Source organism: Panicum virgatum, chromosome 2K (assembly GCF_016808335.1).
Source record: "Panicum virgatum strain AP13 chromosome 2K, P.virgatum_v5, whole genome shotgun sequence".
NCBI classification, from domain to species: domain Eukaryota; kingdom Viridiplantae; phylum Streptophyta; class Magnoliopsida; order Poales; family Poaceae; genus Panicum; species Panicum virgatum.
In genome coordinates this window covers 313,968-381,752 of record NC_053137.1, presented here as the reverse complement: position 1 = coordinate 381,752, position 67,785 = coordinate 313,968, and the positions used below count along the sequence as shown (strand labels likewise).

At 46.3% G+C, this 67,785-nt stretch overlaps 9 protein-coding genes, 1 long non-coding RNA gene and 3 pseudogenes across 17 annotated transcripts in view; 8 read left to right on the top strand and 5 right to left on the bottom strand.

Annotated features, from left to right (window-relative positions):
* LOC120659978 (dirigent protein 1-like) overlaps positions 1 to 1,062 on the top strand; it is a 1,330-nt gene extending 268 nt beyond the window's left edge. The window contains exon 1 of the mRNA XM_039938290.1: positions 1 to 1,062. This exon is cut by the window's left edge and continues 268 nt beyond it. Within this exon, the coding sequence (XP_039794224.1) occupies positions 51 to 761 (711 nt within the window). The 5' untranslated portion in view covers positions 1 to 50 and the 3' untranslated portion in view covers positions 762 to 1,062.
* Positions 1,063 to 1,839: 777 nt separating this feature from the next.
* LOC120659970 (U3 small nucleolar RNA-associated protein 6 homolog) lies at positions 1,840 to 5,493 on the bottom strand. The gene is made up of 6 exons (XM_039938278.1): positions 4,952 to 5,493; positions 4,029 to 4,685; positions 3,001 to 3,459; positions 2,689 to 2,861; positions 2,401 to 2,584; positions 1,840 to 2,307 (listed from the first exon to the last, which is right to left on the bottom strand). The coding sequence occupies exons 1-6, from the start codon at positions 5,402 to 5,404 to the stop codon at positions 2,218 to 2,220; spliced, it is 2,016 nt and encodes a 671-aa protein (XP_039794212.1). The 5' UTR covers positions 5,405 to 5,493; the 3' UTR covers positions 1,840 to 2,217.
* Positions 5,494 to 11,878: 6,385 nt separating this feature from the next.
* Positions 11,879 to 16,125, top strand: LOC120659961 (sugar transport protein MST3-like). Its single transcript, XM_039938265.1, has 3 exons — positions 11,879 to 12,228; positions 12,345 to 12,664; positions 14,667 to 16,125. Exons 1-3 carry the CDS (start codon positions 12,096 to 12,098, stop codon positions 15,780 to 15,782), a joined length of 1,569 nt encoding a protein of 522 aa, XP_039794199.1. The 5' UTR covers positions 11,879 to 12,095; the 3' UTR covers positions 15,783 to 16,125.
* A 28-nt stretch (positions 16,126 to 16,153) lies between these two features.
* LOC120659944 lies at positions 16,154 to 20,912 on the bottom strand. Of its 4 annotated transcripts, none has more exons than XM_039938237.1 (5): positions 20,714 to 20,911; positions 19,172 to 19,601; positions 17,635 to 19,066; positions 17,326 to 17,472; positions 16,154 to 17,059 (listed from the first exon to the last, which is right to left on the bottom strand). In XM_039938237.1, exons 2-5 carry the CDS (start codon positions 19,220 to 19,222, stop codon positions 16,479 to 16,481), a joined length of 2,211 nt encoding a protein of 736 aa, XP_039794171.1. In that variant the 5' UTR covers positions 19,223 to 19,601; positions 20,714 to 20,911; the 3' UTR covers positions 16,154 to 16,478. The 4 variants fall into 4 exon arrangements, with proteins under 4 accessions (XP_039794171.1, XP_039794179.1, XP_039794188.1 ...); XM_039938245.1 differs by lacking the exon at positions 20,714 to 20,911 and adding an exon at positions 20,170 to 20,290 and having other exon boundaries at positions 16,203 to 17,059; XM_039938254.1 differs by lacking the exon at positions 20,714 to 20,911 and adding an exon at positions 19,748 to 19,802 and having other exon boundaries at positions 16,203 to 17,059.
* A 4,408-nt stretch (positions 20,913 to 25,320) lies between these two features.
* Positions 25,321 to 26,570, top strand: LOC120659939 (quinone-oxidoreductase QR2-like). The gene is made up of 2 exons (XM_039938214.1): positions 25,321 to 25,664; positions 25,759 to 26,570. Exons 1-2 carry the CDS (start codon positions 25,639 to 25,641, stop codon positions 26,345 to 26,347), a joined length of 615 nt encoding a protein of 204 aa, XP_039794148.1. The 5' UTR covers positions 25,321 to 25,638; the 3' UTR covers positions 26,348 to 26,570.
* A 1,825-nt stretch (positions 26,571 to 28,395) lies between these two features.
* LOC120659914 lies at positions 28,396 to 36,127 on the top strand. 3 transcript variants are annotated; one of them, XM_039938182.1, is made up of 16 exons: positions 28,396 to 28,552; positions 29,327 to 29,742; positions 29,855 to 30,080; positions 30,175 to 30,423; positions 30,520 to 30,635; positions 30,753 to 30,848; positions 30,939 to 31,026; positions 31,216 to 31,445; positions 32,070 to 32,254; positions 32,386 to 32,585; positions 32,838 to 33,170; positions 33,283 to 33,384; positions 34,237 to 34,534; positions 34,632 to 34,780; positions 35,273 to 35,557; positions 35,650 to 36,127. In XM_039938182.1, exons 2-16 carry the CDS (start codon positions 29,435 to 29,437, stop codon positions 35,827 to 35,829), a joined length of 3,045 nt encoding a protein of 1,014 aa, XP_039794116.1. In that variant the 5' UTR covers positions 28,396 to 28,552; positions 29,327 to 29,434; the 3' UTR covers positions 35,830 to 36,127. The 3 variants fall into 3 exon arrangements, with proteins under 3 accessions (XP_039794116.1, XP_039794121.1, XP_039794127.1); XM_039938193.1 differs by lacking the exon at positions 28,396 to 28,552 and adding an exon at positions 29,761 to 29,854 and having other exon boundaries at positions 29,528 to 29,652; positions 30,040 to 30,080; XM_039938187.1 differs by lacking the exon at positions 28,396 to 28,552 and having other exon boundaries at positions 29,512 to 29,742; positions 30,040 to 30,080.
* A 227-nt stretch (positions 36,128 to 36,354) lies between these two features.
* LOC120659932 lies at positions 36,355 to 38,365 on the top strand (annotated as a pseudogene).
* A 277-nt stretch (positions 38,366 to 38,642) lies between these two features.
* On the bottom strand, positions 38,643 to 47,156 carry LOC120659909. The gene is made up of 2 exons (XM_039938180.1): positions 46,678 to 47,156; positions 38,643 to 41,103 (listed from the first exon to the last, which is right to left on the bottom strand). Exon 2 carries the CDS (start codon positions 41,073 to 41,075, stop codon positions 38,823 to 38,825), a length of 2,253 nt encoding a protein of 750 aa, XP_039794114.1. The 5' UTR covers positions 41,076 to 41,103; positions 46,678 to 47,156; the 3' UTR covers positions 38,643 to 38,822.
* Positions 47,157 to 50,854: 3,698 nt separating this feature from the next.
* LOC120659897 lies at positions 50,855 to 52,472 on the bottom strand (annotated as a pseudogene).
* Positions 52,473 to 54,066: 1,594 nt separating this feature from the next.
* LOC120659882 lies at positions 54,067 to 59,021 on the top strand (annotated as a pseudogene).
* On the bottom strand, positions 58,992 to 60,093 carry LOC120659890 (photosynthetic NDH subunit of lumenal location 3, chloroplastic-like). The gene is made up of 2 exons (XM_039938151.1): positions 59,647 to 60,093; positions 58,992 to 59,565 (listed from the first exon to the last, which is right to left on the bottom strand). Exons 1-2 carry the CDS (start codon positions 59,981 to 59,983, stop codon positions 59,177 to 59,179), a joined length of 726 nt encoding a protein of 241 aa, XP_039794085.1. The 5' UTR covers positions 59,984 to 60,093; the 3' UTR covers positions 58,992 to 59,176.
* Positions 60,094 to 61,273: 1,180 nt separating this feature from the next.
* LOC120695819 (vegetative cell wall protein gp1-like) lies at positions 61,274 to 62,354 on the top strand. Its single transcript, XM_039979054.1, has one exon. The coding sequence runs from the start codon at positions 61,284 to 61,286 to the stop codon at positions 62,073 to 62,075; it is 792 nt and encodes a 263-aa protein (XP_039834988.1). The 5' UTR covers positions 61,274 to 61,283; the 3' UTR covers positions 62,076 to 62,354.
* Positions 62,355 to 66,868: 4,514 nt separating this feature from the next.
* The window catches only part of LOC120659869, a 5,370-nt gene continuing 4,453 nt past the window's right edge, over positions 66,869 to 67,785 (top strand). The window contains exon 1 of one of the 3 annotated variants that reach the window (XR_005669242.1): positions 66,869 to 67,326. This is a non-coding gene — a long non-coding RNA (uncharacterized LOC120659869). The other 2 variants (XR_005669241.1, XR_005669239.1) reach the window with 2 other exon arrangements.

Genomic DNA, 67,785 nt, shown 5'->3' with positions numbered 1-67,785 from the left:
CTGAACATATCAAACAATTTTCCGCCGCTCGCTTTCAGCCGAAAACAACCATGGCTGCTGCTGTCAAGCAGAAGCAGGCCGCCTCCGTGGCGCTAGTCTTCCTCCTCGCCGTGTTGGTCGCGCCGCCTCCGGCCGCCGTGGTAGCGGCGGACGGCGACGGCACGACGCACCTGAGCTTCTTCATGCACGACATCGTGTCGGGCAGCGACCCGACTAGGGTGCAGGTGATCAAGGGCCCCGGGTCGGCAGTGACGGCCCCGGCGCTGGGCATGTCCTTCGGCGACACGGCCGTGATGGACGACGCGCTGACGGAGACCTCGTCGCCGGGCTCGGCGGCGCTGGGGCGGATGCAGGGCATCTACATGCTGTCGTCGCAGTCGGGCGCGGCGCTGATGGTGTGCGCCAACCTGGTGCTGACCTCGGGCGACCACAACGGCAGCACCATCGCCGTGCTGGGGCGCGACGACACGGCCGCCGACGTGCGGGAGCTCGCCGTCGTGGGCGGCACCGGCAAGTACAGGATGGCCAACGGGTACGTGCTGTGGAAGACGACCAGCATGAAGGGCGCCGACGCCACCACCCAGCTCGACGTCTACCTCACCACCGGCAACGCCACCACCATCGACGCTGGCGGCGGCGGCGGGTCCTCTGGGTCCAAGTCGAGCTCGGGTGCTGGCGCGAGGAGGGCCGGCGGCGGGTGGGTGAGGGCGTGCGCCGTCGCCGTGGTGGTTGCGGTGGTTGGATCGTCCTGGGGTTGGTGAGCAGCGGATGGATTGACAACGGACGAGTGGTGGACATTGCTTTGCTTGCGTTGCGTTAGTGGGTGAGTGTGTGGAAGGAAAGTTGGGTGAGATGTCCGTCAGTGCAGTGGGGGTTGGTCGAGGAGCGAGACGCTTGTGGCCACCTGCCTGCATGTGCTTTGCACGCTGCTGGCATCATGGCCTGCCTGCCTAGCTCATTTCTTTTCCCCTACCCCCTTGCTATACTAGCCCACCACGATGCACGCATGTGGATTCTTCTTGCTTTCTACTGATCGATGAGGCATTCTTTCTTTGCTTGTGACACATGCCAACACGATGGAATCGGTTGATAATCCGTTAATTGTTTGTTCATCACGGATGTTACTGTTCTGCGAATGCAGGCATCTCTCGGAAATTAGAAAACGAAGAAGGACTATGTACTGAATGTGCCTTGGGGTGGGGGGATAAAAAGAAGGTCGTAGCTGATGATAAGCCAACGTAAAGAATTGCTAGAACGATGACTACTAGTCCAGATTTCTAGAGGGGGGGTGGGGCAGGAAGGAGAAGCGTAACCGGTGGTGGAGTTGTTGGAGAAAATTTCATTGGCGACACACGGACAAGCCTGTCATCTTCACATCAGAATCAGATAGATAGATGGTCACCTAACCTGTTTGTGTTGGGAGTAGGGATTACTACAACGACACTAGAGTACGCGCGCTAGCTTTCAGACTTGACTTGGCTTCCTTCTCTGTTCACCAGCCTAGCAGCAATTGAAGTTTGGTGCTGTCTCAGCATATAGAACAGAAAGCTTGGTTGGACCTGAAGCCAGCCAGCCAGCCCAGCTGTTGTTTCGTTGTCTTGATTCGATCGTCATCCGGCGCGAGTAATCTACTCGATTACAGGTCGGCACGGTCAGACTTGAGATGAGAAGCGAGCATCATCGCAGCCGCTGTGGCTCTGTTGGTCAGACTTGAAATAAAATTTTGGTTCATCGTTACGGAAGCCACAACTTGAGACACATCATCAAGGATCCTTAAAGAAACCTTACCATAAAATTTCCATGATTTTTGTGTTACCGGTAAGGGAAAGATCTGGTCCCAACAAAATAAACCTCATCGCTGGCAACACTTCAGTAATCAAATCAAATGACACCTTCTATGTCTTAGCATACATTTTTCTAAGCCTACTTGCACGGGCTAAATTAAAACAGCTCAGTTCCAACTTCCAAGCAAAAACAAGTTACTACTTGTTTCCCCTGGACAGCTAATGTGCTTTTCTTATGGGCATCCCAAGACTAGATCTGGCAAGCATACACGTTTTCATTCACCGATTTTCAGGACCATGGTGGAACCCAAACCCAGATATCAGAGAGCCAAAATTTTGTTGCATCAGCTTACTTGCTGACCCAAATATGCTCACAGGGAACAAACGAATCCAATCAAAAATGGTATTACAAGTTAACACAGGTCGCATACTGCTAGCAACTGGGTGCGATCAGGGCAGTGGAGTCACTGAGCACCTTACGAGCACGCCAGTAAACAGCATTTGCAGTTTCCGATGTTCCCACCTGGTTACAATGTGAATGCAATGTCAGCACTGAAAATAAAGGGCAAGCATTTTACGGAAAAAAAAATATATCAATGGCACCCCATGATCTCACCTTCAATTCCAGGTTGTAGTAGTTTCTCCACACTTCCCTTTCCTGGGGATAGTAGTCGATTGCTGAATCATAAAGCTTACAAGCATTTGCAAGGGCACTATTGTCTCCTAGCGATGCAAGGTTAGCTTCCAGCTCTATGCAGTACTGGAACAACTTCAGGCTCGGACGTGGTAGAGCGAGAAGCCTGCATCATCATGCAACATCACAAAATTCACAATCTGCTATAAAATTCAAAATGCATAGCACCATGGGCTACTCGAAATGCTAGCTTCCTAGCTTGTTTCATACCTCTTATACATCTTCCTAGCTTGTTTCATACCATCCCTTTGCAAATACCATCCGATGATGGCAGAAGCAACCGATGCACCTGAATCATTCCCACCAGCCAAACTTAACGAAAGCATCGCACATTTCACCAACTTCTCGAAATATACCTTCTCATTAGAAAACACTTTCATGGCCTGAAAAAAAAATGCATCACGAACAATTTCAGACATAGTAAAAATAGCAAGGTAAAACAAAACTGCATATACTAGCCTATGAAAGTGCAGGGGGAAATAGCTAGGACATCATCATCATCGGAAATTCTAAGGGACATACCATGTGCCACAATCCCTCAGTCTGAGCAACGGGTAATTTGGAAAGGACAGTGTTGAATAGATCAAATAAACAACTCAAGTTCTCCTTGCTGAACGGAGAACTGCCTGCAGTAGCAACCGAATTTATCTCCATAGAAGCTCTCAGGCTCCACAAATTTGCAGCACCTGAAAGAGGACCGTTGCAAAGCTTTTCTGCAAGATTCTTAGCTTCCTCCAGCCTTTCGAGTTTCAAACAAAATGATACATATTGGCAAGCAAGATCCTCAGTAAGACACCCACATGATTCAGCACTTTCATAAACATTCAGTATAGATGAAGTGAATTCTGAAGCATCAAATTCAGGATTTTGGAATGATGCAATGGAATCTTCTCTGTCAGGGTATAGAACATCCATCCAAAATTTCGCATAAAGGGAATACATTTTGGAAGTTGGCAGCCTTCTGACAGCTTCATCATATACCTGCAGTATATAATAAAATTTCAGAATGTTCAGAAAGTTGTACCAAAACCCATGCTCATGTAACTTACATATCTTGGTTGAGAAATTGGTATATGGTAACTCTAAAAGTTAGCAATGTTGGCCTTGACTGAAATTAAAGTGCATACCTACAAGCCTAGTAAAAATGTGAAGGGTAAACAGTTTACTGTATAGAGTTGTCGAGCTCTAATATTATTGCTGAAGATGGTAAAAGCTTTCAAGACAAGCATACATTAATAGTTGCATTGGCATCAATTTGGAAATAACATAATCATAAATAGTTGCTTTCATCATAGTTCTACTATTGAATAAACCTACACAAATAAACATATACCAGGCACCTGACAACACAAAACACAACTATCATCTAGACATGAACAATGCTGCCAAACAGAATTATAGGGCAAATAAATGCCAATAACAGTTTACACAGAAAGACATTGCCAGGGCGCATTCATCTACATGTGCTTTTTCACTTATGAAATAGCAAGCACGGTTTAGCTACAATTGATAATCCATGACGGAGATTAAAGTGAACGTAATGCATTTACCTGAACTGATTTGTTCAACTTATTTGATAGAGCATCCTTTCCCTTCAAGCTGTTGGGGTTATTCAAATCAGTAAGCTGAAGCCTAGCAAACCAATCCCAGTAGTCCTCAGAGTGGGAGAAATCTTTCCTGAGGTCATCCAGGACCTCAATCTTCAACTCATCAGAATGTGCCAAGTCCACGCTGTTTAATATCTCCAAGAATTTCTTCCGCAAGGTTAAGCTTGATGGAAGAGCTTCCACCGCACCATGATATATGGTTTGGATGATTAACAGTCCTTGCCGCCAGAACATGTCTTCCTTCTCCTCCAGAGCATCTCCAGCTGGCTTGGAGTCCATGGGCTCTTCGTCTTGTTCATTCAGTGGCATGAACAGTTCTTTGTTCTCGTCTTTCCACTTGCCAGCATCATTGTCGCTCTTTTGCAGCGTCTTCACATCCTCTCCGAGAGCCACCTTTCTTGCCTTGAGCTTGTTAAGGTAGGTAAGCTCCATGCGAAGATACTCGATCCACATATCCTCTGATTGTGGACAGGACCTGAGGCCACTCTGCATCAGCGCACGTGCTGCAGCGACATTCAGGTTCTGGTCGAATTCCCAGGCCGCCGCATAGATCCAAAGCCCAGGGACCTTGGGATGGAAGCGAATAGCTTGCGCCAGAACCTGTAAACAAACACAGGGCAATTTTTATACTAAATGTGTAACTGAACTAGTGATGAACAAAGAACACTGAAAGGTTTGAACTTGCCCAAATTTCTTTCCTTCTTATTATTATGGGCATTATGGGCATCAACAACAACAATGTCAGGGTATATATATATATAGTCCAAAAAAGGAGATTGAAATGGAGCAGTCGAGCAATGTAATGGATGAAGGTAATAAGTAAGTAAGAATAACAAAGATGGAACATTGAGAAGATTGATTGATACCTGCTTCATCCTCCCGTGGCGCTTGCCGCGGCAGAACTCGAGGTATTTGAACCATAGGTCGAGGTCTCCCTTGAACCTGACGGTGGCCATCCTGTAGATGTCGAGGATGCGGAGGACCCCCGCGACGTCGGAGATGGACTTCTTCCACTTCTTGTTGCGCCTCTTATTCTTCTTGGTCGTGTCTGCCTCATGGTCGTCGTCGGAATCAGAGGTGGGGGCGGCGCGTATGATTGCGCGCTTGCGGAGGTTGCGCAGCGCGTCGAGGCGGAGCTCGTAGGCGATGTAGTCGAGGAAGTCCTGGCGGAGCGGGGAGCGGCGGCGGAGGCGGAACTCGAAGTCGCGGCGGCGGCGGACGACGTCGGCGAGCTCGGCGCGGCTGAAGAGGCCCCGGTGCTCGAGGTCGTCGAGCTCGTCGGTCATCCGCTCGAGGCGGTACTGGACGGCGTCCGCCATGGCTGCTAGGGTTTAGGGTTTCGGTTGTGGCGGCGGGGGTGGGGGAGGACGAGGGAGCAATCAAGCAAGGGAAGGTTGCGCCGCCGCCGCGGTGCTGGGGAATTGCTGCGTAAGCGGGCCGGCTTCGTGAGGCCCAAACTTACGCCGAGGTTGTTGGGCCAGGCTCCGTAAACAGGCCCAAACTTACTTTTCGCTAGCAGGATAAAGGATGCGCTGGAATGGGCTGGATGCCACCAAACAGAGCTTGACACCTGCTGTTTGTGTGTTGCTCTGCTTCTGCTCCTCCTTTCCTTTCCTTTCCTTCATGGACAGCGGCCGGCCGGAGAAACTTGACCGCCGCGTGACTTGGACTTAAAGGGAGGCTTGTCATCAACAACAGGCACTCTTCTTCTCTAATAAAAGCAACAGAATATTCAGCGCTAGGATATCCAGACAGAGTCTTTCTTCAGACCTATCATATCATCACAACTGGTTTTGATTTTGAGGTGCTTGTGATGGAACCGCCAAATTAAAACTCTAATTAAGCGTAATGGCCGTCATTTGAACACATCAGACTCATTACCTTAACGGCTTAATTTGGCGATCCTTTCGCAACCCACGTCCCGATCGAAACATCACCGATAGTCCCACGCGAAGGTGGGCGCAGATGGTACAAGCACGACACATAATTGAAAATACAACAAATATACATAAAACTTTACCTTAAGTTTTACAAACCAAGTTGAATAAATACATAATTTACAAACTTCGTAATACTGAGATCCCGGTTCAACTAGAGGAAAGGGCCTACAACTACCAAAAATGTGCCCTAGGGAGATCCCTAACTAAACGTCTGGCTCCACGACCTCCCATCCCTCGGCATCCCGACGGATGAACTTGGCGCAGCAAGGGCAGAAGTCTATGTCTGCGTGTCCTGAAATAATGTTGGCAACAAACCCTGAGTATTCTAATACTCAGCAAGGCTTACCCGACCAGTGGGTATAACTTAGCCCACATAGCTATACATGCAAGGCTTTTGGCTGGTGGTTCTTTTGCAGAAAACAGACAACTAAAGTAATTCCTCACTTTCATTATTTTAGCCTCAGGTTCTATATAAATTAACTCTTATCTAATATTTGCAAAGACCTACTATAGAAATCATGGTGATGCAAGCAAAATAATTTAATGGCTCAATATTTTATATAAACATACCTAACTCACATTCTACATTTTTGCTACGGTGTGACAAAGAGACCAAGGCCCTCATAACCGCGAGACACGGCGAATCGATCCGATTTAACCTTGCAAGGTGGACCTAACCAACACGGCACGAATAAGCCCCGTCGGACCACACGCGCCAACCCTTCCCCTCCCCGCCTCGAACTACAGGACCGCCCCACCATCATATGGTCAGCCGAGCTCAACATGAGACCACCAAAAGTAATACATACATCCCCATTTCTCTACGACTACTCGACTACCCCAGGAGGTGAGATGGAGTCCTGTACTTTCGAAGCAAGGCAATACTAGGCTTACCGGTTTCGACTACCTCCTACTCCCGGCATGTGGTTAGTACAATTCAATCCCCGATCAGCACTGCCACAACGACCAGTCCTTAATCGACACAGACGGGGTTAAGACACCCAGGAACCCTGTCCTGCTGCCATACCTATCCCTCATCCCCGCCCAGTCTCACATTTCCATATCCATTTCAAAACAATTCTCAAACACTGAATTATATAAAGATAATAATGTATCTCGCGAGTAACCGGAAATTACTCGGCTCCTAACATCCTACATCTCGCGAGTGCAGGAGACCACTCGTCTTCTACCGGCAACATTAAGCTTAGCACAACTATCGTCCTATACATGCTAGTATAACTCAGGGAATCCTATGGATCATGCAACTAGGGTTCCCAACAATTCCTGAACTTAATGCACAAGTAGTAGAAACATACATAGGTGTCATAATTTAAAATACTAGGATGTGCACCGGGGCTTGCCTTGCGCCTGCTGCTCAACACTGGGGTCAGACGGGCCTTGGGCCGGGTGCTCACACCTCTCTTCTTGGGCTTGCGTCGTCTGCTCTTGTGGTGCCGCGATCACCTCAAAGACGGCGCCCTCAGAAGCGGATGCTACACGTATGCATATGAAATAAATGAGTGCAGCCCAAAAAATGTAACTAGTTTACTTTAACTGAAATACCCTGCGGACTGTCCGCGCCCAAGTGGCGGACTGTCCGCCGTACTATCCTACCAACCCGTCAGAGGCAACAACGTCTCTGGAACTCTTTCCCATTCTACCTACGGACTGTCCGGCCACCCCTGGCGGACCGTCCGCAGTTCAAGTACTCAATCTACCAGAGACGAAAACGTCTCTGGACAATTTCCTAGACTCTACTGCGGACTGTCCGCGCCCAAGTGGCGGACCGTCCGCAGTTCACCCCTGCGAACCTCCCGAGACGACATCGTCTCTGGAACAATTTCGAGCCTCAACGGCGGACCGTCCGCTCCCCTATAGCGGACTGTCCGCAGTCAATCTTGTAAAAAAAACCAGAGGCAACATCGTCTCTGGGCAAAAACTAACCTGACCAGCGGACCGTCCGCGCCTCCCAGGCGGACCGTCCGCGATAACTAATTTCTGACCCTCGCCCTAGGCGGCAGCAAGGGCGGCGGCGACGGCGGAGGCCGTGCTCCGGCGCCGGCGACACGCCATGGAAGGGAAAAAGGCTGTGAAGCATAAGGAACTCACCACGAATCCATTCCCGCGGTCGGTTCGAGTGGAGGACGACCGGAGAGGCGGATCGACGGTGGAGCAAGCTTCAAGCACCTCTAATGGTGTCCGGCGATGGTGGGGGCGATTCCGGCCGGGAGGAGCCGGTCTGGAGGTTTGGGAAAGTGGAGGAGGTGCCGAGGAAGGTTCCTGCGCGAGGAATCGAGGTCTGGTGGGCGGAGGAGGGAGATCGACGGTGAGGGGCTCCGTTGGGGTGAGGGCACGAGGTCCGCTCGGCTCTGGAAGAAAAGAGGAGGAAGAGAGGAATGACAGGTGGGTCCCACGACCATCCAGATAAATATCTGGACGACGCCTCGCGGACTATCCGCCATCACCTCGCGGACTGTCCGCGTGGCGGTTGTTACAGTGCTGATGCCGACCTCTGAACCTAAGTCTGACCGTCCGTCCGACGACTCTTTTGTCGATCGATACATACATGACCTCCTCCACTGTACTGCTATACTGCAGGGCAGTGATAAAATTAAATTGAATTGAATACTATGATCCATGCACAGACACACTTGCACAAGAGGAAGATCAAGGCTGTCAATTGCAAATCGATCTGGGCCATTAATTAACAAGTTGGCTTGCGATCGAGGCAGTAATATAATAGTACTAGCAATGCAAGCAAGCAGCCAGCTTGCCGTTGCCTTCACTACCACTTGATGATTCTGTACTGCTCCTTCTGCTATGATATTTTTCGTTCTGCATGCAGCAATGAACGAATTAATCAGGGCATTGCATTGTTAGCAGCTAGCCTAACGGTCTAATAATCGATGATGCATGCCGCAACATATATATAAGTTTGACCCAACATATATAGGTTTAGTGGATACTAGCCGTTACCTGCAATAATTTTCTTTCGTTCGTTCTCCACGCATGGATACATCTGACTAGCTAATGACCATTATTATTTAATTTGACCCTGCTGGCGCTAGCTTATCCATGGCCTCTCTCTCTCTCTCTCTCTCTCTCTCTCTCTCTCCCCCCCCCCCCCCCCACTGTAGTATGAGAGTAGTATGTACTTCCTGTGCATAAATAAAGAAGTGCAGGGGTATACTACTAAAGCCTTGGCTCAGATGACAGCACAGGCAGCACGTGCATCTAGATATACTCTAATCTTCTTTTTCCATCCATGGATGGATCGCAGCCATCCAGCTGCACGTACACTTGCCAAGTTGCAGGTAGCAGCTTGTCCTAATAATTTAATTGCGCTCCGTGATTCGTGCAATTAATCACGATATATAGCTAGAGATTATAGCATATTCTAACCCCCAACTCGAATGAATTGAATCCCGCATGTGCTAGTAATAAGCTACTCTAACTGTTGCAGAGTCGACGACGCTTGGTTATTTGATTATAATTATATATATTTGAAGAAGAAGAAGCAAAAAAATCACTTGCTTTTTTTTACAGTTAATTTCCAGAAGGAATCGCTGAAACTCGCCACAAGTTGCTAGCAATATAATGCACAATATAATTGAAAACAAAAGGAATGCATTCATTTAAAGCTCGTCTGCATGCATGCATGTCCATGTACACAGAAAGCAAAGCATGCAGGATAAGCGTGAAGATGATGTATGTCTGTCCTAGAATCCAACAAGCATGCATGCATGACACACGAGACACATTTTCCGAGAAGAAAATCTCGCTTGCATAAAGTACGAAATAAAATCTATTTACAAAACCTTTTTAGGTATGGGTGTAATTTTTCGCGACGAATCTAATGACGGTAATTAATCGAGGATTAGATACAGTGATGCTACAGTACCATCGTCTAATCGCGCGGTCAAAAGCCTCATTAGATTCTTCAGGGTCACTAGCGTGGGGTTCTGAAGTTGTTTTTGTAAACTGGCTTTATTTGACACCGTAATTAGTGGTCAAAATTGTTACTATTCCTAGCGATTGTAGCGCGAACCAAACAAGGCCACAACAGTCGTCGTCCATCAGCTTTATGGATCGGATCGGATCAGAATTTATGCATGACGCATGCAAGGAAAGCGAAAAATTAAAGTTGGCTTTCAGTCATGAGGAAACTGCTTATACTCCTGCAGATTCTATCCTCGGAGACTACTGACGGGCATATATCGATCCTATCCACCAAGGAATTTCGTCTGCTTGACTCCGTCTTCAAATGTAAGTCATTTTGGGATTCAAAATTTGTCCTTAAATATAAGTCATTCTAGGTTGAGGGTGGACTCAACCATCTTAATTAATTGTGCATCGTTTTTAGGTCTTTTCTAATAGAAAGATGTGCATGCAACCATGTAACGGAAGGCACATGTGGGGGAAGGTGCATGGGAAAAGACATGCTAATTTAATTAGCACATTTCCAATACTTAATAATTAGGGTTAGGAGAGTCTTTTCTACACATCTATAATTTGTCCTAAAAACTCTAGAATGACTTACATTCGAGGACGGAGGGAGTACATATATACTACAGCAGTCCCATTTTATTTATTTATACATCCTGCCAAAGGCAGACATGCATATATAAAAAGCACTGTCATCAGCTACCTGGCTGCTGTTCAGGTTAATTGATCATAGTGCCCAGTCAATGCAAGTCCAGAGTCCTGCTAGATGGATTAATTAATTAATGCGAAGATATAGATATGATCATACCCATTCAGTAAATATCTGTTTTATTTGTTACCAAGATCGAAAAATGAAAAACAAGTAAAAAGTGTACATCATATCATCTCATCCCAAAGAAGAAGCAAGGTCCAGAATTTGAGAATATATATATGATCGCGCGCGAATGATGTGACCGAGACAGACGGACTCAGATTGCTCATCATCGATCAGACTATTCTTCTTAATTATAATTAGGAAGAGCGAGTTTGGATATGCAACAAGTCAGCAAGCGCAACCATGCATTTTCTTGCTTTCGTTCACATGCATGGCCGGCCGGACTATATATATGGCCGTTGATATATTCAACGGACTTTTATCTAGTCTCAAGTCTGAACAAACCAGGTTGAAAATTTGGGGCAGCTAGCCTACTTTATACATATATATCCACACATACACAAAGGGCTTTGAATGGTTAATGCCGGAAGCGCGCCGTCTTGTCCGCCGTACGTGCAGACCTGGTGCAACTACATTCCCTTCCTGTTCGAGTACAGTAATATTCTTCTTCTTCCTATCCATTTTCGAAAGAAAACAGAAATAAAATCCAGTGTAAAATAAACTAACCCAGTTTGATCGTAAACAAATTTTGGTTTCAATTATTATCATGTACGTAGTACTATTATTACACAGTATATATCTTCTTTTTTTTCTTCAATTGACGTGGATAATAATATTGCCTCTCTGTTTTTTGTTTTTTGTTTTTTGATAGGGCCGGGGCCGGGGCCGGGGGAATATTTGACCGACTCTATCATTTTCATTTATATGCTGATTCTTGTAATTGTCTAGTAGTATATATAGTACTGGATTAATCATCCAACTAACAATAAGTCGAGTGATTAATCTCAATAATTAGATACCGCTACTCTTTCATCTATATTGTAGATTAGTATTAAGCAACGCAACGGCCAGATATCTTTAGGACAGGCCAGCGCAAAGTCAAACCTAGCTAGCTAGCTACCTCAGCACCGCGCGGGCGGGATTAATTAGGATAATCTCTCCAAGTCAGCAATAACTGAGAGCATCATGCACAGCTAGCTCAGCTCATCAGTTGCCATTCGTAACGGTTACTCCATCGTTCATAATAGTCTGCAGGGAGTAGTAGTGCAGATGAAGAGAAGAATAATATACACTCTGCTAGCTAGCTAGCTGTGTCCGTGTCCGTGTCTATATAAGGAGCACCCGGCCCCTCCTCCTCCTTGAGCACTCTCTCCTCACCCATCCTCGATCTAGCCGGCCGGCCAGCCAGCTAATAGTATTACTCTCCTTGGGTGTAGTGTAGTGGTCTGTCGATTGAGGTAGCTGGGATCGATGGCCGGCGGCGCCATCGTGAACACGGCCGGGGGCAAGGACTACCCCGGCAAGCTCACCCTCTTCGTCTTCTTCACCTGCGTCGTGGCCGCCACCGGAGGCCTCATCTTCGGATATGATATCGGTATCTCAGGTCAGTCGTAATTCCTTACTAGCTTGTTGCTGTATATCGATCTCGATTCTCGATCACCTGCTGCATCGATCGTCGTCCTTGCTTTAATTCTCACCTGCTGACCTGCGGGCCTGCAGGCGGCGTGACCTCCATGGACCCTTTCCTGAAGAAGTTCTTCCCGGAGGTGTTCCGGAAGAAGCAGGAGGCCAAGACCAACCAGTACTGCAAGTACGACAACCAGCTGCTGCAGACCTTCACCTCCTCGCTCTACCTGGCCGCGCTCGTCGCCTCCTTCTTCGCCGCCACCGTCACCCGCGTCATGGGCCGCAAGTGGTCCATGTTCGGCGGCGGCCTCACCTTCCTCATCGGCGCCGCGCTCAACGGCGCAGCCAAGAACGTCGCCATGCTCATCGTCGGACGCATCCTCCTCGGAATCGGCGTCGGATTCGCCAACCAGGTACTGAGGATGATGCAGTACTACTACTCATACATACACTTCTTTGAAGAAATTTATTTTGAATCAAGGGGGAAAAGATTTTATTGATTAATTGGATATTTATTTACAGCTAGCAAAAAGAAACACTTTTTTTTTAAATTTCCGGCCAGCCTGCATTAGCTAGCCCCCAAATTAAGCTTATATTATTATGTGGTTGATATGTACATGCCGAGTTCATTTTGTTTGTTTCGACGGCAGGTAGTTAAAATGAACCATCTATCTGATGATCATAATAGTGCATGAGACAAAATGGATATATTATTTTCTAGTTGTTGTAGCTACCTAGCTACAGTTGGTTGTTATATATGACAGCTTAATAGGATCGAGGCAGCGGCGATTCCGTCAATGATCATACGTGGTATATAAGATAGGGATAGCTAACTATATATCACTAGTTTATAACTACTGTATAGTAGCAGAGCAAGTAACGGGCATGTGCAAGGTCAAAGCTGGTAGGCTAGTTTATTGGCAGCAAGCAGCTCTATCTAGTTGCATATATATATAACTGTAGTGGATGCATATATATGCATGCTTCCCAAAGTCCAAGCTAGATAGCAACACAATTCAAAGATGACGATGCTAACTTTTCTTTTCTTCTCCTTCAATTGTTTTTTTTTATTTTCTTTTTCTCCAGAGACAGTAGTGAGCCAAAGATGCGTGTTCACTTCTAGGAGGTTGACTGTTTTGTCTCTTCACCTCATTTATTTCTACCTAGCTATATACATAGCTTAATTATTGCCGGTGTCATAGTAGCCTGCTTGTTCATTGTCCTGCTCTCAGCCGTTGATCTTGACTCTTTATATTATTAATAACATATATATAGTATTTTGCTTTTCAAGTGCCAGCATCTCATCTGTTTTAGTTTTTTACCCGAGCTTAGTTAGCATCATTATCCTCTTATTAATTAATTCAATTATTTCAGAGCCTAGCTTGCTGCATTTTTTGCATATAAAACACTATATTGAAGGGTATATGTAGGCGGCAACGCCAAGTTGTCGAATATATTGGAATATATACGTAGTATAGTATGTTCATTGAAGTAGCTAGCAGCTAGCTGTAAGCAGGTCGACATCACCAAGGTTCACGTGAAAACCTTAATTCCATTAATTAAAAAGCAAGCTGCTTGATATCTCTCCTTCTCTTTGTAAAGATGATTCAGACACAAGGTTTCATGTGACACTATGGATTAGATCAAGCAATATATATATATATATATATATATATATATATATATATATATATATATATATATATATATATATATATATATATATATACAGCTATCAGCTATTAATTAAAGCTCATCCATCTAGTTTGTCAATTTGCAATCAACTACTGTACCCATTTGAAGATGCACATCCGGATTGTCCTCACCTTTTTCATCATCATCATCATATTCATATACAATTAAGTCACTCTTATTACTGAAAACCTTGATGTACTTGTTCCTGTGATTGGAGGGAAATCATACCATCATTTGGAATTATTTGTAGTCAAACTAAATTTTGGTAGAAAAAAAGTAGTGACTGGAGTATTTAGCAAGGTGGGCGCAAAAATCAAAGTTGAGAGAATTGTTCCGCACCGGCCGCCGTTGCTTTCTTTGACGATCTTGATTCCTTGAAAGACTTGACTAGTCATTCCTTGAAGCAGGAAAAATATATTATCAATCAACGGGCCTAGTATGTTAGAGACGTGACATGTGTGTGACTTGCTTGCCAGTCCAAGTGTCCAACATGTCGCTCGATCGGCATGCATAACCATTTCGTCTTCATGACTTGATGCACTGCACACAATTAATTTTATGCTTGTGTTCTTGAGTAGCGACCGCATCATATATATAGTACTAGTATATAATGTTCTTGTTCTTCTTCATCAATATAATAATTAATTTGTTAATTATACACACAACGTACGATATATAACCAACAATGCAATTAATAATATGAATGTTGCATGCATGCAGTCTGTTCCGGTTTACCTGTCGGAGATGGCCCCGGCGCGGCTCCGCGGCATGCTCAACATCGGGTTCCAGCTGATGATCACCATCGGCATCCTGGCGGCGGAGCTCATCAACTACGGCACCAACAAGATCAAGGCCGGGTACGGGTGGCGCGTCAGCCTGGCGCTGGCGGCGGTGCCCGCGGGCATCATCACCCTGGGCTCCCTCTTCCTGCCCGACACCCCCAACTCGCTGCTGGAGCGCGGCCACGCCGACGAGGCCCGGCGCATGCTCCGGCGGATCCGCGGCACGGAGGAGATCGCCGAGGAGTACGCGGACCTGGTGGCGGCGAGCGAGGAGGCGCGGCAGGTGCGCCACCCGTGGCGCAACATCCTCAAGCGCCGCTACCGGGCGCAGCTGACGATGGCGGTCATGATCCCCTTCTTCCAGCAGCTCACCGGCATCAACGTCATCATGTTCTACGCGCCCGTGCTGTTCGAGACGCTGGGCTTCAAGGGCGACGCCTCGCTCATGTCCTCCGTCATCACCGGCCTCGTCAACGTGTTCGCCACCGTGGTGTCCATCTTCACCGTCGACCGGCTGGGGCGGCGCGCGCTGTTCCTGCAGGGCGGCGCCCAGATGATCGTGTGCCAGGTGGTGGTGGGCTCCCTGATCGCCGGCAGGTTCGGGACCAGCGGCATCGGCGACATGCCCAAGGGCTACGCCGCGGTGGTGGTGCTCTTCATCTGCGTCTACGTGGCGGGCTTCGCCTGGTCCTGGGGCCCGCTCGGGTGGCTGGTGCCGTCGGAGATCTTCCCGCTGGAGATCCGGCCGGCGGGGCAGAGCATCAACGTCTCCGTCAACATGCTCTTCACCTTCTGCATCGCGCAGGCCTTCCTCACCATGCTCTGCCACCTCAAGTTCGGCCTCTTCTACTTCTTCGCCGGATGGGTCGTCATCATGACCGTCTTCATCGGCCTCTTCCTGCCGGAGACCAAGAACGTGCCCATCGAGGAGATGGTGCTCGTCTGGAAGTCGCACTGGTTCTGGAAGAGGTTCATCGCCGACGAGGACGTGCACGACGTGCAGATGGCCTCCAACAACGGCAACACCAAAAAGGGGGCGCCGGCAGATGCCTGATGAGATTCTTCTCTTGATTCTCTTTTCCTCTTTCTCCTCATTGCCTTGCCCATGCCCAGCCGGATTGATCGATGATGATTGTACATGCACATGCCCATGCCCATGCCCATGCCCATGCCCATGCCCTTCCTTCTTTGGACAGGCAACCAAGGCAGGCAGGCAACCAATTCTCTGTGTCTCAGCTCTTCTTCTTCTTGGCTTGTGATCCATCCATCCATCCATCCATGCTTGCTCCTCCCCTTCCGTGATTATTCCATCAAGTATTAATTTGTCTGTGCAAGGACTACGGAGTGTTTGTTGTTACGCCCATTAATCAATTCTTGCATGCAAAAGATGAACACAATGATCTATCTATCTCGTCAACAATCAAATACGTATGCAGGATTTCATTTCTGAGATACAGTAGCAGCAATGTCAACAGACACAACATATTATGACTTGAAAGAAATGCTTGCTAGTCTTATTGTTTCAAGCTTTATTCGTAATAAGGGAAAAAACTGAACACCAAAACTGATATAGTATATAGTGTACAAATCGTATTGGATGACATCAATAGCACTGCTCTGGTATGAAAGCACTGCTCTGCTTATTGTTCCGAGCTTTATTCAGAAATAAGACAAACAAAATGTGAAATCAGCAAAACTGGTGTCTCGTCTGTTCCTTCATGCACAACAGCGATAGGCTGCTTGACTGATCTTATTGCGTGTTTCCGTTTATCTGAGTCTGCTTCGCCGCATCTATGGACCTCACAATATGTTCGGTTGGTCTTGACCCAAGCAAAGTAGTCATGGGCATGTTCCGGGTCCATGAGTGCTTCAGCATGGAACCTGAGGCATATCCAGGGTGGGCATGCCGTGAGCTCTGTGACTTGTGAGAAGACGAGGCACCCACCATCCTGGAAGATTTGCGATCCGATCGGCCGCCGCGGTCAGCACGGTGTGAGGAAGAGATTTTGCGGCTATGACGGTCTGACACATCTTTTGAACCAGTTGCTCTAATAGGGTGCTTGTTGTACACAACAAGGTTTGGCAGGAGACCGAGCAGGTACTTCTTCAGGTGCTCATCACCTACATTCTTCTGTGCAGGGTTGCCATCAAGGTTAATGGCTTCTAGAGAATTGTAATTCGCAGCTAACTGCCCAAGGCCCTTTGATGTAGAAATCTTGTTGTGGCGTAAGTCCAGAAACTTAAGCTTCAGAAGGCGGTGAAGACCATCTACCTCACTGATCTTGTTACCCACCAGATATAACTCCTTCAACGAGGAGCAGGAGGCCAATCCTAACAAATGATCCAAAACACAAGTCAAGGCAAGCAAACAAATCTTCTTTCAGTTGACAAATCATATATGATTCAATTTACGAGGAAAGTATACAAGAATGGTTTCTCAAATCACTCGAGATAGATAAGAATCTAAAGCATAATGAATTCGCCAAGTCAGAATATGAAGATTGGGGAAAGGGGATGCAGATGACATAACAACCTATAATTGTTAATACCAACCAAGGAGAAAGTAAGGAAAAAAGTGTAAGATGTTGAAACCATACCATGGCCGATTCTAGATATCCTGTTATAACTGATATCCAGCAAGCGCAATCGTGTTAATTCTCTTAGGCCTTCGATAGTTGAGATGTTATTCTTCGACAGGCTTAGCATGTGAAGGCCTTTTGGAAGAGCTCCTGCAGTTACTCGCACTGTGCAGAACGACCCAAATATTAGAAACGTGATGCCGTAATCTTTAATGAAACAGGTGAGCAGTACTACCACCAGTCCACCACCACCCCTAAAAGAAAGAGAAGCAAAGACAAGCAGCATGCCACACAAAATTGTTGAACTAAGAGAGAAAAAGTGCATACCAATTGAGTTCCCTGATAAGTTCAACAAGCGTAAGCCTGAGAAAGCGCTCAGTCTTGGTATCGCAACCAAACCAAGGCTTGCCAACTGTGCCGACGATGAAGCAGGAGTTAATTTTGAAATATAAGTGTAGGCTATCTCCATGCCAAGTGGACTTTTAGCATCAGGCCGCACAGCACGAACACCAGCTGTTGGCTCACAAGATTCAGTCGAAGCAGAAATTGAACTTTCTCCTTGCTCATCCACAGTGATGGCATCCATATCAATTTGGTTGATCCAATCCTCAATTCTTTTAATGTTATAGGTTCTTGGAGTAAGTTCATTTGGGTCCCCATCAATATCAGTTTTATTGTGATCAGCTTCTCCACTAATGTCCTTTGTATCAGAAGAAATTTCCACTGAGTCAGGCACTTCAACAACAAGTGATTGGTGGTGTATGCTATCTCTGTTCCAAAGATTATCTTCTCTCTCTTTATCCATAGCTTCACTAAGGCCACCATCATTTCCAGAGTGGTGAAAAGCATGCCCTGAATCAGCACAGGAAGGGACAACTGGATCCACCGAGTTGTCAGTGCAAATGTATTTGCCATCCCAGTATTCCTGACCTACTAGAATCCCATCCCTGATAAAATTTTCTTCTGTGCTCCCGGTGGACCGTTGACCTCCTTCAGCAGCATCAGAGCAACCAACTGAGCCATTATCTTCAATGTTTAATGTCCGATATGCATCTGGAGAAGAAGGCGCGCAATACACATCCAAATTCGATGTACATCGGTGCATTTCACCACCACTCAGGTAGTCAACCTTCTCGTCAATCAATGAACATAAACCCTCAACAGATCGGCAACGAGACCCCAGTATCCCAGAATCAACAGAACCCTCTTGATCACTGGTGGTATCGTTCTGGAATATGGCAGATTGTGATCTTGGGAATTTGCTTTGGACATAAGATATGTGATGATGGCTATCGGAGTCAAGAGGTTCACAAAAGTCATGGCTGATCAGGTCAGATGAGGCATCAAAAGCATCCTCAATTTTTGGGCTGCACGCCTTACTAGATTCTCCAACAACTGCACTGCTCTTGAAACTAGAGTGGCGGCATTTGTGTTCATGATCTGTAAAATCACACTCAGTACCTTCGCTACAATTATGATCACGATCCTTTTGAAGAATGTTTCCAAGAGGCTGGCTCTTCTTTAGGTGCCAAACCTCCTTGCCCTCATCAGAGCATGCATATCTATTCAAATCTTCTGACCTGCAGCATCCTCGATGAGATGATGGGCTAGTGCCATAATGCCCGCTCATAGCTGAGCATTTATTTTCATCTGTCATCTGGTTTGGACTAGCTAACCCAGTCGTGGACTTCACCGTTTGTTCCTGAGAATCCTTCCTTGAAGCGGCACGCATGGCTTCATCTGCTGGGGGAAAACCCTCCTAATAGAACACAAGTTTATGAGGAACATTAGGAGCTAAATTAAACTGGTTTCTTCATGGGAATACAATGGGATGCAGTAAAATGCAAGAGGTATTTTTCTGTACCTTGGATCTGTGTTGTGTGGTAGAGGATGAAAAGCAAAAGAACCTAACCATAAGAAATCAACTCTGAACTGAACTGAACTGATCTTACACCGGATTGCTTTAATCACCAAGACACCAAAAACACTATGAAACAAATCACATTGCTGAATCACAGGACCTTTTCTAGAGAACTCAGCCAAGCAAATTTGTTACATCTCAGCTGCCGTTGGAAATTAGCCGTAATCAACAAAAAGACCTTCCAAGGCTCGGCGCAGTCTCCAGATGTAAGTTGGGCTTACTCCCAAAGGCAAAGATAGGCTTGTGAAGGAATTGTTGAAGGCCCACACCCACTTAGAGGTGCGAGATGTGTATGGTCTCTTGATATCTGCCAGTCTGAAAGAATGGTTTAGAAACTAGACAAATCCAGAAGGATGCATGTGGTCGAAAAATCCTGCAAAAAGACAAAGTATAAGAGAGTGAGTGCATTCCTTTTGACATGGGAAGCCTTGATAAAGTAAGCGAGCATGAAAGTTCTGAGAGGGGAAAAAAGGTTAACACTGCCACATTATACAATTTTCATGAAGCTATAAATTTTACCGAGCAAAGAATTATAATGGAGCAGTCCAAACCATGTCCAGTTTCTTTTGTACTACTACCACAATGGGACCGTTGCTGCCAGTGAGTTGCCAACATACTCAGCAACTAGTAGTACAAGTAAGCATTCCCTACTGGTTCAACACACATTGATCGGTTACAGTTAGCATTCAACTGAAATCGAATAAATATAAAGTTGTTCAGTTTCATGCCCCAAAAAGAGGAAAGGACATGAAAAGATTTCAGGTTGCCGTGAATGTATTCTACCCCAAATGTACAACAAAATTGCAATAAGAACGGCAGTGATAGGTACTAATGCAGATGGAACAGATTCTTTTAGATGCCGAATTGCCAGGATCCCATCACAGACCCATGACCAATCACAGTTTCCAAACGAAAAGGGGGTGTTGAGTACATGGATCTACCTTAATTATTGAGAGCTGGGAGGCTCCACCAGACACAGGAGCAAGGGGGAGGGTCTCCTGACCCCCGTGAGTGTGTGGGGGCTTTGTGCATGTTCCCCTGTGCGGCCAAAACGGCTGGGAGGCATCGCCATCGCAAGAGGCAGGGCCGCGTGTCCCCGCCCACGGCCACGGCTTCCCTCCCTCTTGCGATAGAAGATATCCAAGGCTAGCCACTGCCACGCGGATCAGACCAGAAAGAGAGGTACACAACTACCGGCACGTTGGTTCTCGCATCAGAGTACTACTAGTACTAGGACAATGACACCGCAATCACTGCGCGAATCGCAGCACATACTAGCATGACATGGTTTCTTCACTGCTCGATGGAAGGATTATGCAGATCGCGGAATCAAATTTCGACGGCAACGCAAATCAAATATACCGCGGCAAACCGAAAAAACAAATCCACTGCGAAACTGGTGGATTCGGCGCCGAAGATCTAGCGGATTCGATTCATGGGGTCACGAGCGCAAAGCAATCTAGGTTACGAGGGAGGGAATCTTACCGCGAGACGAGGACCGCAATCCAAGGCCGGCTGGATCTCCAGAGCCGCGGAGCGGAGCACGAGGACGACGGGGCCACGAGGCGGACGGATTGGCTACTGTGGGAGGAGGAGGAGGATGCTGGATGCCGCCGCCGCCGCCGCCGCGATTGGAGAGGGAGGAGGAGGTGTGGTTTCGGAGGGAGGAGGCAGAGAGGGGTGGGTGGGCGGTCGTCGGGTCTTGACTCTTGAGAGAGAGATGGTGGATCTGGTGCGTCCACGTTGCATCCAACGGCTGCAATCCGACCCCCGGAGGATTCGTTTCCTTGGCTGCTACGTACTACTACTAGGCCTGCGCCTTTTTTTTACTTCTCTTCTCTCTTTTTTTCATGGGGTCACGAGCGCAAAACAAAAACAAGAGTGTGCCTGCTCTGCACCAGGTAAATAAAACCGTAAAGCCTCTCCGACTTTATTTCAAACCATATTTATTGTTTTAGATGGGGACAGTATACAAATTTGTTGACTATACTATACTATAATAATATATGTGATGATGCGCTTGTTTTTGGTATTTTATTAATACGTCGTTGTCGGTTCCAGTTTCTCAAATTATTGTCCACAATGTTTCTAAAGTCATGCTGATTGTTGGGTATGAAAATAATAAAGTCATGGTCTAATAGGTTTGCCACGTTGCGTCTGCTGATTATACATGCTGGAAATGTCGAGCAAGTAAATGGTACATTTTTTTTAACACGAGGCTTGTACCAATAGATTTAGATTAATAAATAGTAAAATGCACAACAATTTGTATTTGTATGGTGGTAAGATGTTGACAGTGCACCACATTAAACCCTTTTGTTCCAGCTTTCGGGCTATCTGCATTCCTTACTTGTTTCCTAAATGCCTCTTTGTCCTAGGATTAGAAGCGGTAAAGGGTCCAATATTTTGAACTAAAAAATTTAAGGGCTGAGCTCTAATTTTATATAATTTTAAGCTAAAAATTTTAAGAGCTTCATTGGATTGTGAAGAGGCTACTAGGGCCATGGTTCATTACCACCTCTACATTTTTTTTGAAATAAAAGGTAAGAGCACAGCCGCATCATATAAGAAGAAGAAACATTGTACATAACGCGCCGAAACAAACAACACTACCACACAAACAACATACGGAAACAACACACACAACAAAACACTACACCGCCACAAACTGGAAGAGAAGCCAAAAAAAGCCACCCGTGAACTGCGCCGTCGTTGCCAACGCTGTGCCACGCTAAATCGCGGCCCGCTGCAAGCCTGAACGGCAACTCAACTCCTCCACCATGGGACCATCCCCCTCAAGCCGCACACCCACGATTGTCGTTCCCCCGTGTCTGCCACAGAAGGACACTCTCATCGCAGCGCCGATGAAAAACACTGATCCTGGCCACTCTGCGTGGAGGCCTCGCCTCTCCCACCGCCTCGCACTTCTCCGCCAAGGACTCAGATATCTGAAATCGCCAAGTGAGAGGCACCTCCGTCCAGCCATCCAGAGTCACCACCGCACCATGCGCGCCAGCTCAAGGCCTCCAGCACCCATGGGCCCTCCGCACCTCCCTGCCAACACGGACCAGTCGCGCCTCCTCTGCCGTTGCGCACAAGCAACACCGCCAACCAACCACCACCACTGCCTAGCCAAAGCGGGTCTCAAGATGCGGCGCCTCCAAGGAGGACACGACGACAATGGCGCCGCTGTCGCACGTCCATAAATGGATAGGATTTTCATCCTAGAGGACCCCCGTGCAGTAGGACACGATGCATCACAGTGGTGCCCCCAGCAGGGAGAACGGCACTACAAGGGCGCCGCCACCATCGCCACCGACAAAACCGTCAGTGAAGGCTTTCGCCCGACTCAGCACCGTGCCTGTCACACACACTTGGACTAGTCAGTAGCACGTCCCTCCTCGCCTCCGCAACGCCTCTACCGGAAGAGGCCCAACACAGCCCGAAGCACCACCACGGCACCACCAGCAAGCACCAGCCGGCCCCCAGCACCACCACCAAGGTGACGCCGAACCAATATCGCCATCAGAGGGGAGAGGAGGAGCACCACCTCCTCACCGCAGCACCCGTCGCCTGCGCGCAGCACGCCCCCAACTCCACCATCATCGGGCCGCCATGGCTCAGATCCGCATCTGTTGTAGGGTTAGAGAAGAAGATAAGAAAGAAGCTAGCTGGGAACAAGCAGCCGGCATCAACTAAAAAGCCTGTGAAGAAGAAAAAGGCTCCTGTGAAGAAGAAGCTGAAGAAGGCTGCCAGCGCACCTGAAGCAAGAGTGGTCAGAAGCTTGAGCAGCTGGCTTGGCGTCGAGTAGATGACTCAGAACCTTATCTGGCCTTTTGATGGACTAGGATTGATGTGTTAACATGTTGCTAGGTGACTTATATGGGCCTGTGAACTATTAAATTGGCACATGATCTGTCTTTTTGTCGTCATGATGTTTACATATGTTAAGTAGCACTGCTATGCTATGTTGCATGGACAGCTTGTTATGTTATGGGTGCCCTTAAGTTGTCTAGGCATTGCGAACCTGTTATGATATCAGGTGATTTCAGTTCTGTTCAATTAATATAACAGCCACATCCATTCATCCATTGATAAACCATTACATGTCCAATCCATTCAGAGATAAGGGTTCACAATTCAGATAACAACTACTTAAATTACATGATCAAACCTAAACCTTGGCCATTGGCCATTACAATGCCAACTAAACTAACAGTTAACCTAGCAAATGTTACAAGTAAACACTGCTGGGGACTTGTTTCCCTTTGCAATCTCTTGCTTGATCTCTTCCTTGCCTTCCATCATCTTGACCATCATTTGACCAAGCTGGGCCTTCAACTCACACATCTGCAGCTTCAAGTCACAAATCTCGAGCTTCAGGTCGCCATTGACCTCACCGGCAACCGATTTCACTTCTTCTGTACGATCCGGATTCATCAATTCAAGGTGATTCGAGCGTAGGTACTCCACATAGGCCACCTCAAACCAGTAGTATGGACACTTGCTGCTATCATTCTGCGACAACAACTGAAATCTCGCTCAAACCAAACCAAGAAACACAGACAACTGAAATCTAACAAGAGCCAGGCAACCAACGTATCGAAAAGTGGTTAGGGCACTTGTAGTACACATCATTGTTCTTGCTTCGCCATCTTATCACCATGAGGTTGCACTTGGGGCAGCAGATCCTAGGGAGGTCACCATACTGGGCCTTGCTGGAAGATGCGCCGCTAGCCATCTCCCAAGACGACCAAGGCGCCAGTGATGGAAGGAGAGCGCGGTCGCTGGCGACCAATGGGCAGAGGACGGGGACGAGGATGGCCGCCGGTGTTCTAGGGTTAGGGATTGGGGAAGGAGAAGCAAGAGGGGAACGAGGATGGGGGCGGGCGAATGGACTGTCGGCGGCTCGGCGCTGGCTTATCCTTTCAGGGGAGGGTAAAAGAGTCCATACAAAAATACGCCACAGTCAAATACGCCTACAAGTGGCCCAGAGTTGCTGTCAAACGTACATAATGGCATCCTTCAAATAGACGCAGAATTATAATGATGCTCGGGTAGTTTTACGAATAGTAATAGCGTGCTTCAAAAAAGTGAAAATTATAATAGCACAGAACAAATTAACCCATTACTGAATGGAATGGGACAGAGAGCAGAGCGCTACTAGTACTACTTCCCCGCCCATGGATCTCAAGACGACGTCATCGGCGACGCCATGATCGCGTCTGCGTTTCTCGCTCCGACTGTACGAGTATTAACTTGAATTTGATTAAGCTGCCTGCGTCGGATTGTTTTGTTTACGTCTGCTCTGCTGATGGATCGGATCGGAGCTGAGCGGGGTAAATAAAATCAAAGCAGCCGGCAGTTATATTAATTAAGTATTCGTGTGATGAGATGCCACAGCCGAGAGAGAGAGAGTTGAGCCGCATATATATACTCCCTCCGTCACGAACCAATATAAATCTCGTTTCCCGAGAAGTCAAATAATTTTAATTTTGACCAAATTTATACAAAAAATTACTAATATTTTTATCTCTGAATAGATGTAGTATAGAAATATATTACATGATTAATATAAAGTTACTTATGTTATAACATAAATATTAATATTATTTTGTATAAATTTGGTCAAATTTGAAAAGCGAGATTTATATTTTTTTTGGAACGGAGGGAGTAACTGTTAAGTGAAGATTGGATATATAGTGGCCACTTGAATATGGATGGGGATCTGAGGATCAAAGCTTTGAAAGAGTTTTCAAAACAAATTGAACTGGATAGATGCAATTGGTGAAGAATGAGTTCGTTAGCGCTCAAGTCTGCGGATTTGGCGACACTAATCTAAACTAGTAGCCGCAAGTGAATTGCTGATAGCAACTTGAAACCACCTTGCTTCATCATGTAAAGGGAAAGTACTAGTCTACTTTAGCTGTCCAGTCCTGGAAAGCGTAGCACCTCCCATGGATCTCAACAAGTCGACGTCATCACCACGCCATGATCGCGTTAGCTACTCTGACAAGGATGGATGGAATTGTTTACGACTCTGCAATCTGCTCTAGTAAATCAAATCAAAGCCGCCGGCAGTATACCAGTATATATTAATGTGATGATATCGATGATGCCATTGGGAGGGGGGACTCACTCAGCCGGCCTTGATCTGGTTGATCCAGTAGATAGCAGCCATCGTGCGTGCCTGCCCCTGCCTGGTCAAACCCCAAGCACGCACCAAGCAGCCTCATCTTCTTCTTCTCCCCCCTTCTATATAAACGAAGCATCATCCATCTGCTCCAAGCAAGCGAGCACAACCACAAGAGCTACTGTATCTGAGAGCAGAGAGCAGAGAGCAGGAGCTAGCTTCTTTAATTTGTGCAAATTAAAGGAGATTCTTCATTAGCTACTAGCTAGTACCAATAATGGCGGCGACCAAGATCTACATCGTGTAAGCAAAGCTGCCTTTTTCACTGTTTGTTCATTCATTATATATATGTAAATAATGCTGCATGCTGACGACGATGATCATCGACATCGAGCAGGTACTACTCGACCTGGGGCCACGTCACGGCTCTGGCGGAGGAGCTCAAGAAGGGCGCCGAGTCCGTGGACGGCGTTGAGGTGACCGTGTGGCGCGTCCCGGAGACCCTGCCGGAGGAGGTGCTGGGGAAGATGTACGCGGCGCCCAAGCGCGAGGACCACCCGGTGATCACGGCGCGGCAGCTGGCGGAGGCCGACGGCCTGCTGCTGGGCTTCCCCACGCGGTTCGGCATGATGGCCGCGCAGATGAAGGCGTTCCTCGACTCCACGGGCGGGCTGTGGCAGGAGCAGGCCCTGGCCGGGAAGCCCGCCGGCTTCTTCTTCGCCACCGGCACCCAGGGCGGCGGCCAGGAGTCCACCGCGCTCACCGCCGTCACGCAGCTGGCGCACCACGGCATGGTCTACGTCCCGATCGGTGGAACCTTCGGCGCGCGCATGTTCGGCATGGACGAGGTCAGGGGCGGGAGCGCCTACGGGGCCGGCACCTTCGCCGGCGCCGACGGCAGCAGGACGCCCAGCGAGATCGAGCTCGCCATGGCCAACCACCAGGGGAAGCAATTCGCAGCCGTCGCCAAGAAGCTCAAGGCCTGAATGCCTGATTCATTCAGTCGTCTCGCGTCTCGTCATTCCGGCCGATCCCTTGGTGCTTGCTTTCAGTATTACTCCTATGTATGTTCTTCTGCGATTCAATAATAATAGTAATGACAAGAATGGATCTGTGATTGTAACAAGGATCGATGCGTGTTTTGTTGGTTGCCTATCCACCCAATTAAGAATGATTTGCAATGGTATTTCAAGCTACTTATTGTATGTACGTATATACTAGAACATAGCAGATGGATCTTGTCTTTGTTGACCAACAAGTAAGCCGAGGACCAGTGCGTGACCATCCTCAGCCGCCCTTCTTCTTCTCAACAAGAAAGAAGAAATCGTCAAAAAAAAAGATCGATGGATGCTGTAGTAGATAATTGAAGATGTAGCAGCCTGCCCGAATTGCCCTATGCTTTTGTTGATAGCGAATAAAAGGTAGAAGCAACTACTCCCTCCGTTCCAAAAAAAAAAATAGAAATCTCATTTTTTGAGAAGTCAAATAATTTCAACTTTGACCAAATTTATACAAAATAGTACTAATCATGTAATATATTTCTATACTACATCAATTCGAAGACACAAATATTTGTAATTTTTTGTATAAATTTAGTCAAAATAAAAAATGTTTGACTTTTCGAAAAACGAGATTTACATTCTTTTTTGGACAGAGGGAGTAGTTTACAAACAACCTGATGATAATTGATCTCAGGTGAGGATCGGAGGCCGACGACCTTGATCGCTCGCCACTTAACGTCGGTGGCTTGCCAATCCACGGCAGAGAGGTCCGACGACCACGCACTCACGCACACAGTGACACAGGTGGTGAGGTGATCGACAGAGCTGTTTGGATCATCGTAACAAGAGTCTGTTTGATCCAAATGCTAATAGGCAAATTTTAATTTTTATCCAAGCGGGAGTGCTAATAGATAGGCTAAACATCAACAAATATTCAAAAAACTTTAGCATATAGTATGTACGTGCTAATATGTGTGCTAAAGTTTAGCAGACAACTTTAATTCTTCCAAATATATAGGTTCTAAGATGATAGGGCTAAGGCTAATAAGCTAGCTACGTCATTGACCCTAAATTAAAATAACAGCCAGGAGTACTGCGTACCACTATAGTACTCCACTTTTTAATCCCAAGTCTGACTACTTTTTTTATTTAAAAAATTTATGCAAACATAATTAAATTTAAGTTATTTGTAAAGAAATTTTATTAATATAAAAAGGCATCACAAAAGAAGTGATATTTTGTATAATTTTTTTTGAGTGGTGAAATTTAAAATAAAAAGTCAAACAAATTATAATTTGGAACAGAACTAGCAGGGTGGTCGTCACCATGATGCAGGCATGACGCTAGCTGCCTCGATCATCACGGCGAGTTCTTCCATTCACCGATCTCTATCTAGAGGGTCAACGACGCCACGAATTGATTTCTGAAATTAGTATCCATTTTGTTATCGTACCTGACGTGTGGATCGAAATCGAACTGCTTGGGCGTCTATCGATGATGATGCCCACATTACGCACGGGCTGCATCATGCACACATCCGAAACAAAAACACTTTTAAATGAATACTACTACATTTGTCCTGTATTCTCAATTTCCCATCCGAAAGAAAAACTTTCTAAAAAGATACATTTGTCAAATCACTCGGGTAGGGGCTGATGAGCATATAATAATTAGTTTAGTGAAACTGGAGTCCAGCCATCCGGATAAAATTCGATTAACTTGTTTTGTATCATGCATGTTCAGTGCAAAATCCAAAATTCGAGTAACTTGTCTTTTAGCACCAAACTAGGAGTATGCATTTTGAACAGGCAGACAATTACGCACCATGGTCTTTTTTAGATGGAGTTTGCCCACGCATCTAATAAGCAAACAAATTACGCCGATCTGGTCCGTTGCTTTTGGAACGGGCGGCGAGGATGGATCGATCGGGTCAAGCCAAGCAGAGCAGAGGCAGAGCAGAGCAGCGGTGGGATATTCCCTTGCTCGACATCCATCGATGCGGATGCGCATGAGCTCCTCCTCTCCTTTTGTCTCCTTTGTCCTCCCGACCCCGCCCGCCGGCCCGCCACCTCCAACGAGCTCTCCCCGCCCTCCTCCTCCTCCCCTGCCCCGCCAGGCGCCAGCATTGGATATTTGGATTCGCGTCGACTCGAGATCCGCCACCGATTCATTCATCTCCTCCGCCGCTTGGTAACGCACCCATTCGATTCCGTTCCATTTTTCCTTTTTTTTTTACTTTTTCATTTGATTGAGTGGCTGGCTGCCAAATCCAATCCCAATCTTCCTGTTTCCCCGTTCACTTAGTAGAGACAGGATTTCTCAGCTGCATTGCATTATATTGAGGAGGACTAGTAACTATTAGCCTTTTTTTTATTTTCTAATAATCCATCCATCCACCCAACCCATGGGCGGGCTAACTTGTGATTCCAGTTCGACTGAACCCACACCGCACGCACCTAGTTTATTGGTGATGACCCACCAGGAAAAAGGTGAAGCAAAATTGTATCTCATACTACTGTATAATGATGCATTTCACACAAGGAGCCGGAGGAAATCTCAATTTGTTACTACCTCGTTTCCTACCTATTTTCTCGTTTCAGGCAACAGGTGCTTCTATTTCAAGTAATAGGATACCTGTCCACTTTGCACTTGTTACTTATTCAGTAGAGGCATGCATGCTGCCTTGCTTCCGCACAGTTGACTCTGCCCACGTGGTATCATGCCATGCACTCTACTGTTCTACATCCTTGGTCGTACTAGGATGCCACTTGTTGTAGGCTTTAAACATTGCACTTTCCTTCACGCCCAAACTCAGGAAATGTGCCTTGGGATGCTTCAAAATTAGTTCAGTTTGCAATAAGTATAGGCATTAATGAGCAACCATGTGCTCTGGACCTTCAATATCATATAGCACAAAACTTTTCCTTTTAATGTGGACATCTCACATAACATATAATCATGCAGGCATGGCTTACATCAGTTCTGCTTGAAGTTTGAAGGACAAGTTCAGCGCCACGCCATTTCCCCGAAACAGCTAGTATACTGTTTGCTTGTACGAAAATATATATCCTCATGGGTTCTGACAAGCAGAGTGGCAGCCCACGCCCACTCTTGGGAACCCTCAAGATGGGTAGGGTTAGGACTATCCTGACACATACATATCCATATCCTCATGAACACTCCAGGCATATTATGACCGCAGTGATTATTGCCTGTCTATTCTTCATATCATCTGACAATATGCATACACTCATACATAAATTGGACAACAATATCAAGTGGTGGTCCATGTATGTTTGCCTCATCGGATTCTTCTATTTCTTCTCATCCCCTTTTCTTGGAAGGACCATTCAGCCAAGCTACTCAAATTTTAACCGCTGGTATGTTCTCGGTTTCAGGCTTCTTCATAACCCAGTATTAAATTCTTTGGCTCTGTCCCCGTTGACTACAGAAGCTCTATGTTACTCATATGGTCATATTACATGATTGCAGGTATGTCGCTTGGATTTGCTTCGCATCCCTGTACCATCTTCCTAGCTTCCAATCAATGGGGGTTGATATGCGCATGAACCTTTCACTTTTTCTGACGATATATTTCTCCTCGGTCCTTTTCATTATCGCATTTCATATCATATTTATTGGTCTCTGGTATGTCGGGCTGGTTGCTCGCATGGCAGGAACAAGACCAGGAATATGGACAATAATCCAGAACTGTACTGTAAGTTTTCTAAAATGTCTATTTTTATTTTGTTTTTTTCCCTCCATATTGTTCCAATAGTCCAATGAAGATTGACCTTTTGCATCTCTTTTAGGTAATCAGTATTGCTTGCTGTGTCTTCTACAGTCATTGTGGGAACCGGGCTGTGCACAAGAGCAAATCTTTTGGTAGTAGTTCTGATCCAAATTTGCTTGCTTTTCTTGAAAATGAAAATGGAAGTACGTGGATATCAAATTTTCTCCGTATGAACCAGCTGAAAGATCAGATATGTTCATCCTGGTTTGCTCCTGTTGGATCTGCTAGTGACTATCCTCTGCTTGCGAAATGGGTTATCTATGGGGAGGTACCACTTCTTTCTCCTTTATTCATATATTGTCTTTACTCATACCTTTTTATGGCAACATCCATGCTGCACTTCTTTGATCATGTTTTTCTCCAGTTAGTTTGCAGTGGATCCTGTGCTGGCCCATCTGATGAAATATCCCCTTTGTACTCATTATGGGCTACATTTGTTGGCCTCTATATTGCTAACTTTGTTGTGGAGAGATCAACCGGGTATGCCTTTACTGTTTTACACTATGCTTACTGATGTTTATTACCGACACCTTAAGTTCACCCCTCAAAATGGTCAGTATATGTGTATTTCTTAATCATGTTTCGCAACCATTTCAGATGGACACTTACCCACCCATCAACAGATTTGGAGGATGAGAAGCTGAAAAGAGATATGAAACCAGATTTCCTGGACATGGTACCTTGGTATTCAGGGTAGGCCGTTTTACATGCAAACTGAACCAAGTTATATTCCAGATGACACCAACAGAAAACGCATGTCATCCTTAATTTTCATTTATACAGGACATCGGCTGATTTATTCAAGACAGCATTTGATCTTATGGTCTCCGTGACTCTTTTTGTTGGGCGATTTGACATGCGCATGATGCAGGTAAGGGTGCTTGTTCTGGATATAAGGTGCTCCAATGTCAAATTCGCCGATATTTTTTTTCTGTAAAATTACCTCCAAAATGTAGTTTCTGCACATTTAACTTACGAAAATTTATTTTCATCTTTGCACATCTTTGTGCTCAAACTTTTTTTTTAAATATTTCAAACCATTTTCTGCATCATTTTGTAGGCTGCAATGAAAGGACCAACATATGACACTCAGAATGATGACCTGTTATATGACTACTTCAATGAAAGGGAAGACCTTTGGTTTGACTTTGTTGCAGACACTGGTGATGGAGGAAATTCGTCATATACAGTTGCACGACTGTTGGCCCAACCATCCATAAGGACTGTAATTGGTGGCTCTATGCATACTCTTCCACGTGGGAACTTGCTTATTATCGGTGGAGATCTTGCGTAAGATTGTACCATATTTTTTTAGACTTGTTATCTCTCTGTCGGCTTTTCTTTGGCAAGTAGGGCCATACAATTCACTGCTTCTTGAAACCTTGGAAACTAAATGACTTAAAGTTCTAACTTTGTTGGAAGATCTATTTAGACTATTAACCACTTGGTTGATCTTTTATCCTATTTTGGAAGCAAGTTTTATGTTGTTGATCTCCGTGCACCATAATATTTTGCATCTTACCATGCTTAATTGATAGGCAGAGCTACCTCATTATGCTCTGAAATCAAAGGTTACATTGGTTGCATCCATATGGTTCAAGTACAATCACTTGTGGATACAATTATATGCTTCTTTCTTAGGAGAGGAACAGACACTATTTTTTAATATACGAGTCTCTGTGCCTGGTATCAGTTGGAATTTTCTATCCAGTCCATACTCCATACAGCTGAACCTGTTTCTAGTTCATAACTCCTAATTCTTGTATGGCCTGTAGCCAGAAGACATTTCAACCTGATATCGCTTCCGCCCTGAGATCCGTATCTTTATTGTGGACACATAGTGGACAATCTATAAACTAGACAGGATTTAGTCCATTGTACTAGTTTATAAATCTGTCAGCTTGGAATTTGCAGGTACCCAAACCCGTCATCATTTACTTATGAGAGGCGCTTCTTTAGGCCCTTTGAGTATGCTCTGCAACCTCCACCTTGGTATACGGCTGAACATATAGCTCTTGATAAGCCTGAGCTTCCTCCCGGTGTATCAAAGATGTCTGAATATGATGGACCACAGTGTTTCATAATTCCTGGAAACCACGGTCTGTTTACATTCTTGATTAACCTAGTATATTTCATTTTACTTTATTTCTTGTGTACTTGATCAATTATGCATGGAATGTAATTTACATTTGTGTTTAGTTCTTAATTTATGACCTTTTTTTTATAACAGACTGGTTTGATGGACTGCACACTTTTATGAGATATATATGCCACAAAAGCTGGTTAGGTGGATGGTTTCTGCCTCAGAAGAAGAGTTATTTTGCATTGCAGCTTCCCAAGGGTTGGTGGATATTTGGTCTTGATTTATCTCTTCATGGCGATGTTGATGTGTACCAGTTCAAGTTTTTCGCAGATCTTTGTCGAAACAAGGTGCGTTTTTCTTCACTTGCGTGTCCTTTTCCAATATGGTAACAGGAATTTGATTCATTCATAAACAAACAAATCATTCATAAACAAACAAAAAATGTTGGCAAAGATTCTTTGTTGTCTTAGGCTCTTAGCCCCTTTTGCTTTGTACTTGGAAAGATACCCACATATGTTTCCAGAATATCTCTTGGAAGTTGTGGCTAATATTTTTGTTTCCAGATTTAATTGATCCGCTGCAACTCTAAAGTTATGCAGGTTGGAGAGAACGACTCGGTGATTGTAGTGACACATGAGCCAAACTGGCTTCTTGATTGGTACTGGCAGGAGACTACCGGCAAGAATGTCTCACATTTAATTCAGGAATACCTGAATGGAAGATGTAGACTTCGCATGGCAGGGGATTTACACCATTTTATGAGGCATTCTGCCACTCGATCAGAAAAGACTAATTTTGTGCAACACTTGCTTGTCAATGGATGTGGTGGCGCCTTTTTGCACCCAACACATGTTTTTAGAAACTTTGAGAGGTTTTCTGGAACCACCTACGAATGCAAGGCAGCTTATCCATCTTATGAGGAGTCTAGCGGGGTAGGTTATTACCTTATGTTAAAAATTTGTTTCTTTTTAGCTTATTATTGGTCAGCTTAACAAACTCATGTGAACTGTTAGATGAGCAAGATCTAATTTACTAAATTCATAGATTGCACTGGGTAACATACTGAAGTTCCGCAAGAAGAATTGGCAGTTTGACACTATTGGTGGTTTTATCTACTTCATATTGGTGTTTTCAATGTTCCCGCAGGTCAGTTACAGATTCCCAAAGTTGCCATTTTCTTTAAACTATTAACCTTTCTGACACTTCTTAATTAGCAACTGTCGGTGACTCGGTGTTTGTTTGTAATAGTAAACTTGAACATCAAATTCCTTCCTTTTTCCTCCTTTTTAAAATTGAAACCTGGAAGCATTGGACATATCTCTATTTTTTTCATTGTGCAATTGTTTTCATTTTTGCATTTAAAGAACTGAGGTCCCCTTTATTACTAGTCTCTCTATTAAATTAGTTAATCATCTCTGAAGACTGTAGGACTTTCCCATCGTGGAGACGTGGACTGTGCATCTTATTTCAGAAAATATTCATGTATCAAGATGAACAACCTACGTCATCAAAGGGCTGAGTTCAACTCATCCTTGAAAGGCTTAACAACTAAGAACAGGCCACTAATCATCATCAGCTGGATCGTACCAGTCCCCAGCTGGCCACCAGTAGCAAATAAGTTCTGCTTGTTAATTAAGTAGAAGTTACACATATTTTGTTTTCTTTTAACCTGCTGACCTCTGTTGTGAATTTATTCTTTCTTGTTCATGCTTACCTTTTCTTGTATTGTAACTAATTTATCTTGAAGCATGCTCAATTGCTCGTTGTCCCAAACTTAGCCAGTTGGTATATTGTTCATAACCAGCCTCAGAGAAGCACTTTGCATAACATAAATCATCCTGTTACCTTTTGTGGGCTCTTGGTTGGCTACTGGTTTTAGGTTCTTGTTATTGCTGTTCTCTTCCATTTTTTAAACTCCACACTCAAGTGACCTATTATTGCCTTGGAAGGTCAGTCAATTTGCACTCATATTCTTAATTTTGTCTCTACCTGTTCCAGTGTAATCTTGTTCACATCTTAAATGAAGAAACTTGGTCTGGGCGTCTGAAAAGCTTCTCAAGTACAATATGGAGTTCTTTGCTTTATATTTTTGAACACTCTTATGTCTCTTCAGTCGGAAGTCTAACTTTGTTGATGGCATCATATTCATTTGTACCATCGAAACTCTCACGGAGGAAAAGAGCTACTATAGGCGGTCTCCATGTTTTGGCCCATTTAACTTCAGCTCTACTTTTAATGTTGCTGCTGGAGTTGGGCATTGAAATTTGTATTCGGAATCATTTATTAGCAACTTCAGGTATGCCATGCCATATTGTGTTTCCTAAATTCTTATCGTGGGTGATAGGTCAAGATCCATTTAAAGGTGAAAGCCGCAAATACAATTTTTTTTGTAGGTTATCACACTCTGTATGAATGGTATCGGTCCATGGAAAGCGAGCATTTTCCAGATCCTACTGGTCTTCGTGCTCGTTTGGAACAATGGACTCTGGGACTGTACCCAGCATGTATAAAATACCTTATGTCAGCTTTTGATGTCCCTGAGGTAATAAGACTTTCTGGAAATGCTTCAGTGTACCTGTATTAACATTTTTTTAGGAATGTGTTTGCACCCGTTTTTAAAATGAGCTCTATTACAATGACTGTAAAGTACCAGAGGGTACTTTCAGGTACTTATTCCCTTCAATTTTTTCTGGCCGTTGATCTATGGAAATTAAATTAGTACTTGGTCCCACTCTTTTTGGTACTTGGTCCCACATTTTTGTACCACAAAGTACTTTAGTCTTGGTACTTCCAGGTACTTTCTACCTTGACCACTGTACGATTCTATCAGATGGGTGACTCTCATTTTTTTTTCAATCCTTGTAAAAATTCTCTTTTAAAATATGTAGTATGGGCAAGAAATTATCACCCAAATTCTAACCTCAAGTTTTTATGTGGTACATTTTGGTACAGATAATTTGTTAAAGCTTCTCTCCTTTTCAGTCCTTATTTTGTAGATTTTACCAAGCATCTAACAGCATATACCTTTGCACAGGTCATGGCAGTGACAAGGATAAATATCTGCAAGAATGGGATGATGTCCCTTTCGCGAAGCGTTCTGATCATGTACTACACCTCTGTGTTTATCTATTTCTGGATTTTCTCGACTCCAGTTGTTTCCCTAATATTTGGTAGCTACCTATACATCTGCATCAACTGGTTTCACATTCACTTCGATGAAGCATTCTCATCACTGCGCATCGCAAACTACAAATCTTTCACGAGGTTTCATATTAAGAAGGATGGTGATCTGGAAATATTTACTCTTGCAGTTGATAAGGTAACAGATCAATCTGCTTCCCCGTATGCATATTGTTCTTCTGATATGGAAAATGACGTGTGTTTTTGTGTTACTCTGCTGTAAACAAACAGGTCCCAAAGGGCTGGAAGTTGGATCCGAGATGGGAGTCAGAGGTAAGAGGGCCTCATCACCTGAGCCATGACCGGAAGCACCCAAGCAAGTGGAGGTCAGCCTCATCACCAGACCCTGTCAGATCTGTACGAGTTGTTGACCATTTCACGATTGAACGAACAAGACCCTCAGAAATGTAGCCTTCTTGTTGATTCTGCATGCAGTCACTGCTCGAAAGGGTTGCTAGATAGAGAAATTAACAATAAGCACGATGATGTTCCCTTTTCTTTTCAATCCTGGATCCAGCTGACTTAGGTTGACATAGGTTATCTGCCTCGCCCCAACTTTACTGACCTTTTACCTGTATAGCAATTCACCTGTCTGCTACTTGTATTCAAAGGAATGTTAAAGAACTAGGGAGTGTTACAGAAGAATGAATGGTCCTATTCTGTAATTGCCTTTTTGATGATCCAACCGGCCTGGTATATTTCCTTGTCATCATGATTGCTCGAAACGGGAGGAGTCTTGTATAGTCTTGTAAAAGACCTGATGCTGGCTCCTTACTTGGGTGCCACTCCATGCATACATTTGTCCAAAGTTGCTGGATGGGACATGCCATCTGTCACTACTAGCACACTGGCAGGCAGGGTCTAATTCCAGTTGTGCCGGTGAAGTCGCCTTGTTTGCAGAAAGAACAAGCAGTGTGCAAGCTTTGCTGTATCTTGTCCAAGGTTAAAGTCCCCTGGGGGCCGGGCCATACATGGCATCTCTGCTTTGCTCATCAAGCGAGCAAGCATCTTGGTGGTGGTCTTCTGGACACGCTCGGATGGACGTGCGCTTGTTCATCGTTGATCAGGTTATAAATCCACAAGCTAGCAGCTGGGTCAGAGACATACACACACAGCAATCCGCCATGGCCGAGCAGGTAGATAGCAACGAGAGCGAGCAGCTGAAGCAGCAAGTGCAGAAGCTGTGCGATGCCATGGAGAAAGAGGTAGACAGCAACCTTCCCGGCAGGGAAGATGTGTGGAGAAAATCTGCGATGTCCTCAAAAAGATCAAGGGCAAGATAATCACACCACCGGTCCTCAAAGACAAAGACAGAGACGGCGAGGAGCAGCAGCTTCAGCTTCTCCCCCCGAGCAAGAGGGAGGAGCTGGGCAACCTGCTTCCCACCATCAGGCAGGCATTGGAGCAGCGCAGGCAGGCATCCTGCCGACGACATGCCGTCGACCGGGTGCTACCCCTGCAAGCCCCGGCCGTCGCAGCAGCAGCAGCAGAGGCAGCAGGGAGACGACGACGCCGCCGCCGTGTCGCTGAAGCTGCTGCTCCGGCTGACCCAGAACGTGCTGGAGCCGGAGCAGTACTACGAGTGGACGACGAGCTACGTGGACGAGAGCAGGATCTACGGTTGGGACAAGGAGGCCGACGAGGTGGCGGAGGCGCTGGTTGCCCCCGAGGACGGCGGGAAGGGCCGCCTGTTCCGAGCGGCGGGCATCGCCGGCGTCCACGGCAGCGGCAAGACGGCGCTGGCGCAGAAGGTGTTCGTGCACGACAAGGCCAAGGACAACTTCGCGATCCGGCTGTGGGTCTGCGTCGGCCCGCCGGACTCGGAGGACCGCTTCGGCCTCCTCTACCGCTTCGACAACCTCGGCCTCGACACCGCCAAGGTCGAGGACATCGTCGACAATTCCAACGTCGTCAAGAAGCACCGGGATGAAGAGGAGGCCAGGATCCGCAACGATCCTGCCAAAGTGGCGGAAATCCAGAAGAAGAAGAACAACAAGGAAGAAGAGGACGGCAGCATCTTCTTGGATCAACTGCTCAAGAAGGAGGCTGATGAGAGCCCTGACGTCAAGAAATCAAAAATCGGTATTTATGTTGCTTATTAATTAATTATATATTGGATCGGCTGAAATCCAAAATCTATCTGAAGACTGTGGATAGATCATCGAATTGCATTGCTAGCTTCTTCTTCATCTCTATAGTCTATATACATAGGTGTGCTGCTCTACATCCTGCACATGGCCCTGTCCAAGACGTCGTACCTGATCGTGTTCGACGACATCCGGGCGTACGGCGACGACGGCTGGTACAGCAACCTGACGCTGGCGCCGCCGCCGGACGGCGAGTGGGGGGAGCGCCTCGGCTACGGCCTGCCCAAGGGGAAGAAGCACAGGGGCGCCGTGCTCGTCACCTGCCGCAAGGAGGACGACGCCAGGTCCATGGTGCGCACCGGCCGCGTCGTCCGCCCGCCCAGGCTCCAACTCGACGACGCATGGAGGCTCTTCAGGAGGGAATACGACCAAGCCAAGGACGCCGCCAATAAGCGCAAGAAAGAAGGCGACGGCGATGTCGACACACTCCTCAAGGAGCTGGAGGAGATGAAGGCGGAGATCGTCAACAAGTGCCTCGGCCTGCCGGTGGCCATCGCCGAGGCGGCCAAGGGCTTCGCTCTCCTCAAACCCTTGGATGCTAGTCCAGATCCAGTGGTGGAGGAAGCCAAACCTGCTGCTCAAGAAGAATCAAAGGCTGCTGCTGCAGCTGATGATCGATAATAAAATAATGTCGTTACTGCTTAATATTAATTTGGCTGTGTATCTAGTATCAGCATACTTTAATTTTGTGTGGATTTGTGGAGTGGACTGATGATGTGCAAATAAATGGCATGTGTTGATTGTGGGTTTTTCAACATTTGCTTCCAAGATATCAAATGTGACGGTACCTTTTTCATTCATTCGCTGTTGTAACTTGGCTACAAGCCTGTACGTAACATATCTGCATGCTTTATTGATTTTTGTGTGTACTGATAAATAATTTGCAAGTATTTTGTGTCAGAATCGTATGACACAAAATACTTGCAAATTATTTAACTGTAGCTATTCCATAGCCTATTATTACTACAAATGAGCAACCTGAACAACATGGCACCCATTGGTTGCCAGAACACAAACAACAGTAATCAGTACCGATATGATCGATTGACCCGAGATGGTTGGATCCTCCCAAATAACTTGTCAATGAAAATGTCATTCTTATTAAACATGTATACATGCAACTGTGCATTAATTATGTGAAGTTATTTTAACTATAAATATAATATCATCCTGCTTATACGTGTGGCATTATTCCTTGGTTCTTGGAATACGAACATATGAAATGCCTGCCCATTAATAAGAATGCGGGCGGCCTAATTAATACCGGACGATGAGTTTGGCGACGCGCTCCTTCTCCTGCCCCACCTGGTACATTTCGCTGAGCCCCATGTTCTCCATGAGGAACCAGACGAGGGTGAGGAGCTCGCCGCCACGGTTGAGCTGCCGCACATGCGTGGTGCCCCGGCACTTGGCCGCCGCGAACGTGAGCATCTCGAACCACACCCCCTCGACCACCGCCCACATGAGGTCCTCGTCGAGCGCCCTGAGCGCCTTGGCCAGGATGACGGCGTCGAACAGCACCGATTTGCTCCGGTCGCCCTTCACCGCCGCCGGCCTCTGCGACGTGTTGACCCGCAGCAGCAGCTCCCGGGCGTCGGCGTGGTAGCCGCCCACCCACTGGTCCATGGACGCGAAGAAGCGCCGCGCCTCGGCGCAGGTGTCCCGGTACCGGAGCAGCCCGATGCCCGCCGTCGCCGACAGCATCTCCGGCTGCTTGATCAGCAGGTACAGCATGTACTCCGACAGGGTCTTGCCGATGGCTCGAAACCGTGGGGTTTCTTCCGCCGGCGGACCTTCCCTATCCTCGTGGCGGCACAGGTCGGTGGCGATGTGCCACAGCAGCAGGGACTCGTCGAACTCGCGGCTTTCGTCCACGCTGTCCTTGATGATCTGGAGGTTGTCTTCCCCGTCCCACTTGATGGCATTCTCAAAGCGCTTGATGGCGCCCTGGCCTCGGAGGTTGCACACCTCCATGATCTCCTTCTTCTTGTTGTCATACGCCACCTGGCCAACGGCTCGGGCCACATCCTGGACACCATAGAAGACGAACGAGAGGGGGTGACCGCGACGGTCGGGGTGAAGAGGAGCGGTGAGGTCGCCGAGTGGCACTTGCCGGATGAAGATGAAGTTTTCCAAGATCCCGGCCTCGACGCCGTCGACGCGCAGCATCTTGGCCACCCTGTGCCACCAGCACCGACCACCAGTACTGTAATGGTCGTCCGGTGTGCCGAGGCAGTATCCGATAAGGTTGAGCTGCGAGGTCGTCCCCGACCAGCGCCGCCTCCGCCTCCGCCTCCGCTTGGCCGCCGCTAGCCACCTGAACCGCCGGGACTGCTGGAGGAAGACCGCCGCGCGGTCAGAGAAGACGATCATGGCCAGCGCGGCCACGTCGAGTGCCAGCCCTCCCAGGAGCAGCGCGTACGTGATGCCGACGTCGACACCCTTGAAGCCAGACTTGTGGTGGCGGAAGAAGATGACGAGCGCGGCGACGAGGCAGCCGGAGCAGATGGAGCGGAGGACCCAGCCAACCCTTGTGTGCGCGACGGGCGCCTTGGTGTACACCATGTCGTAGATGAAGTTGAGCTCCATCTCGATCACCTCGAACGCCTCGTGGGGCGTCATGTCCTCGCGTTCCAGCAAGAAGGCCCTGCTCAGCCGGCGCACCATGTAGCCGAGGTCGAGGTCGACGAAGAGTCGACGGAACATGGAGGAGAACTCGTACGCCCGCAACTCGAGGTTCTTATCCTCCGACACCAAGCGTGCAACCTCGTGGTCCTCCATCTCCTTCTGCGCCTTGCTGGCCTCGCCGTCGTCGGGTATGGCGATCTCCACGTTGAGGCCGGCCTTCTCCTTGGATTCCGACTCCGTCATGAGCCTGGCATAGTTGGGGCCTGGGTCCGCGGGGCCGAGGATGTCTGTACGGAACCTCTCGAGGCTGCCGCGGTAGAGCGAGTAGGTGCGCTCGCCGTACTTGATGATGCCGGCGACGAACACGAGCACGGTGGCGTGGATCACGGGGTTGCCGCGCAGGGAGCAGAAAAAGACGACGGCGGCGGAGACGAGCTCGAAGAGGAGGCCGACGAGGTGCCGGAACCACAGCTCGTTGTCCTCGACGGAGTAGGCGGTGATGGTGTCCGGGCCGCCCAGGTGGAGCAGCAGGAACGGCGTCCAGAAGGCGAAGATGATGGGGCTGCTGCTGCTGCTGCCGGTGGAGGCGTCGTTGCCGGCTGTGCCGCTGCCGCCTCTCTTGATGAGGCCGACGCTGCTGCTGCCGCCGCCGCCGCCGATGCTGCCCATGTTGTTGAGGAGGAGGCCGAGGGTGAGGTCGGCGACCCAGTCGGCGAGGAGGTAGCAGGACCAGACGGCGAAGCGGGGCAACGGGCCGGAGCAGCGCTTGCGCGTGGGGCCGAGGAAGATGAGGACCACCTGGAGGAGGAGGCTCAGCAGCACGGCGACCCTGATCTCCCAGTTGCTATCCTGCTGCGGCACCGGTGGGTTGAAACCGCCCATCGTCCACGGCGACTACCTGGCTGGCTATCTAGAAAAGAATATAGATGACTCGTTGGTTGGGCCCATCTAGAAAAAGAATTATAATAGACATCATCTATCTAGAAAAATATAAAGATTGGCAACAAAAACTAACTACCCGCGCTATTTAGTTTTGCTAGTTTATATTATGTAAAAGTTTTGTATTATATAAAAGTGCATTTAATAAATAGTATTTGTTCTTGAGCAGCCTGCTCGCCTGCTCCGGTCTGCTTTCGCTCACAGCTCTTGCTTACTATTGCCGCTCAGCTAGGTTCACTGTTTCTTGTCCTTTTGATGTGAGTCCAAGAGCATCCACTTTCCTGGTTATTCCTCGGCGGCGGCATCACGCTCCTGAGCAAGCTGAGCCTCGCTTGCCGTTGCCCAAGGGGGTAAAGATGATAAACATGCATCTTAATTAATAATTCACACACGACACAGCTAATCATCTATCTATTATATTAATAAGGGAGTGTTAGAAGAAGCCACCACGTTCGCCTAGAGGGTCTAGAAATTCCTACGTTAATCTAAAAAAGAGAAGAATTTGCACCGTCGGATTTTATGAAGATCTAACAGTCTAAATTAATTAGAAGAGTCCATATTAAATTTAGGGGTTTAGAGAATGATTTGCACCGTTGGATTTTATGAAGATCTAACGGTTCAAAGTAATCATAAAAATCCATGTTAAATTCAATAAAGATACAACGAGAGCTGTCTTCCTTAATCTGGGATGTCGAGGAGACGACGCGCGGGGATGCGTTTCGAGGTGGCCGGGAGGTTGTTTCAATGTTTCGCAGGATGGCTCGCTTGATCTGGTGGGAGGCATGTGTGCATCGCACTGTTTCACACTAGATGCCACAAAACCATGCGAGAGGACGATGGCGTTGCAGCAGCGAGCTGAGGCAGATGGGAACGGGAGGATGCACACGGCATGTGTGCATCTGCACGCTTGCCGCCCTGAAGAACGAGCCCAGTTGCGGCAGCGAGCGGGGGATTGGATTGATTGCCGAGAGCCCGAGACACACACGGACGGCCGCATGGGTAACAAGAGTGCATGCAGCCGCAGCACAGCAGTAGGCAGTGGCGGTACGGTGGATGCAGCAAAACATTGGAGGGGCCTAATAAGCTCCTCCCTCCTCAATCTCTCCATTTTTTCTTATGGTTGACGTGAAATCCGGTCAACATTGAATACTAGATCATACGGATCACGAACCGATCGAATCACCATGAGGCTGCGCAAACCGATTCAACAACCCTTTCAGATCGGATTCCTAAGGTTTGGCTTAGATCGATCGTTCGAGAGGGGATAACTACCAAGCTTACATGATGGAGGACGGTTAGATTTACGAGCAAACCAGTAAAGGGATAACCAACACACTTACATGATGGAAAATGACTACAATTATTAAAATATTTCATATGCCATAACATATTATGTACCTGTCAATAAACAAAATAAAGGTATATGACTCGGAGAGGAAAAGAAGTTCAGCCATGGCAACATAACCTGGCTTGGCTTAACATAATTATTAAAATATTTCATATTCTATAGAATATACATATGTGTACTTAAAAAGGTACCGATCAATAAATAAAGCTATAGGACTCGGACAAGAAAAAAGTTCCAGCCAAGTAAATAAACAGATGACCAACTAGCAAATTTCAAACAACAACATAACCTACGAGGCATTTTGCACATCTTGATCTTATGCGTTCCTGCGCCAAGTTGTTTTGACTTCTATCTCAGCCGATACTCCACTTGCCAGGAATTCAAGTCGCTCGCCGCGCATCCCAGCCGGAGCCAGGGCGTGTCCTAGCCGGAGCCGCCATGCTGCTACCATAGCCTTGCGGGCAAACGTCGCGCGGCGCGTCATGGCCGGAGCAGCTGCTCCAATCACACGCCAACAAAAAACATGAGCCTGCAGCCGATAGGATAACCCCGGGAGAACTCGAGCTACGCAGTGAATTTCTCCATGAAGGGCATCCGATGCGGAAGATGCTAATCAATTTCAAATGTATGGACAAAAGAAAATGTAAGAGGGAAAAATCAGCAGAAATAGCGGGAGAAATTAGAAGTCCAAGAAAAATATTAGAGACACCAGCAAAAACACGCCTGGAAATAGCCATTGCCGATATGACACAACTCTAAAGTAGGCTAATTTATGCGATGAGATGAACCAAGAAAAATCAAAGTGGGAAAAAATCAGGGTTGGCCCAAATAAAAAACTTTATCCATCTAAATTTCTTAAGGAAACATTTATACATTAATATACCCTATATATAAAAAATTTCAAAGAAAAGCTAAATAAAGATTCAAAATATTATAACGCATAAATTAAAGTCCAACAAGCAAGTTAAAAGTTGTAGCATTCTGCAACATCACTACCACATTTATATAAATATATTTAATAAGTACATATAAAAACTTTGTAAAAGAAAAATTATGTATTCAAGGTGACCACATCTTACAATTAACCATCGGACTTACATGCTAAAAAATGCACCGATATTCAAGACGATTCAATATTAAAATCAAACTCCAAATTTAGACATTAAAAGGTATATGAGAATATGCCAACGTGACATAGAAAAATTGAAAATTTAATATTATTCCTCAAGAAAAAATATAAAAAACTAGCTACCCGTGCTATTAGCGCGGGCCACCTTACTAGTTATATATATACTAGCCTACTATCAACTGGTGCTCCCGCACCGATTAATTAGAATTACTATAAAAATAAAAATTATAGATAATAATTATAATTATCTATCACACACATTCTTTTATCTATTAAATATTCTAACACATACTCTAAAATACATATTTATACTTATCTAGTTGCATTAGATTTTATTTTGAATGACACCTCCATGTATGTTTGTTATTTATTAAATTGAACTATTTTTTGCGAATTAGTATTTATATCTCTTCCATCATACATGAATACATAGTGATACATATCGTAGGTAATATTTTTATGTAATAATAACATAAATAATATTTTGATAATAATACAAAAAGTAATTTAGAATTTTATATTGGTGTACTTTAATATTTTGTTATAATTATATAATTTAGATTCAGATTTAGAGGTTATTTTAACTTTTAATAATGATATAATTGGATAATCTATATGCAAATTTAGAGGGTTATTTGCATTATTTTCATAATGGCAGAGGTGGATAATTTAAATACATATTTAGAGGGTTACTTTAGTCTATTTTCATAATGGTATATGTGATTAACTTATTAGGGAAGATGACTATTATATCAAAGTCGTCGGATTTGATGGACAAATATTTTTGATTTTTGTAAGAATTTCTAGAATATCTCTATTTTTTAGAGTGTTCACCTAAAATTCTAGGTGGCTTCACGTGAGGCTTCAAAAGGAGCATTCAATTAATAATAGTAAGATTCTAAATATATATATATATATAACCTCTACTTCTCTACTATTACTAAAACAAGTAATGATTACTTGGTCCGTCAATCGGTTATGTTGAGTTAAAGGTCCGAAGCGGTTTAGAATTAGCATTTGGCAAGTAAAATAGAAAAAGACTACTACAGTCCTCAACCGACATGTACTATATTATTATAAAATAGATATGATATATAATAAATATATTTTTATATGCTAATCAATATATTTCTATGCCTTATCGTAGCAACGAATGAGCATATTTGCTATTTATTTCTAAAGAAAGCAATAATTCCTTGATCCATCAATTGGAATTGTAATCAGAACTCGAACAGATTAATTGGAATTGTAATCAGAACTCGAACAGATTAATTGGAATCCTAATTGAAACACGGACAAATCAATCGGAATCTAGACAAATCGATCGGAAAATCCCGATTTGAACCCAGACAATCAATGCCTAACGCGGTCACGACACGGTATGTACACGAAGTGAAAGAGCACAAGGTTGATGGTCTTGTATAGGTCCGGATAAATTTATATTACCGGTAGCAACTTGCGGGCACCGTCCTATATAATATTGTAGCTACTCCAAAATGACCATAGACTGTTGATCTAATGTCATATTACCTCTTAGAGGTAATAGTTCTAATGTTATTTTATATATTTTAAATAAAAAAATAGAGAATTATATTTAACTTGCATGCATGATTAGTTGAGATCTTAAATTTTTGTTTTTTCCATGTGATGTACCGGCCATTAAATTGAGTCAAGAAACATTTTTTATCCTCTCCATACACGTGACATACCCAGAACATTGCACGTAATATTTTTTTTTCAATAGGTGACATTTGCCAATCAGATTTCTACTTTTTTTCTGCATGATGTGCTGGCCATTAAATTGAGACATGAAAGACTTTTTTATAGATCCCTCTATGCACGTCACATACCCATAGAAGATTGCATGTAATTCTTTTGCCATCTCGTCAAGGGACATTTGCCAATCATATCTTGTGACATGGATTTGTCATCTAAATATCTAGTAGATCTTATAATACATATGAGATGGGTCAGTTGTAACATTTTTTTCTAACATGACATGGGCGAGTTGTAACACTTTTTTCATAATGTGACATATGTGAGCTGTAACATTTATTTCATAATTTTTGATTTCATTATCCTAGACATGATTCATACAACAAATAATTCTCATTCGAGTCAAAATATCTTGCAATTAGATCTATTAGCTAGTCAAAATATTTTGCAATTAGCCAAAATGTGGATGCGTACATTAATAATGCCTAACTGATAGATCCTTACATGCACACGTACGTGTAGGATCCTGACATGTGGAACGTTTTATTTTTGAAATATGAACATACATATGGGAGGGATTATATATATATATATTAAGACGTGATCAATGTGCCATGGAAATTTCCCTAACCTTCTATACACGTGATATCTTTGAAAAAATATATATGTAACCCTAACCTGCTATAATTTCCGTAACATGATCAAACGTGGCATGTGTAAACTTGCAAAAAAAAAAAATCTCGGCTAAATTTCCATGGCGCGCGGCTGCATGCATATATATGAACGTTGGCTTGTCCCATGCATGATCGAGGCGAGTAACTAATTTTCCTACTTGTACTACACGCAGCTATCAACATGTAGCAAACTAGCAATCCTAACTATAAATGGGGGCGTTAGATTTTATCATGCGTGTATACATGCACACATGCATGCAGGTTCGTGCTAAATCCACGGACAAGGATGGTGTTAATTAGAATATCCAGTTTGTTTCTATTTTTTCGTTAGTTAATTATTTTTATCTCTCCTAATAATCAACGGTTCAGATTTATTTAAACTCTTACCTCCTAGGAGGTAATATGAGGTAATTAATTGGTGTATACCGTAGCAAAGCCCAATATAAATGGTCCAGTCACCGGTCATAATAATCACTCGATTTTCCTTCTCCATGCTGTGTTGCACGTCCACGAACGCCCTCTTGCTGCTTAATTAATACTAACCTTGCTGCGGGCGGATAAATATCATATTTTTTTATGCACGCATATAATATAATAAAGAAGAAAAGATAGCAACACTCTTTTTGTATTTGGACCCTTAGCTTTTCGGGGAAATTAAAGAAAAAAGGACGCATGTACCTTGATCAGTATGTAGTTCGTCACAACGTAACGAAAACGCGCACGAATGCTTGCAGCTGCACAACGAAAACACCTTGCATTGGTTGGTGCCTCCGCTGCAATGCAATGCACGATGCAGTGCAAGTTTGAGCTTTATATTACTGCTTGTGGCTGGAAATGGAATAATACTTTACCTGACTAGATACTCCTCGGCGTTGCAGCCATGATCAGTTATACTATATGCTAACTTGATTCTTTCCCTGTCTGCTCTCTTGCAGAGGAAGAGGAAGACAGAGGATCGCCCCTTCACATCAGCTAGGTATATATAGACGTAGTTGTAAGAGACACGACATAAAAGATCGATGATGTGGTGCCGGCCGGTGCGCATATAATGCAAGCAGAGCAAGGCACACATTTTTATCTTCATTACTGATTACTGATTAGAGATTCATTTTGAATGCTCCCAGTTAATAAAGGCTACGATACCATTAGGAGAGAGGGAGAGAGAGAGAGAGAGAGAGAGAGAGAGAGAGAGAGAGAGAGAGAGAGAGAGAGAGAGAGAGAGAGGTATTTTTAGAAATTCTTGTGAAAATTAGAAATATCTGACCATCTATTCAGCAAACTCTAATTAACCATCATTGCTAATAATAATACTCCCTCCGTTCACTTTTGATAGCTATATTTCATCTTGACACAATGACCAAGGAAAACAACTTTACTTATCATATAATAAATACAACACGGACTTTTTTATTGGTCCTCCAATGCTTTAACTGGAAACTCCTCGTTACCAGTGCTATTTATTGTCACAGCCAATGCCATTAGCAAATATAGCTATCATTTGTGAACATTTGAGTTTTTAAAATATATCTATCAAAAGTGAATGGAGGGAGTAGTCATTATTAGATTTATTCTATTTTCTTTAAAAATTGCACACCTCTATGATAGATCATATTAGAAAAAATAGTCTAAAGATTTGCAACTAACAGGTGGAGTAAATCCTTGATATAACCTGTACGTATATAATCTTGTGATTATAAATATTGTACTATTTTCCTAATTCATGAGTTTTCTTATCAAGAATTTATCATACATAGGTTTTGAATGAGGCAATATGTATTACAAAGCAATCATATATGCCATACAATATTTTCCCTTATATATAGGTCTTAAAGGAGTTTTCCCTTTGACTCATCCATTTATATTTTCCCCACATAATTTTTGAAGGAGATATCCATACTTTGTTTACAAGATCATAGGAAGAAATTGATCAAGGGTGAGCGTCCTGAAACACTATAACTAGTAAGAAATTACTTTAATTAATTAATTAATTTTGTGGATTAGCAGTAATCCAAAGGGCCTGTTCGGAGGGGCATGTTGCTCCGAACATACACCTTGGTGCCCCTTGGGCTTTTATAAATATATGAACAATGACATCAATGAAACATTCCATTTCCTTTCCACTTTTCAATCTCAACAGATACCATTATTGACTTCTAGAGACCATGTTGGACTATTTGTCTTATTCAAAACTCTAGTGCAAATATGAAAATTATACTTCATGCTTATTGAAGTATGTTTAATGACAAAAACATGTCATGGGAAAAAGGTATGTACTTCTATATATAGTTTTTAGTAGAAAAATGCTTGCAAACTGACTGAAGCAAGAATACGATACTCCATTCACTCTAAATTAATTGTTAACTTAGTTTCTCCTAAGTCAAAGTTGTCTTATTTTAACCAAGTTTATATAAAAATGCCAACATATGATTTTGTATTTATCTGGTATTGTAAAAAGTTACATATATTTTTTTATAAATTTGTTCAAAATTAGGGATATTTGACTTAGGATGGAATGAAGAGAGTATAGATGCGAAGTTGATCGCATCCATCACACACGTTGGATGAGAAGTGAGAAATCAGGTGACTATATATGCGTTACAAACGAAACAACACACAAGCATCCATGCACCACATTACACAAGATCGACGAACAGTCAATCGATCGGCTAATAATAAGCTAATTAAAACGGACTTATATTGGCTAAATTGGATAGGAACAAGCTACCAACATAACCAGACAAAATTGGATTAAGTTGATTAATAGCCCTAGTGTTAGCAGCAGCATTGTCCAGTGTAACAGCAAAGATTTTATCAGTTAACCCATAATCAGCAATAACAGAAGTAATACGCTCAGCAATATTCTCAGCATTGTGGGACACATCAATCAACCTGAGACCTAAGATCCTTTTCTCTAGTTGCCAATCAGCATTCACAAAATGAGCAACCACACTAAGGTAATCCTCGTTAGCATTGCCAGACCAGATATCAGAAGTAAGAGCAACAGAGGATACAGACTTCAAGCACTCAACAAGCTGAGCACGACGTTCAGTGAAGTACTTGGCAAAATCTCTAGTGGTTGTTTGCCTAGACACCTTAGCAAATTTAGGATTATGAGCAGTAGTAATGTACTCTTCAAAAGCATCAGACTCACCAATGCAAATAGACAGGTCAAGACGAGCAATTAACCTACACAACTCAGTACAAGCTACTTCTGGTTTGTACTCCCAAATGTGCACAGAGCCATCAGGATTAAACTTAAGTTGAGATTGAGTCATGGCATTATGAGATTTCAAAACAGGGCATATAGGAATGTGCCGCTTCAAGTGACCAGTACCATGGGTTGATTTACCAGTGAGGTTTTTCTTGCAATGCTTGCATCTAGCACCAGTTCGACGTTCCTTACCATCAATTACCTCATAGATCTCATTAAAGTCTTTCCAGACCTTGGAGGTGGACGCCCTCCTCTTCCTGGTCGAGCCAGACTCAGTGGCAGCGGCGGTGCTCGCGCTGCCAGTGCCAGATCCAGCGGCGGTCCCCTGAGGAAGGCCTTCTGGATCTAGGTCGATGGCAGCATTGCTGCCAAACAGCTCAGCGGCATCCGCAGACAGGTCATCCTCATCATCTCCGCGAAAGCCCATCGACCGCAACTCATTGTTGTAGGAGTCGTCGGCGGCCATCGCCGGTCTTCGGTCCCTCACGGCCTGCACAAGGAGGAGAGACTGTGAGGGGGATTCGTGAGGAAGAAGGAGAAGAAAGGCGAGTTCTGACTTACCTTTGGCCGGAGCACCGAAGATCGAAGTTGCCGTCGACGCCCTCACCGGAGTTGCAGGCCACACAGACTCGCAAAGAGGGGAGAGGAGGATTCGTGAGGAAGAAGTAGAAGAAAGGAGAGGGGAGGAGGTGAGGGCCTGAGGGGAGCGGCGGATCTGACCGAGCAGAGTAGGAGGACGTCCACTGGAGCGGCGGATCTGGCCGAGGAGAGGCGGAGGAGGTCGGAGAGCGGCGGATCTACGCCGGAGAGGTGGGGTGCAGGTCGGGTGGAGCGGATCTGGCGAGGAGCGGGGGAGGCGGAGAGGCGGAGGAGACGTGGCGGCGGCCAGGCGGGCGGGGAATTGAGGGGGCTAGGGTTACCGGCGATCCGCGCGACAGGAGGAGGTCGGAGAGCGACGGATCTACGCCGGAGAGGTGTGGTGGAGGTCGAGGTGGAGCGGATCTGGCGAGGAGCGGGGGAGGCGGGAGAGACGAGGCGGCGGCCAGGTGGGCGGGAATGGAGGGGCCTAGGGTTACCGGCGATCCGCGCGACAGGAGAGGGTCGGAGAGCGGCGGATCTATGCCGGAGAGGTGGGGTGGACAGTGGAGGTCGGGGACTCGGGGTGGAGGCATGGAGCGGATCGGGCGAGGAGCGGGGGAGGCGGAGCGCGGAGGAGACGAGGCGTAGCCGCGGAGGAGCCAGGGCGGGGAATGGAGGGGGGCTAGGTTACCGGCGCCCACGGCCGCCCCCTCCCCCTTATGTGGCCGGCCGGCTCGGGCTGGCGGGCTTCGTGGGCTTCGTGCTCACGGGCCGGCCCACGTGCCGAGTCGGGCCGGCCGCTAACCGTGCCGGGCCGGGCCGGCCCACGTGCCTGCGGCGCGGCCAGGCACGGCACGACGCCCGTGCCGGGCCGGCCCGGGCCCGTTTACCTTCGTGCCGGGCCGGGCCGTGTACCGGGCCCAATTCTCGTGCTTCGGGCCGGCCCATGGCCTGATGGAAAACTATACCGACGCCTGCCAGCTTGATGGCATTCTTGATGACGCGCTCGCCGCGGCCGCCGCACACCTCCTTCATCTTCATCTTCATCTTCATCTTCATCTTCATCTTCATCTTCATCTTCATCTGTTCTGAATCATGCCTGACCTTGTCGACCTCCATGGCGCGTCCCTGAGGCCATGGAAGACGAAGTCCAGCAGGAGACTGCCGCTCTCTTCTCCACTAGTGATGGTGAGCAGCGGCACGCGCCGGATGAAGAGAAAGTTGTCGTCGACGATCTCCTCGAGGCCAAGCTTGTGGGCGGCCCTGATGAGCGCGCCTCGTAGTCGCCTGCTGCTGCTGCTGCGCTGCTCCAGCTTGCCCAGGCAGTAGCCGACGAGGTTCAGCTGCGAGGTCTTGCCGGACCACCGCCGCGGCCGCCACCGCTTGGCCGCCCTGGTGAGGCGCGCCAGCCACCTGAACCGCCGGGACTCCTCCAGGCAGACCGTGACGCGGTTGGAGAAGAGGAGCATGAGCAGCGTGGCGGCGTCGAGCGCAGCCCGCCCAGCAGCAGCGCGTACGTGATGCCGACGTCGACGCGCCGGATCCCGTGGCGGGGCTTGTCCAGGAGGAGGAAGATGACGAGCGCGGCGGCGAGGCAGCCGGAGCAGACGGCGCGGAGGAACCAGCCGGAGCAGACGGCGCGGAAGAACCAGCCGGAGCACGTAAATGAGAAGGAGCAGAAGGCGCGGAGGACCGGCGCCTTGGTGTACACCATGTCGTAGATGTAGTTGAGCTCCACCTCGATGACCTCGAACGCCTCGCCGGGGTTCATGCCCTCGCGGTGCAGGAAGAAGGCCTGGCTGAGGCGGCGCTCCTTGAAGCTGAGGATGAGGTTGACGAAGAGGCGGCGGAAGATGAGGAAGAAGTCGTAGGCGCGCGCCTCGAGGCTCTTGTCCTTGAGCATCACCAGGCGCGTGGTCTCCTGGTCCTCCATCTCCTCGTGGGCCTTGCTGGCCTCGCCGTCAGCTATGGTGATCTCCACGCTGAGGCCGGCCCTTTGCTTGGAGTCGAACTCCGTCATGAGCTTGGCGTAGTTGGGGCCGGGCTCCGGCGGGTCGAGGATGCTGGCACGGAAGCCGCCGACGCTGCCGGAGTAGAGCGAGTAGGTGCGCTCGGCGTACTTGATGACGCCGGCGACGAACATGAGGACGGTGGCGTGGACCACGGGGTTGCCGCGCAGGGAGCAGAAGAAGATGACGGAGGCGGAGAAGAGCTCGAAGAGGAGGCCGATGAGGTGGCGGAGCCAGAGCTGGTTGTCCTCGAGCGAGTAGGCGGTGATGGTGTCCGGGCCGCCCAGGTGGAGCAGCAGGAAGGGCGTCCAGAAGGCGAAGATGGCAGGGCTGCTGCTGCTGGTGGAGCTGCCGTTGTTGGTGTTGCCGGCGGTGGCGCCGCCGCGCTTGATGAGGCCGAGGCTGCTGCCGCCGCCGCCGCCGCCTCCACCACCGCCGATGTTGCCCATGTTGTTGAGGAGGAGGCCGAGGGCGAGGTCGGCGACCCAGTCGGCGAGGAGGTAGCAGGACCAGACGGTGAAGCGGGGGATGGGGTGGGAGGAGCGGCAGCGCACGGGGCCCACGAAGATGAGCAGGATCTGGAGGAGGAGGCTCACCAGTCACCAGCACCGCCACCCGGATCGCCCAGTCGCTGTCCTGCTGCGGCACCGGAGGGGTGAAACCGCCCATCGCCTACCTGCTGCCTGCACATTCAGATTATTCAGTCATTCTTTTCTTCTTCTTTTTGCGAGAAGATTACATTATTCATTCATTGATTAGGCGTTGCACTGCATCATGAACGAACGTTACACATCATGCATTGCCTGAAATAGCAACTAGTATGATCATCTATGACACTTAGCTTGTTGGTGACCGAGGAAATAATAAAGTGAACAAATAAATAAACACATGCATGCATGCATGCTGTTATTAGTTACCTGATGATTATTTCTTCCCCAAATATAGTTGATCCAGATACCTAGCTAGCTAGCTCCGATCCAACAGCTGCCGGACTGAAGGTTGTTGGCTTGTTGGTCTTTATATATTATGTTATTAGTTGCCTATATAGCTCGGTCGGTCTGTGCGCTGTGTGACTGTGTCCAATACTAATCATCCATATATAGGCTGCTGCTGCATGCGATGCGTGTCCTACATACTCCAACACCTGGAATAATATGCCTTCCATTTTGTTTGCTTTATTTTTTACTCTTTTATTTATTCGGTGAAAAAGTAGTAAAAGAGGAAAGTGAAAGCAGTACTAGCACGTAGCTAGGACCACTTCGATCACATGGCCAGAGACAAAAAGAATATTACTAGATAGATCTGTGTTGCGTCGCAAGGTATGCACGCACAAGATATAATTATTATATTTACAAAAAACTACTTTCTCACAAAAAGATAATAAATTATATAAAAATATAATTTCTCACAAAAAAGATAATAATAATTACATAAAATACTAGCTTTGACTCTATCCAACTATGGCAGGCCAATACCTTATATTTTGCAGGAAGTTTAGGCTACATCGGTTTTGACCGAGTAATGAGAAATATTCACCAATATAATTGAAGTTGGAAAATAAATTTTGTTTTTGGGTGAAAAAAATTGGCAAATAAAATGTTTTTCGTCTAGAAAAATGATCCAAAAGCTTTGCAATTTAGCACATATAGGAGCTTAGCGTTGTACTATTGAAGAAGATGGGGAAATATAATGATCGATGGCAATAATGCATAGTTCACATCAGATCAGGGTACGGGCTCAGGCCAGCAGAAACTTGCAAAGGGAGAAAGGCATATAATACTATCATGGAGGATCCAACCAACGCAAGACCCTTTTGCTCTTTTTTCCCTTTTACGTTTGCTTGCTTACTTATTCGGACCCTGCTGCTGCATGCACGCCATCTTTTTCACGCTTTTGCATTGCATCCAGCAGCTTGTTCAATTCCACAACTCAACTAAGTTTAAAAAGAATTCCTCAATTCAACTATTATTATAGAGATTTGTTTATGTTTTTTCTTTTTTTTTGAGGGGGGGGTTTATATTTTTTCTTGATTGAGGGGTAGAGAATCAATTCAATCCTATCGACGATCAATTTGGCCCGATCCACTGAACAGCAAGCCCAATGAATGGTCGTGTGGTGGGCCTTGGAGGAGCAGCGCCACCGCCACAACCGCCCGGCCCAGCCCAACTTGGAGGCTGATCCCACACATGCGCGTCTCCTGGCCCCACCGAAATTCGAACGATTTCAAATCTCCCTCTCCCTCTGGTTCCCCATTCCGTCCCCATCCCCAATTCCAAATCCAATCCCCCCCCGCTCCTCCTCCTCTTCAACCCTAGATCGATCCACCCACCTATCAGTCCGCCATGTCCGCCCGAGGGGTGCGCCCAGGGATGCTGCGCCACAAGGAGAACAACCCGGCGGACGCGCAGGCCGGCAAGCGCCAGCGCACCGCCACCGGGGCCGGGAGGCAGCCGCTCTCCGCCGCCGCACAGCCGCCCCCGCCGCCGCCCGAGGAGGAGCCCATGGTCTTCGCGGTCAGGGAGGACGTCGAGGCCCTTCTCAACGAGAAGATGAAGGGCAAGAACAAGATGGACTACAAGGTGACTCACACTCCATCCGCCTTCTTGTTCTCTCTCTCGTACCCGTGCTCCCTGATGTGCACGTTCTGCTGGGAATGCTATGCGTCTACTTGCTGTACATTTGCTTTGCTACTCTTGTTTACTTCTCTCATATTAACCACTTATGGTTTGGCGTCCTTACATGTTATTAGTTCGCATCGCTGTGCTGGTAACCTGTCACTCTCACCTAGTTCTATGACCCACCTGACGTGTTAACACTGTTTCTGAATTACCAAAACTATAGAAAAATGACTTCCTTTGATCCATTTTACTACTTCCTTTCGGCATGTGGCGTCCGTTAAATTGTAGAATAAACCATATTTCCATAGAAAATAAAGTCTTCAACCAGTAAAAAAACAAGGATTTTTAAACAACAAAACCAAATAGAAATGTATATAGGTGCTACGGATAAGCTTCTCTACATGGTAACTAACGAAATTTCCATCTAAACTAGCTGCTGCAACTTTTGCAATGTTTACTGCCTTTATTAGGTGACTTATGATTTTACTATTTTACGACTACTTGCTCTTGATAATGTAATTTTCTGTATGCTGATACCCTGTTCTGTCTCCATTGCCTCCCAAATTCACTGTGCAGGGAAAGAGCGAGCAGATGATGGAATACATCAAGAAGTTGCGGGCCTGTATAAAATGGTTGCTTGAGAGAGAAGATGCAAACCTCACTGAAATTGGGAACATTACTGCCCGGCTTGAGGCTGAAGGGAAACAACACTCCAAGACAGGTAACGACTCTTTTAAGTTGACACATCATGGATAGTACCTTTTTCCATTAATATGTTTTACTAACTGTGATTGTATTGTATCATCTAGTGGTTGAGTTGAAGAATTCTTTTGATGAAGCGAGATCCATAAATGAGGAGCTTCAGAAGCAGTACACATCTCTACAAGAGACTCTGAAGAAGGTCGAGGCCGAGAAAATGGTTGGTAACTTGTGCTTGTGACTTAATGTTGTCGTACTACTGCTGTGACATTTCGTACTCAAGAGTTTTATTAAAATGCAGGATACTCTAAGGGCTCTACAAGAGGAAAAGGATGCAAGGACATCCGTTGAATCAATGAAGAATAAGCTTTTGGAAGATCTTAAAAAAGGCAAGTTGGAGGAAAAACGCCTAAACGACCAGGTATAAGCTAATATTTTTTTTTATGAATACACTTTCCTTCCAAAAATAAACTTGTTTTGAAACATATTGATGTATCATTTACTATTTTTTGCGCTTTGCTTTTTATTTTTCTTTAGATTAAGATGCTTCAGGATACAAACAAAAGGCTTCAAGAATATAACACAAGTTTGCAGCAATATAATAGCAATCTCCAAGCAGATGCAACAAAGAATGCCGAAACTATGGCAAAGCTGCAAAAAGAGAAGAATACGATGGTGGAGACGATGAATGGTCTGAAGGATCATGCTAACTCAGTAAAAATGCAGCTTGATTTGACGAAGGTAAAATCTTAGTTGCATGATTGCATCCTAATCAGTATGCCCTTAGCTTGACCCCTGTCCATACTATTCTTATTCAATGTACACAATGATCTTGATGTCTTAATAATGTTGTGTCCTTCTAGTCTTTGCAAAATGAAGCTGCAAAACAGAAGAATGAATTATTAAAGGAGGTTGAAGGTCTTAGAATGGAGCTTCAGCGTGCACGGGAGGATCGCGACAATAAATCTGCTGAAGTAGATTCTTTGATGGCTGAGATGGGAACATATAAAGAAATGACAGGAAAAGCTGCCATAGAGTTAGATGGCGCCATGACAAGGACAGCTGCGCTTGAGGTATTTGTTTGTCTAGATGATTTGATTCCTATCTGCATAGGCTAAGTTGGCTAACATGTTCTTAATGGAATAGGAAACTTGTTCGTCTCAGAGACAGATGATAAAGACATTGGAAACTAAGCTTGCAGCTGCCAGTGAAAGGTTAAAGGTGGGTACATGCCTATTTCTTCATTCCAAATGTTGTTCTAATACTATTTTATTTTTAAGTATTACATGATTTATCTCTCTTTTTAACCTATCGAATGATAGCATTAGGTAGGAGGGGATGCATAGATGTTTAATATCTTTAATCTTGTTTCAACTATATAGATGTTCGATTTGACGGCTTTGGAAACCATGACTGAGTATGAGAATCAAAAGAAAATATTGGAGAGCCTTCAGTCACGCCTAGAAGAAGCTGAGCAACAAATTCTAGATGGCGAGAAATTACGGAAAAAGCTACACAATACAATTCTTGTAAGGTCTCCAGGACTTCCAAAAGTCCAATATATATATTTACCTATATTTAAAGTTATTTCTTTGCAGGAGCTGAAGGGAAATATCAGAGTATTTTGTAGAGTAAGGCCTTTGCTACCAAATGAGTCAGGAGCTATCTCATATCCAAAGAATGGAGAAAACATTGGTCGTGGTATTGAGTTGATGCATAACGGTAAAGTACTCTACATTCATTTCTATGACTTTGATATATTGTTTTTACGTTTCTACTTTGGATTGATTGCGTTTCTCATTGTTTTCAGCTCAAGCATATTCATTTACTTTTGACAAAGTATTTGATCATTCGGCATCACAAGAACACGTGTTCATCGAAATATCTCAACTAGTGCAAAGCGCCCTGGATGGCTATAAGGTACAATCTTTGGATGACTATGAGTGAGATTACCTTTATTGGCTCTTGAAATATGTTTCCCTCCTTTTTTTTCCTCAAATAACTTCTAGTTGTCAAATCATTTAGGTATGCATATTTGCTTATGGTCAAACTGGCTCTGGTAAAACTTATACCATGATGGGTAATCCAGAGTTAGATGATCAGAAAGGAATGATACCAAGATCACTTGAACAAATCTTTCAAGCTAGCCAGGCTCTTAATTCACAAGGTTGGAAATATAAGATGCAGGTGCGCCCTTGCTAATTTATTTATTTAGTTGAACTAATTGGTCTATTAAATTTTCTGTAACTGTCATCATGATGTTCTTCAACATTTTTAGGCCTCAATGTTGGAAATCTACAATGAAACTATACGCGACTTGCTTGGTGTGAATCGCATGGCTGCTCAAGATGGTGGTTCTTCCAAATACACTATCAAGCATGATGCAAATGGTAACACTCATGTGTCTGACCTCACGGTTGTTGACGTAACTAGTATCAGCGAAGTTTCTTCTCTGCTTAGGAGGGCTGCTCAGAGCAGGTAACACGTTTATTTTCTGATTTGCACCACAGATATTTGCTTGTAAGAGTAGAAAATAAAAAAGAAAAAAAGTACTACTGATCATGAATGTTTGTTACTTTATTTGGTTTTTGAATTTAGGTCTGTCACTTGTTTGATAGCCACTATATGATTATGATCAACTCTTCCAGATTTATAAAAATTACAGTACTGCTTCATATTTTCTAACCTAAAAAAGAATGTAAATCTTGATAAAGCACACAATCAGTTCCGTTTTAAGTCTTTCACAAGATACTACTTTATACTTCATATAATTTTTTCACGAGGGTATTGATGTTAATTTCTAGTCTTCTCTTGTGGTATTTGCATCTCTATAACTGTGGCACCAAGTTTACCTTAGAATTTTATGGTTGGCAATTGGAGATCATCGTTATAAGTTGATTTGGTAACTAAAGCTGTCATTTCTTGATTTTGTTTTCAGGTCAGTTGGGAGAACACAAATGAATGAGGAATCATCTAGAAGCCACTGTGTTTTCACTCTTCGAATTTTTGGTGTAAACGAGGTATGATCTAATTTTCTTTTGATGTTGATTGGTGGACTGTTTTTCCATTATAACTTATTGTCTTTATCTCTAGGGAACGGATCAACAAGTTCAAGGAGTGCTCAACCTTATTGATCTAGCAGGAAGCGAGCGCCTCAACAAAAGTGGTGCCACTGGTGATCGGCTGAAGGAGACTCAGGTAATATGCTATCCAGGCCCTTAGTGTTCCTTGCGATTGAAGTTAAATTCTGTACTAATGCATAGTCATTGCTTTGCTCTTAGGCCATCAATAAAAGCTTGTCATGCTTAAGTGATGTGATCTTCTCAATTGCAAAGAAAGAGGAACATGTTCCGTTTAGGAACTCAAAGTTGACGTACCTGCTCCAGGTAATTTCCCATTTCTCACAAACTCGCACTCTTGTTCTGATGCATAGGTATAGCAAATGTATCATCTGATATTTTCTTTTCCTGGCAACGCAGCCATGCCTTGGAGGGGATTCAAAGACCCTCATGTTTGTGAATTTGTCTCCTGAAGTGTCTTCCACCGGAGAGTCAATTTGCTCGTTGCGGTTTGCTGCAAGGGTCAACTCTTGTGAGATCGGGATCCCTCGGCGCCAAACTCAGATGCGGAGCTCGCAGTGATGACATGCGGGGAAGGCGGTGCCTGTGGATTGCCAAGATCCATCTGCTGACGGTGTATGTTTATGTTTGGGTTGATTTACTGATGCAATCGATCATTTGCATCCTGTGATAGGTGTTGGTATAACTTGTTTTGGGTTCATTTGGGTTGTGGTTTGTTGATTGTGCTAACGGCCGGCCTCTTTATCTTAGGATCTCATTTGCACAAACTTGTATGATCTCATTACCACAACTTGGGTTGTTGTAAATTATTTTCTTATTCGTCGTAGTCTTTGATTGGGCGTTGCCGATGCCTCTGAGCTGAGCGTGTACTGATTCTGGCACAAACTCGTAAACCACTGATTCTGGTGCAACTCTGGATTTGCAAATTCTGGCGATATTAGGATTTACATTATGAGTTGAATCGGGAGAGCTGGTGCCATGCTATGCCATTTTCGCCATGAGCTCCTGGAGGATGACCTTTGTCTCGGCGTAGCGTTCGCCTATCTTGGTGTCGTCCTTGGCGGTGACGGCCTGCTGCAGGGTCTCGAAGCTGTCGAAGAGGCGGTTGGCGAGGTCGACGAAGGGCGGCTTGTCGTCGGCGGCGGTGATGAGCTTGTCGAAGTCGTAGTACATGAAGGTGGACTTGAGGCGGAGGTACTTGTTGACGTAGTTGGAGGCTTCCTTGCCGAGCAGGTCCTCCAGCGCCAGCAGGTCGAAGGCCGTGCTGCGCAGCCTGTACGCGTGCGCCGCGAAGCTGGGGCCGATGTCCGCCATGAAGATGCCGTTCTTGAGGAAGGAGCGCGTCCCCGTCTCCGGGTTGTTGATCTCCTCTGCGACGCGTATGTATGTGTCTGGTCTGGTCAGTGCTACTCTAGCTTTCTGCAAGTAACTGAAGAATGAATCGGACTTACTGTTGAGGATCTTGGGCACCGGCAAGGGGAACTCGGTGAGCCACCACCCGTTGTTGGCCGGCTCGTCCTCGGCGGCGCGGGCGGCGTCGGGCTGCCGGAGCAGGACGGCGGCTGCAGCGGCGATGCCGAGGTGGAGGGAGGCTGATCTCCTGGACGCCTGGCATGTCACCGCGCGCGGCGGCGGCGTTGCTCGGCTGCTCCCGGACCCGGAGAAGGCATGGCCGCAGCCTGTAGCAGCAGCAGCCGCCGCCGGTGGTGCGTTGAGGCTTGCGAGGAAAGTGGCGGCCATGGGGAGTGTGGGAGTGGATAGCACTATGGCAGGCAGCGCCGGCGGCATGTCCCAGGAAGAAAAAGGAAGCGGCTGCCGTTTGCTTCTGCCTGGATATGGATGACAGGAAGCGGCTCGCAGTCGCTGCTGGTGTGGGTGGATGGATGAGGCACTCTTGGTTGGTTGGGCTGCTCTACTTGTATCTAGTGCAGATATTGGGCTCGCACTAGACCGTGCTTCTGCAGCCAACGGGCCGTAAACTCTTAATTGTATTTAGTGCTATATATCATATCAGTTAAGGAAAGAAGAAGCAATTCTGGTTCAGCAAAGAAGCGATTACATAAATAACAGGAATAACTCTGAAAAAAAGTACAAGGGACCTAATTAACATTAGACTGAAAAGGCCTAGGACCCCAAAAGCTTGAACTCGAAAGGCCTAACACCTGCAAGTGTTAATTGTCTGTCTGTCTATCTGATCTTTGCATGAGGCGAGTGTCTGGGTCAATTTTTGTACCAACTAGGATTAATTGTACGATTTTAAGGATCTGTTTGGATTAAGTGACTAAAGGTCTATTTGTTGGGTGCCAAAATGTGGGCAAGTCTATAAATTTTATCACTTGTTTGGTTGAAGACTAAAAAAGCAACTCACCTAGTCAAATACTATTTTAAACTTGCTAGGATTTTGATAAAAAAAATTTGACATGCCCACGATTTGGCTTGCCAATATTTTGGCATCCAATCAAGCAGACACTAAAATAAGGAGGCAGGCCCACTCAACTCCTTAGGGCAGTCCCAATGCAGACTCCACTCATAGAGTCTAAGCCTCAAAGACTCCATCACAAGAAACTATACTCCCCAATACAAAGTATGTTAATTTAGTTTATATGGCCCACTTGTCTCTCTCACATTCATTCTTGATTTGCGTGAAGATTTGGAGTCTAAATAAGACTTGGAGTCTTGATTTCTCTCAATCTCTCTTCCATAAATATACTGTCACATCAGCAAAACACAATAAATAGGAGACCTAGACTCCATGGTAGAGTCTGGATTGGGACTGCCCTTATACCTCTACTCTTTGGGAATTACTAGTAGGACTAAAACGTTTTTAGCCATTTTATTTGGAACTTTAGTCCATATAATAAAGTAACTAAAGTTTAGTTACTTTCTCTAAGCAGGACCTAATAGTAGTGGTGGTGGAGTTGCAAAGAATGAAATGAATGCGGTTTCCCGTTTCCCTTTGCCCATTTACTGCGGTGCTTCTCCCAAATAAAGATTGCAGTGGAGGTGGATGGAGCACTACAAGATTCCTCATTTTCTCGAGACGCGGCCTCCATGGCAGTGAGCGCTGTCAGGCAGGTCTCGAGCGTTAATGGCGGCTAACATCACATGGCGATGGTTGAGCAGAGCAACCATCTCTTTTATCTCAGCTCGATCTGGAGCGTCCACTTGCAGCACCGGACGGCCACCAGGCCTCGTGCTCCCCGTACAATACCAAGAAAAAGCATCGCTGTCCGTCCACACTCCACACCTCCGCTCTGCTGCTCCACCTCGTCGGGAGCGGTCACGGCCTCACGGGCACAGCACCGCCAGACACCAGAAGAGACTCGACAGAGCGTCGGCCATGCCAGGCTGCTACGTGGGCAAGGCCACCAAGATCTTCCTCGCCCTCCTCGCCGTCCTCGCCGTCGTCGGCGTCGTCCTCGCCTTCCGCGCCGTCCTCCACCGCGCCGCCAAGCCCGGCCCCAGCTCCGCCACCGGGACGGCGTGCGAAGCCGCTGACGGGTGCCAGCCCGCCCTCCCCGGACCCGCCATCGCGCAGCCCGCCACCGCCGCTCGTCCGCCGCCCACGCCCACGCCCACGACGCCGCAAAATCCCACCTTTCCCTCCCCGGACACCGCCTGGCAGCCGCCACCACCTGTGCCCGTCACCCCTCTGCAGCCGCCGATGCTGGTGCCCCCTCCACAGCTGCCGCCGCCGGCAGCAGTCGTGCCACCCCCGCTGGCATTTCCGTCGCCGCCGCCTCCGGTGGCAGAGATCGCGACGCCCCCAGCGGCATCAGCGACACCGCCGCCTCCCGCCGACCTGCTGCCGCCGCCACCGGCCTTGCCGTCGCCTGCGCCGCCGGCTGCCCCAGAGGCGCCGAGCCCGACGGCGTCTTGATGCCGCTGATTCTTGACTGGCTCGGTTCAGAGCAGGTTAGAGCTGCACAGATTTGTTAGAGGAGGGGTAGCGTTGATGTACTACTGATTCAATTTGTCCTAGAGTTCAGTTCAATTCTGCCTTGCTGGATTGAACTTTCATTATCTCCATCAGGATCTCGCGGAATCATTCTGCATCTTTCTTGTCCAATTTCTTCTGTTGTTTACAGTTTGCTGATCTGTTCATAATTTTGTAATCCTGTCGGAAAGTTCAGCTTTTGATACAAATCAGTGGTCTTGACATCTGCATGTCGATTGAATTGACCATGGAGTTGGTCATGGACTGATGCATGCGTGGATGGCCTTGACCTGTTGACCACCTGGGATCTTGATTGGAGTTGGAGATTCTTCCTCCACAGATCCACACTGTTGAACACTAGTGCATCAAACAAAGCTAATGCCCTCCTCTTGAAAGCAAATACACACACTCCCTCTTAATCCCTCTTAATGAAATATATGCTCAGACGTTCTCTAAAAAAAAAGCAAATACACACAAAAGAATGTTCTGTATTTTGGTTCATGTAGCCAGTGATTTTCGTACTAGCAGAGGTAGTTCTGGGGAATTGTGCGAGCTATATGATCAGTATTCAGTCCAAGGTTGTGTTTAGATGGAGAGAAAAGGGGATGCGAAAAATCACATAGGACACTGTAGTACACTGTAGTATTTTTCGTTTTTTTGGTAAATATTGTCCTACCACGACCTAACTAGACTTAAAAGATTCGTCTCGCAACGTACGTCAAAACTATATAATTAATTTTTTTATTTACCTATATTTAGTACTCCATGCATGAGTTATTTGCTATATTTAATGTTTCGATGTGATTTTGATGTGATGGAAAGTTTGGATGTTAGAGGGTTTTTGTGGGATCTAAACACACCCCAAGAGGTTCTTTTTCATCTGGCATGTACAGTCTGCAGGCTTTTTCCATCCTTGCTTTGCTGGTAGCCACTTCCCATTCTACTTTTGTGAAACAGCAGCCCATCAGGATTTCCCTGAAAAGGCACTTCTAGGTATGGTTGCAAGTGGGACGGCGGCGGAATACCCACTACCCGTCCGCAGCCGCCGCTAGCCTTTTGCGGGCATCTGCGGCAGCCCGTAAGACACCGCATGCTAGCTGCGGGTATTTGCGGCGGCCCGCAAGATGCAAACGCCTGCATAAATATCTGCTAGCTCAAATTGCAATTACGAATGCATGAGTAGAGTTTTAACAAGAGTTTTAGCAAACCGTCTAGCTCACAGGCCCTAACAAATCTCCAGAAATTAAAGAAAAAAGTGGAAAATTACAATGAACTGAACCAATTAGCTAATCCAACAACAAAGAAAGAATGTCAATCAGATGCTAAAGTGCGACAGCAACAAGCTACATGGCTAGATACAAATCTAGGACGGTGTTACTGTCAAGAACAAATGCCAAGACGGCGATGGATTCATGCCGCTCCCTGCTGCCTGCTGACAGCCACTCACCTTTGAGCAACTTGAATTCGAACTCCGTTGCAGCAGCCGCAACCAAGGCAGAACGTGCGGCTTCGAATTTGGGGAAAGAGGGTGCGACCAAGGCAGCCGCGATGGGTGAGAGTCGGAGAGACGCCCCCGCACCGGAGCATGCAGATCCGGACCAAGGGTGGTCGGATCCGGCGTGAGGTGGCCGGAGACCCGCCGGAGACAACCCACACCGGCGAGAAGCACGGCTTGGCGACCTTGAAGCAGAGGATGTGCGAGAGAAAGAGGAGGGAAAAGAGCGCAACGCTGAGGGGGCGGAGGCATGGCAGCACTGCTGTGAAGCGTGGCCTGATGGGGGAAGGTGGGAGGGCGGCGATGACGCGGGTTGTGCGGGTTGGGCGGTATATACGGGTTACCCGTATTAGGCCGCTCCAGCGAAGTGGGTTGAGATGGGGAGTTAAGTGGGCTAGCGGCGGTGTCCGGCCCGTTGGGTTGGCAAAATGGCCCGCGCCGTTTGCATCTTGACTTCTAGGTCCAGTTCTGAACAGGCCCGTATCAAAGCCCGTGCAGCCCGTGCGACCGCACAGGACCCCCGAATTTAAGGGGCCCCCAAAATATTAGATACACATTAGATATAGTCATGTAAATATTTTAATTTAGTTAATTATTGATCCAATTTGTAGCAAAATATGGCCCAAATTGCTCCTAAAAGATAAATCATTGTAGGCGTATCACTTATCACTTCCTTTTACATGGGTGCTACTCGGGGTCAGGTGTGTGATCTCGAGTGGACCTATCACAGCACCACAACCTCTCCAGGATTCCATATTTTGAACCTAAAATCGGCCTAATAAACCAGGCCCCTCAATGCTTTGTTGCTAAAACAAACTTTTTTTGGAAAAAAAATTTTGTTGCTCAAACAATAACAATTGTTCCAGCAATAAAAGAAATTATTCCGGAACAAAAAATAGTTATTAGACCTTTTGTGATGATTTAACTGCGAGTCACACGTGTGACTTCTAACATTTGTGCTTTCACACAGCACATCGCGCTTATCGCGCTTGACTGCTGCTATCGCTTAGTATTCGCGATCCTGCACTAGGCCACTAAGGCCCAGTCCATTATTTCGCACAGGGCCCTCGAGTTTGCCGGTACGGCCCTGGTTCTGAACCTGTGGTGTGTTTAACAGCACATCAAATCGTCACGATGGTCTGATTGCTCTACCGTCTTTAAATGCAATTGCCAATTAGGAATTGGGGAAACGAAACTACTGCTATTTGGTGCGTACAGTTATGCAAGACTCGCACTATTGTCTCATGCCCTAGTGGAAGTTGAATGATGAATGGAAACAAAGTGAGCAGTCAGGGTCTCGATCAGGGATGCCCAGCTAAGATCCTCTGTATGGAATCAGGATCTACCTCCAGAATTTCTATTAGTATATTCCAATCCAACAGATGTAAACAGGTCTGCCCGTCAGAAAAAAGTACAAGATTATGATTTCCTTTTTGTCGACACATCAGGAGTGCATAATTTCATTTCTTCACCCACGTACGTGCTGTCCCTCTGCTCATGCAGGTGTGCTACGATACAGCTTCTCGTTCGGGTAAAAACAGAGCAATGTGGTCCTGAATTCAGCAATGCCAACTTCCCCCGTAAGGGCACATGTAAACCGAACTGCATTGGAAGAATGAGGTCTGTGGATTGGCTTTTTATTGGATCAATGGTTACAAGGAATGCGTACACGTTATGTGATAATTAATCAATCGTCTATCTGCAAAATGAAATGACGCGTCACCGGGTCTCTCAGATGGCCAGCAAGGCCAAGGCCATCCCGACGGCGAGAGCCATGCCAGCCTTGGCTCCGAGCACGCGAATGCTGGCGGCGTCGGACGATGTCGGTGGACGGCACGGACGAAGGCTCCGGTGGTGCCGCCATTGCAGGGGCCGGGGTGAGTGCGATCTGTGGCGAACTAGTATTGAAATTTAGGGTATGTCATGTTAAAATTTTAACATATAATTCGCTATTCGGTACAATCTAAAATAATTCGGTGTACAATAAAAAATTCCATGAGCAATTTGATATACAAGTAATTAGATTTAATACTTGTATAGATTACAATATAAATAGTAGGAGCAAATTAAAGATGTGTTTGGTTGAGCTATGGTTTTTGGAAAAGGTGTTGTGAGCTGTGGGCTGTGAAAAAACAGCTATGAGAAAAGTAGAAGGCCACTTGGTTGGGCAGTTGTGATTTTTGAGAAAACTATTAAGGAAACCCACATATCATCCATAGCCATCCCGACGCGGCCCTCTCGAGGGAGGGGAGCGGCGTGGGGAGGGCATGGAGCCTCAACGATGACGAGGGCAGTGAGACGCGCTCACCAAAGCAGTGCCGCGTAGCCACTGGACAAGGCTTGTGGCGCGCTGGCGGGATGGGAGGTGAGGGGCGCCGGCGAGGAAGTGGTCGCGAGAGGGGGAAGAGAGCGACGTAAAAAAAAACACAAACTGATATCTACATAATCAATGGCAAGTGGGTAATTTATATGCTCAAAAGCCAGTAAAAGTAGGGAAAGGTGCTTTTGGATTGTACTAGTGAAAAGCTGGCTTTGGAAAAAAAATCTTTCTACCTGTAGAAGCAAGACTAATTTTAGAAGATTGTAAACCATGTCATAAATCTAAAGCCACCCAGTTTGAACTAAAACTGAGAGGCCAACAAGATTGATAAAATTTTTGAAACTATTCTTATATCTAATGTCATCAATATAATTATCAGTTGTAATTCAAATTTTATCAATTCGAGTCAAAGAAGGCATTAAGATAAAAAAGTACTAGCATACCCTTGCCACCCTTTGGGTCCGCGGGTGCGACGCTCCTCTGGTGGCGGGCGCGGTGACCGCGGCCACGGCGACGGTGACCTCGAGCTTCATGCCGGTGGCGCCGTGGCCGGGGACGCTGCAGATGAAGTAGCGGTTGCCCGGGGCGGCAAGCTTGACGGTGGCGTGGCGCCGCCGGTGTAGGACTTGACGGAGCAGGCGTCGTAGGCGGCCTTGGTGACCTCGGTGACGTCGTGCCACGCCGCGTACTCGAACGCTGGTACATACATACAGAGGTCAGGAACATGGATCAATGAGTGAGTTTTCGCTGCTGGATCCTACGTCGTGCTAACTGCTACAGAAGCCGCCAGCAGGCAGCAGCGGCTGGAGAGGACAAAGGGGAATCTTGGCCTAGTTTGGTTAGGCGGTGAAAAAAATTTCATGAAAACTTTTCACTCCTTTGACTACTAATTAGAGGTATTAAATAAACAGATTTACTCGTCTTAAGGTGATTTAAATCTTGTACTGGTGTAAGTCGACGACATGAATCGTCTGATCAGTAACCAACGGGCCTGATGATTTTGTATGTTTACCGCCCATTTGATCGTTATTGGACCCGTCGTTCTGTCTTCTAAAGCCCATCTCTGTGTTAGCGGGTTTGTGATTGTAACTGAGACCTGTTTTTGTTCTCACAGTCCTATCTCACGAGTCACGACTCACCTCCGTGACTCTTCATCCGTTCCTTTCTCCTGTGCCTCCTCCGTTCCCATTTTCGATTTGTTACGGACAGAGGCGGAGGGCTTCTGCTGGGCTCGCCGACGGCGCGCACCTGAGAGGCAACCCCGCTCACCGCTGCTCACCATTGGCACATGGGCCGTGGGGTTGCTCGTCGCCTCACTGGGGGGACAGAGGCGAAAGGGGAAGCTCGTGGTCAACGCTTCACCGGCGACGTCGAGGAAGGTAGGTCTCCTTCTTATGCCTCTTTAAATGTTGTCGTTGTCCTGTTTCCCTGATGCCCTGTTGGATGGAGGCCCGTGTGGGCAGGTAGCAGCCAGCCAAGCAAGTCTGTGTGGGCACTAGGGTTTCAGCCTAGTTTTGTGCAATTCACGATAATGTCGATTTGTGGTTTGATTTGTTGATTTATGGTTCGATTCGTCGATGCGTGTTTTGATTTTTGGTTCGGTTTGAGGTATGTGGCTGATGCCCTCCTTATTCCTGTGATTGCCCCTTGTTTCCTTGGGTTAGATCTGCTCGAGAGGTCAATTCCTTTGGCATGACGAGCTTTGGTGATTCCTCTCAATAGCAACTTGTTGTCTGGGTGGATTGATACGCAGAACTTCAGGGATGTCGATGCGGGGCTGCTGGTGAAAATGTGATTAGGTTAGGTATTCAGCATTGCTTTTGCACTAGGCATACTAC

What these genes read in the sequence shown, in the direction of transcription:
- LOC120659890 (XM_039938151.1), bottom strand. Translation starts at nt 59,983, where the DNA reads ATGCCGCCGGCGCTGCCTGCCATAGTGCTATCCACTCCCACACTCCCC. An exon ending in GGTGCCCAAGATCCTCAACA is followed by an intron (nt 59,566 to 59,646) that starts GTAAGTCCGATT and finishes TACGCGTCGCAG; the next exon opens with AGGAGATCAACAACCCGGAG.
- LOC120659914 (XM_039938182.1), top strand. Translation starts at nt 29,435, where the DNA reads ATGGGTTCTGACAAGCAGAGTGGCAGCCCACGCCCACTCTTGGGAACC. An exon ending in GTTGTGGAGAGATCAACCGG is followed by an intron (nt 30,636 to 30,752) that starts GTATGCCTTTAC and finishes CAACCATTTCAG; the next exon opens with ATGGACACTTACCCACCCAT. An exon ending in CAGATCTTTGTCGAAACAAG is followed by an intron (nt 32,586 to 32,837) that starts GTGCGTTTTTCT and finishes AAAGTTATGCAG; the next exon opens with GTTGGAGAGAACGACTCGGT.
- LOC120659939 (XM_039938214.1), top strand. Translation starts at nt 25,639, where the DNA reads ATGGCGGCGACCAAGATCTACATCGT. An exon ending in GCGACCAAGATCTACATCGT is followed by an intron (nt 25,665 to 25,758) that starts GTAAGCAAAGCT and finishes GACATCGAGCAG; the next exon opens with GTACTACTCGACCTGGGGCC.
- LOC120659909 (XM_039938180.1), bottom strand. Translation starts at nt 41,075, where the DNA reads ATGGGCGGTTTCAACCCACCGGTGCCGCAGCAGGATAGCAACTGGGAG.
- LOC120659961 (XM_039938265.1), top strand. Translation starts at nt 12,096, where the DNA reads ATGGCCGGCGGCGCCATCGTGAACACGGCCGGGGGCAAGGACTACCCC. An exon ending in ATATGATATCGGTATCTCAG is followed by an intron (nt 12,229 to 12,344) that starts GTCAGTCGTAAT and finishes GCGGGCCTGCAG; the next exon opens with GCGGCGTGACCTCCATGGAC. An exon ending in GCGTCGGATTCGCCAACCAG is followed by an intron (nt 12,665 to 14,666) that starts GTACTGAGGATG and finishes GCATGCATGCAG; the next exon opens with TCTGTTCCGGTTTACCTGTC.
- LOC120659970 (XM_039938278.1), bottom strand. Translation starts at nt 5,404, where the DNA reads ATGGCGGACGCCGTCCAGTACCGCCTCGAGCGGATGACCGACGAGCTC. An exon ending in GCCACGGGAGGATGAAGCAG is followed by an intron (nt 4,686 to 4,951) that starts GTATCAATCAAT and finishes GTTTGTTTACAG; the next exon opens with GTTCTGGCGCAAGCTATTCG. An exon ending in GCTAGGAAGATGTATAAGAG is followed by an intron (nt 2,585 to 2,688) that starts GTATGAAACAAG and finishes ATGATGATGCAG; the next exon opens with GCTTCTCGCTCTACCACGTC.
- LOC120659944 (XM_039938228.1), bottom strand. Translation starts at nt 19,222, where the DNA reads ATGGTTAGGTTCTTTTGCTTTTCATCCTCTACCACACAACACAGATCC. An exon ending in CCACACAACACAGATCCAAG is followed by an intron (nt 19,067 to 19,171) that starts GTACAGAAAAAT and finishes GTGTTCTATTAG; the next exon opens with GAGGGTTTTCCCCCAGCAGA. An exon ending in GATATCTAGAATCGGCCATG is followed by an intron (nt 17,060 to 17,325) that starts GTATGGTTTCAA and finishes ATCATTTGTTAG; the next exon opens with GATTGGCCTCCTGCTCCTCG.
- LOC120695819 (XM_039979054.1), top strand. Translation starts at nt 61,284, where the DNA reads ATGGCGGCTAACATCACATGGCGATGGTTGAGCAGAGCAACCATCTCT.